The sequence below is a fragment of the Sipha flava genome, unplaced genomic scaffold (genome assembly GCF_003268045.1).
Source record: "Sipha flava isolate LNK unplaced genomic scaffold, YSA_version1 166_pilon_pilon, whole genome shotgun sequence".
Taxonomy (NCBI): Eukaryota; Metazoa; Arthropoda; class Insecta; order Hemiptera; family Aphididae; genus Sipha; species Sipha flava.
In genome coordinates, this window is record NW_020271849.1 from 334,713 (window position 1) to 406,801 (window position 72,089).

The 72,089-nt window shown below is 34.8% G+C and overlaps 1 protein-coding gene across 1 annotated transcript; it reads right to left on the bottom strand.

Annotated features, from left to right (window-relative positions):
• Window positions 1-12,221: 12,221 nt before the first annotated feature.
• Window positions 12,222-43,601, bottom strand: LOC112679691 (runt-related transcription factor 1-like). The gene is made up of 6 exons (XM_025549587.1): window positions 42,799-43,601; window positions 36,859-37,310; window positions 26,912-27,025; window positions 19,151-19,288; window positions 14,791-15,024; window positions 12,222-13,078 (listed from the first exon to the last, which is right to left on the bottom strand). Exons 2-6 carry the CDS (start codon window positions 37,253-37,255, stop codon window positions 12,519-12,521), a joined length of 1,443 nt encoding a protein of 480 aa, XP_025405372.1. The 5' UTR covers window positions 37,256-37,310; window positions 42,799-43,601; the 3' UTR covers window positions 12,222-12,518.
• Window positions 43,602-72,089: the final 28,488 nt, after the last annotated feature.

Consider the following 72,089-nt stretch of genomic DNA (forward strand, 5'->3'; position numbering starts at 1 on the left):
GTAAGAAAACTTTAAGAAAAACAGAGGGGTCGCTTTTCTTCGACGAGTATAAAGAAATTATTGTGAGGGTGGGAAAAACTCTACGCTTCCTTTTCCGTCAGATAGAGCTGCGATATTTACGCCGCCGTTTTAATGTTTTTCCAACGTATTTTAATCGGGTCGAACATCGTAATAGTACCGTGCATTTAAACCAATGATCGCAATCTTAAATAATAATTCGTGTATTTTAACGAGGAACAATAAGTTCATCCGTGTCACATTGTGTCAAACCCCATGGTTCTTAGAACAGATTTAAAAAATATCTAACGTTATCTATCAATCCAACCTACCAATCTATCTATTCTTCACATTTAAAAAGATCTGACTAAAAGTATTGAGAGTGAAGATATTTTAAATAAATTCTTAAAATCCTCCAGAATGCTGGTTTTAAAGTAAAATATCCATTACTGTTATTGCCTAATTATTGATATGTTAATTGTCTTTTATACGTTGTATAATTCTGTAGTTATATTAAAAAAATCGATTTTTTGGATAAAATAATATTTGAATATAATGTTTATAATTGATAAATAATTGAATTCTAAAGAGGGTGTGGGGGCGAAGCCCCACTTCGTAGATTTATGTAAATAATTGTAGCCCCACAACATTTTCCATGGATATCCGCTTATGATGGTCTATACTTATTTCCTACACACTATTATGTTCTGTAAATATTACAATTCATGAAGTAATCATAACTAACTTAAGTGTACATAAAGTTCTATTTTGGATGAAAAATATTGATTCAAATCCTAAATATAAAGTAAAAAAACATAATAATAATGGCGATTTTCATCCTTTTTTTTATATCTATTTAAAATCCATATTAGAATGTTTTTTTTAGGAAACTATCATTATCTAAATGCATCTGGTCAATGAGTTCCGTTACCAATGAAATTACTTTTTAATTATAACTAACTTTAATTGCATATAGTTGCAATAACATACCCTAAATCACTAAATAAATAAACACAAGAATGAGTACTATCAAATTTCTCATGAAATATAATTAATATATTGTGTTAATATATTAATACATTAATATACAGTCTATATCAGTATACCATTTATAATATTAAATAAGTATTAAATTAACGATTTCCAAAAATTTCAAAAGAATAATTCAAGAAAAAAAAAGATGAAAATTTAAGAAACTTAGGTTTTAAAAAATAAAAATAAATTATTACAATATCAATAAGGCCACAATTAACTTTTTAATTTATTTTATTATTTTATTATTATAATATACTTATTAATTTATGTATTTAATTTATTTAATTTATTGTTAACTTTTTATCTTAATTATATATATTTTACCTCACAATTAAATGAAAAATAATCATAGACATTAATAAAAATTGATTACATGCTATACTTTAAATAATAAAAACAATTTTTTTTTTATAGTTTACAAATTAGGTTTTTACATTTTACACTTAATATAATACAAATTGTATGTACAAGGGTTTATTATTCAATAATGATAAAAAAAAAATAAAAGCAATAATAATTTATAAGTCATATTTTACTTGATATGTAACAAACAGTTTATTCATTTTTGATGTTTTGGACAACCAAAATAAATAAAATTAAAAAAAATAAATAAATCATTTATATTTATAAGCTCTTTTAGTTATTATATATAATTAATTAGTAACTAATTGGACATTTAATTTTCTCTTAGGTACCTATTCTCCTTTATTTTTGTATTTCACGGTCTAGATAAATATCCTAGCAATATGTTTTGATTGATTTAGTTCTCATTTATGTATATTTATTTGTTCATTAATATTACTGTCCACATTTGTATGTTTATCTTATTTTCCACGATTGATTCAAGTGGATCGATTAAAGCAAAATGGATTACAATGTAAATATTAATTATAATATAATATTATACAGGTTACAACATTAGGTACTGATTATAATTAAATAAGCAATGTAATTATTTTGTCATACAAATTTTAAGTCTATTTTTGAAGTATTAAAATTTTTATCGTATGTAAAACTTGTTGAAAGTACTGTATGTGTATTTGTAAATCGGAACATATATGTAATACCCATTAGTATATTTATACAGAATATTTGAAATTGTTCCATTATTAACAAACATTTTTGTAAACTTTTGACTATATAAAATACATTTTTCAGTCCATAATATTTTTTTTTCATTATTGCTAGATAAATTATAATGTCTTTAATATTTTACAATGTTTAGAGTATATAACTTTTATTATAATTAAATATTTTTATATATAGTTCTATAGTTTTTTTTTTCATAGCTTTTTGACAACATGTTAGAGTTACTTTGTTACTTAGCCACTTTATTCGTGGCAAACTATAACATTCATCCTTTATCATATTTTGATGTGCATGATAATTTCAATATTGTATTTTAGTTTCTTGGTATTTCAAATTTTTAATTTTCTTAAAAGAAGTTTTAGGTTCTATTCATAATATATAATGGTAACCAAGTATGTAGTTCATTTTCATGATAACAAGTCCATTTGGCAGATGGAATCTTAATAATATTTCTGTAATATCCATTATTTTGTTCTTATTTTATTCTTGGTATCTTTTTTTTTTTTTTTAGAACTTTTAGTAAAACTATGATAGTTCGACAATTATAATACATATACACACAATATTATATAACATATTATAGGTAATGATTAAAAAAAATAAAATGAAAATATACGGAATATTAATTTTATTTGGTCTACCCAGTATTTAAAAAAAAATTTAGCACTAATATTTATATATCTAATATTTATTTACACTGCTGTAATCCTTGCAATCAAAGATTTTTTTTCTATGCTGTTAATATGATATATTGGCAACTTCTATCTTATGAAACCACACCGAAATTTACATTATCTATAGCATTTAATTCTAATCTTTTCAAGACTTTTGGTAACCTTAATTTATCCAAATTTGTATTAATATATAACAGTGTTTTTACGGACGCTGGCGGTCGTCCCTTGTTTTTATTTATATAATACATGACCACCCGCCATTTTAATACTTATTTTTAAATCCAAATATTTTACCTGACGTTAAACTAATAATAATTATGTCTTGATGGTGGCGTAAAGTAGAAAATTTCGAATTGATTGATATATTGTTTACCTTAAAAAGATTTTTCATAACTTTAAATATTTTTCTTTTCCGATTATTTGTTCTATAAATTTACCTTTGTACATTCAAGGAATAACATCAAAATTATAGCGTGGCCTAGGGTGAAAAACAATAAAATGACTGCGAGCGGTCGTGTGTCAGTCAACATGTTAATATTTTTGTCCTAAGATTGTTTTTGTTGACTCAAGTGGTTCTGAATTTATATTAGAGCTTTTAATTTTATATAAAATTAAGAGATACAGAAACATTAGTTCATTTTAAAATTTCTTTACGTTGTTGGCAATATTTCTCCCTTGTACATTTGTAGGTTGTTCCATATTTCATCCTGTCATTTATATATATTTTTTTTTTATTGCGTATTGAAAGACTATACCACTTTGTTATAGCATAACAATTTAATAATACATAGTCTACAAATTTTTTATATTATACGAACATAGCTGCTGGTTGTGATAAAGCCTTTTTATTTTTATTTTTTAGTCATATTGTAATTTATATCTGTTTTTAGATCCTATTCAATTATTCATATTTTTATATTATAATAATTTAAATACAATTTATTATTTAGAGTATTGATGAAGATGACATTGAAAAATTACGTTTGGCTGCTCTTATGTCTATCAAGAGAAAATCCAATGTACAAAGTAATACATTAAGCAGTATATCTGGAGAAATTTGTCAAAGAAAATTCGCCACTACTTCATCGGAGCCTGCTGCTTTCCTTGGTTTGGCACCCTTTAATATATTTGTTACGTCTTCTTTCGCTATATCAAATCCTTCATCTATTTTGATACTACTTTGTTATACGAATATTGTAATTTAAATAAAAGTTAAAAACTATTATATAATATCAGGGCCGGCTTTAGATACGATCAAAACGTGCGACGGCAAGGGGGGGGGCAAAATCAGAAGGCACGTGAAAAGTGTCAAAATTATAATTAAATTTGATCAACCGTTGGCGACACAAATCATCTACTACGAATTAAAAAAAAAATATCACGATATGATTCAATATGAATTTGATTACTATTATAATTATCATTGCTTATTAATCTATCGACAAGCAAGGATAGCACATTCTTGTGGGTACAATTACAGTTTTATAAATCATCGTTATATTATTTTGAGTATTTTATTATGTTTGTTTTCCGAAAGATTTACAGTTATGTGGTAAACGTGCACGCTTGAAACAATTATGAGTTTACGATTACGAACCAGGCTCATAATATGTATAATGAGATGCCTACTGTTACCAAAAGTCCGCTGGTTTTAGTTCTACGTTTAAGCTATGGCATAGATACAATTTTTTCTGGGGGGGGGGGTTAAGGTTCAATTCCTAATGTTCTTTGCACATCTTAATACGAAGTCCTACATAATAATATTAAATTTAAAATGATATTTTTATTATGTCCCATACTTAAATTATTTTGTTATTCAATTTTTTATATATACCTAATCTTAGTAAAATGAAAATATAATTTTACTATTATATGTAAATATTAATAAATAATAATTAAATATAATTTGAAAAAAATCTAGGGGAACCCCTTACACCCCCCACCATAACTATGGCACTGCATTTAAATCGTATATGATTGCCAAAATAATTTTTGCATTGAATGTTGAATGAGTTAAAGCCGGCCCTGTATAATATAATAAATTTTAATGTTCTTTTATAGATGTAATTCTGTATGTAAGCAATATTAATATATCTTATTAAATATTTATAAATAATATAATACTTATCTGTGTTCAGATAATGGTGATGCCTTATCCTTAGGGGAAAACGATGAAGATGTGGAGGAACTTAACAAATTAATGGATATTATGGAAGCTGAAGTTGATAATAATGATTTGCTCATTGATCAAGGTTTATACACATATTTTTGTAAATTTTAATTATGTATAATATTTATATTATTATTTTTGGTAATATTGCATTAATTTTTTTAGAGGATAGATTTCATTATTACAAAGAAAACGACGGCAGTAGAATCTGAAACTTTAGAACTGTATAGTGCATCTGAAAAAGAATCTGAATCATCAATAGAAGAGATGTATGACGAGAATGAGGAAGACGAAAATGAAAAAGATTTGTAATCTGATTTCTAATTTATTTAACATTAATGTCTTAATTATTTTTTGATTAAAACCTTCAATAAATAAAAACTATAGTTACAATTATTAGCTAATTAATAATTTTGAATATTTTTGATTTATTTTACTGTCTAGTATATTTTAAAATCTCTAACGATTTTTTAATATTTTTGATTTTATTATTATCGTATTAAACATACTGTGCATAATTATAGAAAAATCTTATTCAATATATTTTATACTATTTTCTCTTCTCTTTTTTCATAAATTCTAAAATATGAAAATAATTTGTTTACAAATCACTTGCTACGAAACAATGTTTTATTTTCTAATGCATATTTTTTATGTGAATTCCTAAATTATAATTATTAAATATATAAATAATCATGCAAAATAAACATATTAACTATTAATTTAATCTTTAATGTAAATATATTTTAATGGATGAATACTTATATATTTTTTTTTTATTACGACCGCCTTGACTGAATCTTGATTTTGATCAAACAATTAAATGTATTCAATCAATTGCAACGTGCCTAATGGGTATGTTAATAGTTTATATTTAAAATTACTGGTTGAATTATATCTGATATAGAAAGTTTATATAATGAAATTCAGTATCGCCTAACTACAATTAAATTAAAGAAGGCGAAAATAATTTCTTACTATCCACCACCTATTTTACTATAAAAAAATTTATACAATGTGTTCAACAATAAAGTTAACACAAAATATTTCTAACACATAACATTTATTTAATTCGGATTTTTTTTTATCTGTTAAAGGACTTGAATTTACACTTATTTTATATATATATATAAATATATAGGTACACTTAATTAATAAACAATAAAATATGGTTGACGCTTTTATGATAAAATATAACGTCTTCACTACTATAGTATTAGGGCTTTCAAAAAATTTTTTTTGGTTTCACGAAAAAAATGTGCTCCGGACCCCGAAAAATCTTCTATGGGCGTTGTCGATAATCTATAATAACTAACTGACAACTGGAAAGTATACATTGAATGTAGAGTCTTTTTCTTTTTATGCTTATCGTCGTTATTTAAAAAATTTTTTTTTTAAAAATGAAATTATTACTTGGGACTCAATTTACTAGTCCCAATATTCGCTTAATTTTTTGGGAATCATTTTACCGTTCTCACTTCTGAGTATCCCTTCGTTTTAAATACCACTTATTCTAGGTATGTAGGGAGATATTTATTTAGTTTTTACATTCTAACGGATTTCTTATTGGATGTATTATATATATTGTGTATTTCATGATGGTATCAGGAATAGGCGTGCGCACAGGAGCAGCAGGGTGTGCTCTTACTACCCCTGGATGGTTTAAATAGATTTTTTAAGGCTAAACAATCCAAACTGACCACAGTATAATTCTCAATAAAAAAATAAGTTGCTTATCTAAAAAGTGTATTCAATTAAAAAGTTAATCTTTACTGTGTTTAAATAGGTTATAAGTTATAAAAAAACATGGCCACTATAGGCTTCTATAATCATGTACTCGTATAGACCGTTTTTATAAAAAAAAAAAAAAAAAAATGGGCCGTTAAAAATATTCGATGCCCCTGACTTGAAACTCTACGCACGCCTATGGTTATTAAGTAATCAGGTAATCGTGGTAATCAGGTAGCATTAGGTATTTTAAAAATTCCATATATCTAAGAATATTTCATACAAATAATAGTAAATATGATTTATTTAATTTATAATTGATTTATATTATATAATTATAGATTGTAAATTATTGTGTTGTGTTTTAATTAAAAATATACTATATTATTAGGTGATTTATTCACAAATTATTCCATACACGCAGAAGAAATAAAATTATATCTAATATTTTATCATTATTGCTTATAATATAAACAAGAAATATTGTATTCAGCTGTTTCCAGCTAAAACAAATGATCAGAAATTTATATTTAAAGCAATATATATTTAAAAAAATAAATAATTAAATAATTAATAATTGTATTTTGCTCGTATATAAGAAGGTACTTCAAATATAAAAATTGATGAAAATGTTGTGTCGCGTTTTCCAGCGAATATTAATTCTAAAGAATCTTCCTCAAAAAATAGATTTTAAAAATACAGTATAACTCATTTAATTTAGATTTATTCGATTGTGTAAAAGTATTTTGTTTTACGTTTTTGAAGTGAATGTAAAAATATTCTAAAAACGATTTTGATTATAAAATCGTAAATTGTGTTGGTTTTTACGATCAAACAACATAAATTCTAATCAATTGAATTAATTAATAAACTAATATTAATTACTAATTGAGTATTATTAGATAAATTACTTATCTATAATAATATTCCCATTACCATACTTGTCAACAATGAAATTGATGAATTTTGAAAAAGTATAAACTTTTGAATTTTTAAAGTCAATTTTTCACTGAGAAAAACTATAAATCCTGTTGGAATACAAACGGTTAGTTCACATATAAAATGTAGTTATAAAAAATTGACAGTATACGTCATATTATGTTTTGTTAATTTGAAGACTACATTATTAGGTACATTTTTAATTCAAGAATCTGCATCTTTCACAGTCCTTAAATTTTTTAAATTTTTTTTGATTTGTTGAGCTTTATTACGATGACATATTTTGACGTATAGTTTTCAAATTTTAATTTGGAATTATACTATTTTATTTTGTCGTTATAGCGGCTCCTTGGCTACAGTTAAAATATTATGTAAACAATGACCATTGACAAAATATTTTTTTACGTAGTTCGTTGATTTAATTAATCTGTGGTTATGATAGTGAATATTAGTATAAAAAAAACAATGATGTAGATGATTGAATCTTTACTTGACTCTCATTGATTTATCATTGTTTTAAATGTTTTGTAAACGTCCATTCGTTCTAGATAAATTTAATTTAATTTTTCAAATGTTACTACTATCTTAAATTTAAATTTATGATTTCACACATTTATGGATACCTTACCTGTATTGTACGAGAAAACAATAAAATCACTTTGAAGTAGGAAACTGTAGTAATCTGTATAGGAACCCACGAAGCGCCTATCTTCTATTTGCTCACGTTCACTTACCTACGAATGTCATGCAACCGGATCGTTCCTATTTATATGGGATCCGTGGTGTTCAAAATTAATAAATAAATAGATTAACGGTAATCGAGTTGTAACTACTGACAATTTATCGTCAACTCGGTTAATCCAAACACGCGACTCATACGTAATCGCCGTATAATATATTTAAGTGCTTCGCGTCGTTTTTACGTCAAGTCGGAACGCAGTATACGGATTCGCTACGACCGTCAAAGCAACACCGATACTGTATAGTGTAAAGTATCTATATAGCCTTTTATTTTTGGTCCTCCTCCGTAGAAGACTTATAGTATTGAAAAAATGTCACAATAAAATCATAACGAGATCGTTAAACAACTGTATACTTTTTGTGCTTTATACTAAAAAACGTAGGTGCAAAACCGCGATTCAGCTCACTGCGTACGTGTGCAGGTACCGTGTTTGTACGGAAGCCACAGCGTTATTGTGGTGGGATATCGTGGAAGTAATTAATATCGTAGTAACGATTAGACGGCGATTATCGACTGCGGGTCTTACCGGATAACAATATTGTTTTTTTTTGCTTTTTGGCGGCTCTTAGTGTTTTCGTGGAAGTGTAAATTTTCCCGTCAACTACCAAAGGTTGGACCGCTGTGTGCGATAATGCACGCGTGCACAACGGTTTAAAATAATTGTGTACGTATTAATAATCTCATTCGTCAACAGAGGGGGGCTAAGGAGGCTATAACCTTTCCTATGGGCCGTGTTTATATGTATAATGACTATTTAATAGAATCAACGCTCGTTTTAATCAAAGGCTTATTGATGTTATGCCACTTGAAGGACTTATTCCGGCCAATTTAAATATGTATGACGATAAAAATATTATAAAAGCTGCTAAAATATACGTCCAAAATCTCCATGATGATACCTCATCTACAATCAGAGCTGACCTGTTCATATGGAGGCAACAATGGAGTCAAAATACTATCCCAAAACCGAATTCTGCTCTTGATTCACTCTCTCATCGCACCAATCTTCGACCTAACATTAAAATACTTTTACAATTATTCGCCACGTTACCAGTTACCTCTTTCACTCCGGAAAGAACGTTTTCAGCACTTAATCGCTTAAAAATTTTTTTAATAAGCACCATGTCGGAAAACAGACTGAATGGGTTAGCTATGGCTAATATAAATAAAAAAGAGCAATTCGATGAAAGTGAAATAATAACTGAATTTGACAGAAATTCGCCTAAGAGAATGCGGCTGTCAGAGTGGAGCAAGTGACTGAACACTGAAACCAAAATTATTATTATTACTATAAATTATATATTAATAAATATTTTTAAAACTATACTAAAATGCTTGAATCACGTTTAGAAACTCGGTGGTAGATGGTGGTGGGGGGGGGGGGTTTTGGGAGGAATTTCTCCTATCCTCTCTTCCCTTACTTATCCAAAAAAAATTGGTTAGCCCCCCCCCCCCCCATTTAAAAATCCTGGCTACGCCACTGTTCGTCAATATCAGCGGAGTACGCGTGCCGTCTAACGTTAACGCGTTTCGGTATGAAACAACAATAGCAATAAACTCGCACGTCGGCACGTCGTATAAATGTGATGGAACTTCTTCTACCGGCGGTCGTGGTATTTTCTAGGCGGGTGATGCGCAACAAAAGTTTTTGGACTCTCCGCGAGGCAACGCGAGCATTATTATGAACCGTACGCCGTTACCGTTACGGTCGCGGGGGGTTGCTCGCACACGCGTTCATCCCGTGTAACGCTCGTACATTATTATTTACGGATGTGTTCGCAAAGAGTTTTGCGTGCACGTAGGGCACGGCGGAAGAACGCGCGTGAACGGATACGTGCGCGCTCGCTCGCGACTGGGCGACGACCGTGTGTGAGCCCGGGCTCTGCGGCGGTTCCGGGTGAACGAAGAATATTATAATTAACGGATACCGTATGCAGCCGCCGGTGCTCTGGCTGTCGGGCGCGGTGCGGGCCTGGCGGAATACGAGATGAGACGACTTTAGAAATTAAAACAAAAGGGCACGCGTTATTAGCGCAGCGGCTCTCGCGGAAATCCAGAGCCCGCGCGCAATTGGTCTCGCGGGGAAAGTCGCGCTGGGGTTATGAATTCCTTTGCCTTTCCTCTCGCCGCCAGTAAGATAATGAATTTCGTTCGTCATAACTCCCATGTCGTATTCCCAGCGGCTCGGAGGTTACTTACAAACAGGCGGCGGCGGAGGAATCTCGCGTGCGGCCGCCCACCGTAATGAATAATACATGACTGTGGAATCTACACGAGTCCCCGGCACGTCTTATTATGCCGAAAGTTCGTTTGTGCAGCACGGCGCGGTTTTCAATATGCAAGAACTGTGCTCTGTGCTCTCTTTCCGGCCCACTCGCTGGGCGAACGACATAGAGAGAGAGAGAGAGAGAGAGAGAGACCGAAAAAGGATGGGAGAAAAAAAATTTACGATATTTTGTCTTCCGGTCCGTTTTCGAAATCTTGCGCGGTAAACGACGACGGGCTGCAACGTGTAGCGAACCCCAAACACGGTTAGCGTTTTTTATACCTTACTGGCCGAACCCCCGCACTTCGTAGCTCGTTAAAAATCCTACCACTTATATGTCTCAAGCTGTGCCGCTGAATTCGTTATTCGTGATTATGCTAGCAGTATATTTCTTATACTTATAGATAGATAACGGTTAAAATATATTACGTAATGATTTTTACAACGATTTAGTTTATCATTATGTAATTTTATTCGTTTTATCGAGAAAATTCGCACGCTTCAAGTATTCAATCGAATGGTTTTTTTCGAACTGCATTTAGATACACGATATTTTTTGTTCTTCCTTCTGGTGCGTACACAAATGAATCAGAAGGTTTTCCAGCGCGTGAGCATGCCACGTACAGCTGTGTATGTGAGATGCATGGATTTTCCAGATTCAGTCCATACACTTGTACCGATTGCTTTGTTGATGGTCGTTGCAAAGGCGAGTCGCACCGGAAACGAAAAAAAAACGAAACGCACGTGTCATGGAAACAAATAATAATAAAATAATAGCAAATGGATAATAATTTCTTCGGTACTAATTATTATTATTAATGAAACTACTCGTAATAGCAACCGTCTATAAACAAAAATTTCCATCGTAAATCTCAAAATGTCTGGTTGAGCACCTTCTGGGTTTGGGCCTATCACTTTTTAACTTAGCTCATCCTCTGCCCAAAGGTCTGATATACCTCTGTACCAAATTTCATCGCAATCAGTCCAGTCGCTTAGGAATGCATTAAGTACAAACAGAAATCTGTATTCTGTATAAGGTAGAAAGATTCCAATACATTAATTTGGTGCACTCGCAAAATAGGATACGCATTACCAAGAACAAAGAGGGTCGAAGGATAAAAAAAAAAAAACCATAATAAGTTTTTCTCGTTTTTCGCTGAACAGTGTATTTTACGTTAATAGCCGAACACCACGTGGATTTCAGTAATTTATTATCAATAACATAATGCCACCCCACACGTCATTACCCGAACTCGTGCGAATACAAGTAGAGAATCCAGTATATCACGTGCTAGTAACACAGCGCTAGACCGGCCTTTCACCATTGCAAGACCGTTGCTGGCCGCGAGTACTTGATAATTTTACCAGTGCTTTTAAGCAATCATTAGCTATTTTTCATTTGAATCATTATGTTCCGAGCTTTAACAAACAATCGTGACTCATAATTATTACGAGACACGAGCGCTCTGTTTGCCGACTACCTCGACACTCAGATTCGTCTTCAAACGTGCTGCGTCGTGTAAACAACAATAATAATGCACTGCAAAGGGATGGAAAACAGAACAAAACACACTTGTCACGCTTAAAGGTTACACAATAATATATTATGCATAACATAGTTTAGTATTGCACATCGTTTACGGATCACAAGACCGACGTAAGTATAATTAATGTATAGTGGGTTCAATGTGGTATAACTGTACGGTAATAAAATGGTAATCGTTATGGCGAAAAATGTTAATCGTTATGTTACGCAAACGATCGATAATCATCTAACAAGGGCCTTAATTTTAAATCGCGTACGTGCACCGTTCGGTAACCGTTACCGGGATTCGAACGCCGCCCGTTCGCGACCGCGTTCCCGTACGCGGCGCCGTATCAGTAAGGTCTCCACACGGCCGAGTGGTCGGCCGCGGCCACCGCCTGCTGCGTGGGCCGCTGGGCTACGGTGGCTAGGTGCTCGTCGCCGTCGCCGGGTTGGTGATAGTGGTGATGGTGGTGATGGTGCCGGGTGGTGTGGCCGGCCGCGGACGCGTGGTACAACTGCGAGTACAGTTGCAGGGACGCCGGTATCATGGTCGGATGACCACCACCGTGGTAACCACTACCGCCCACATGCTCGTAACCATGCGACTGGCCGATGGCCATCATGTCGTCCGCGGAGCCGACGGGCCCGGTGGGCGAGTCCGGCGCCGACGAGTCGGTGGACCGCGGGCCCGACGACGTGGACGGGTGCAGGTCTGACGGCGGCGGCGCCATCACCTGGTCATTTCCTGCTGATTGCTGCTGCTGCTGCTGATAACCCCTAGCCGTCGAGAACCCGGTCCTGTTGTCTTGTTGCTGCTGGTGGCAGTTGGACGATGACGACAGCAACAATTGCTGTTCCAGGTCACCGCTGTTCGCCGTCGTGCCGCTGGTGTCCGAGAACGATGGCATCACTAACGCATCGGGTTCAAGAGAGGGTAAAATGTTAGTAAATATCAAAAAAAAAAAAAAAACAGTATTACGATTCAAACGTAGTTCGAACTATACTAGTGGTTTATGGACAAGTGATTTAATAACGACTGAACGCGAATGATACGATCATTTTTAGTCCGTTCGGCAAAAAAGATTTGATAAACACGATTCTGAAGACGTTTTTAACTGTTTTCGTTTAAGCAGCTCCCCTCGAAATGTTATTTAAACCAGAACCGTACGTAACGCTAAGGTTTGGCACCTTTAAGCTACCAACTCATTAGTAGGTATGTTTCACCTGCTACTTGGCCAAACCACTAATATAATGAGAACAAAAATGTAGTATGTACTGTACGACACACTAATTATTGTTACATTATTTCTAATAACAAAAACTAATCGCATACTCCAGTGCGGATGGACAATAGACTATGCTATTGGCGACCACACGGTATTTCGTATTTCCCGCAGGGAATAAAGTCCACCGCCGGAGCCGGAACATTTTCCGACGGCCGTGTCGCGAACCGCGGTAATGATTCGACCAAGTCTGTAGCTTACGAACGATAAGAATCGACCGATCAAAATATCACCACAGATATGTACAGACGATAACTTTATTGAAACTTCGTCGTCGGCACGCATTAAACACGTCTTTAGTAATTTAGTAGATTTCCCACGCACTGATGTATAACGGTGTGGGCCTGAAGCGTTGGCCCCGCGTGAAATTTCGAAATCAGCGCATCGAATCCATTCACGTCCCTTTCGCGATCGTGCCCTATCCCAAAATCGATTTTCAATTTTTCTTCGTCGAGAACCCTGTACGCGCGCGTTATCTATAATTTCTGTTCGTGGGTTTATCGGTAACGGTGGTGAACTTGGGATCCCATACGTCCCGTATTTTACGGGATTGTCCTGTATTTTAATAAAGTGCCCCGACATCCTGACACAAGTATAAAAATAAAATTTTTGTCCCATATTTTGTATAATCCATTTCGTATGTACCTTATTTTAAAAATTAATTTTTTTCAGTATCATAAAGCTTTTTAAATGTATTATTTTGTATTACTGATAAACCATAATATCTAAATCAAACGATAATAATATTTAATTATAAAAAAAAAAAAAATCTAAAAAAAAATACCTAAGTCACCTAATTATTTGTTTTGGATTTTAATTAAAATTTATACTTGTTTGAAGTATCAAATATTGTGCTTAATTTTATTTTATAGTACATTTAGTAACTGTAAGGAAAATGAAATAGTTACATCGAGACCAAATGTAATTTTAGCTCCCAAATGCCTACAAAGAATTTGTTCAACAAACATCACATGTTTAATTTTGTAATATGTTAATTGCTAACATAAGTCCCCTCACCCACTCCCCAAATCAACACAAATGTGAATTTCAAAAATAGGTATGATTTAAAATGTCCCGTATTTTTGAAAAATACATCTGGGATCCCTATGGTGGACCTGGTGGGCAACCGCGGGCTCCGTCTACAGGGTACGCGGTTTATTTATTCCATCTTCTCGCGCGTTCAACGGTGCGCTCGTTGCTGCTGCAACCGATCATTTTAACTTCGATTAAAGTCGATTAAAACGAAAACGGAAAAAGTCGCTCGTCGTCGTGCTGCGATCTGCGATCGTGGAAATCTTTCGCGCGCGACAACATTTTACCGCGTTTCGGCATCACTTACCGGCGACGGTGGTCAGCGCGTTGGCCGAGCAGTTGGGGAACAGATCGTGATGGTGGCCGGCAGCGGTCAGCGAGGTGTGCAGTTCCGACGTCGTGGCCGCCGCGGTGCCGGTGAATCCGGTGGCGGTTAGTGCGGGCGGGGTGAAGTTCGTGCAACCGCCCCCTCCCGGCCACGTGGAGTACGCGGTGGAATGCGAGTATCCCCACGAATGGTGCGGCGCGAACTGGCCCATGTCTGTCGAACACACAACAACCGTTGTCAAAAAAAAAAAAAAAACCGTATCGAAACACATAACACGTCGACGGACGTTTTGTCGCCGCAACAGTGTTACACACCGCTCATACGGCGTTTGTCAATTTATTATGTCTCTGATCAGAGTTTTAATTTACGTTTGCAACAAAACCTTTTTGCGACATTGAACGTGTACTCGATTTTTCACGTCGAACCCGAGAAGAGACGCAAATGTTTAAAAGAGTTAATGAAAATTGAAAACCGTACACGTTTCTAATGCTTGGTTCAAAAAACGTACGACCCCATTGAACGTTTTTCGAATATTTAGAAATTTGTTTTTTCGAATATTTATCAAACATATCTATGCTGTGCGGGCGGTCCAACACGAGAGTAGAACTGCGCTAAGACCCGAAACCTCACCGCCAGTGGCGTGCCGAGATAAAAATGTTTTTAATGCCAATTGCAAAGTCTAGTTTACCACCCACCCACCCATCCATATTTAAATTCATCTCATTCAGAACTCATACATCAATATTTCTCTACCTAAATATATACGATAATTATGTGATTTACATATTATTATCCAACAACCACCCACCCCTTTTTAACTTGATCATCATTTAGACCTATATTCGGCACGCCACTGCACACCGAAGTTTTCCGATGGATTTCGTTTGCATAGCAAGTTGCCAGTTCCCACCCTCTTGTCGAACCATAAATCCGTACAAACGTATGGTAATTATTTAACATCCGGCTATAGTAGGAACCTCAATAACATCGCGGACATATATAAAATTGAATGTTACGTGCAGAATGCGAAACGTCACACGGATGTATTGGTACGCATCCACTAAGGGCAAACGAGTGAAACGTACCGTTTCCCTAACGACGACGATTCGGTTGTCGCAGCAAATCCGTAGAAAAATCATAATCAAAATCGCTGCATCGACCGAATCCGTTTTTATCGAATACGATTCACACAAAATTATTTTGAATACAATACTGCCATGGATTTACCGTGACAACCATATCGTTGTTGGGGAAACGGTACGTTTTATTCGTTCGTGATTTGTGTGTCGGACACATCCGGTGCAGAGAGAGAGCGTGGACGGTCTTTGTTTTTATCGTTGCCGAACGTATTAATAGGACCGTACGATTGAAAAACGTACAATAACAGTGTGCAGCGCAAGAGCTGTTTTAATTTTTTTTTTTTTTTACGAAATCCTGCTCCGGCAGTATCCATGATTTCCCAAAACGTGTTTACCAATGTTTACCAGCTTATCCATCGTCACGAGCTAAAGAGCAGCAGCGATACATAGTGTTTAATGATTATAATAAACAAAAATTTTGCTTCCGTAGTGCTCCGTTGAATACGTTGAATAACGTCCAAATCGGTTTTGTGAACATTATACTGATCGGATCGGTTTGCAAATAATAATGGTATTTTATTTTTTTTTAATAAAAAAAAAAAAATAACACGCATAATGCCGTTCTGAAGATAATGTGCGTCGACATACGTTAAAAATAAGGAGTGTTTCCACGAATCGTTTAAACCAGTTATTTGATTTTCGAACGATACATTTAAAAGATAAAGGGATGAAAATACGAACTTTACAAACTACGATTGTCATTTAGCCTCCTAAAATAAAATTAGAGGAAGAAAAAAAAAAATCGGAAAACACGAAATCGGTATTCACGTACACATTCGCTATCGAGAAAACTCTCAGGATCAGCCATCGCACGTACAAATGTACCTACACAGCCGTGTGCGAGACGTCAAATAATTTTAATAGACCGTGTAAGTCGCAATTTTATTACGATTCAGGCGAAAATCATTCTTTATGCAGTATAGAAATAATCCGTGTGGGGTGGACAAACATGTTCTATTTGCAAGCACTCGGTTCGAACGACGACAATAATTGCAGCACGAAGATAAATGCGTTTCGATCGTTTTTACTGCGCTGCACGACCGAATTACATCTTCTTACGCGTGTAAATATATGTAACCTAACATCAAGACGATATGCCACTGCAGGACGCATTCGTTTCGTTGGCGACTACAAAGCGCTGCGCCCCCACGTATTACATTGTACTTTTAACATCTACCACCCCGTTTACGCACTTCATCGCTCACGCGCAATCCATTCACTCCGGTAGGGTGCACGACGATTATCGTAAATACGGATTTGGACATTCCGCAGCAAATGCATTAACTGTGTCCACGGCCTAATGATTTTAGCACCGTTTCGGACAACCGTAACGATTTTCTCGATTCATTCATCACATCACACGTAGTTCTCTCCACACGGGTGCGCGGCCCATCCGATTGTGTGCCGTGCGTGTGGCCGCACACTTATCGACGTAAACTACCGATTCTTATCCGGCAAATCGCTTCTCCTCTATTGGTAATGTTTATCGTGTTAAAACATGTTTATCATATTATATTCTACGACGAGATTTTTGTAATTATTATTAATAGTTATATCTAAAGTACGGATTTTGAAGACATTTTATTTTATTTTTTCTATTGTCAGCTACAAATTCGATTTATACTACTTGGAATAAAATGCACAATATTTTATTTTGCTTCTTTTTTTTCCTTTTTTCCGCGTTTTTTGTAAATTAATGCTTTTCGGAAATTTTTTTTTTTTTGTTTTTAAGTTCTATACATATATTTTTTTAAATGCATTCTAAATAAACATATTTGTGATTTATTTATTTTTATAATATATAATGTGTACTAAATCATGTTCAATCATTTATTGATAATCTTTCTCCGTGTGTTCAATTTACACGTACTGAATAGTATTTAATAGATTCATTTTTCTTGAAACGACAATAAACATTAAAACATGCTCTTGCTCAAGAAGTTTTCTACTCAGAATTACAGTTTAGTTTTCGTTGTTACACCGTATATTAATCATTTCCAAAATGCCGAAAATTAATAATTTTTTTTTTTTCAAACCCATTTTCAATGATTTTTTTTAAGGGCTTTCTTTAGTTTTTATTACTTTAAAACCCGTATTATAGTTATAGCTAATGCAAGTTTTAAAAAGAATGAAAGCGTATAGGTACATGGTTAGGAATATTGGCTACTGCAACAGTTTAGTGCAAATGCAGATAATTTTTTCCTTATCCTGGTCACATGGATGGGTTCGTTTATTTTATGAAAGCCAGTATGTTTTTATTAAAATGGTTATCATAACTATACGAATTCACTACATTTCTAATACATGTAATAAATCGGAAATGAACCGTAACCTAAACAAGTCAAATTGCTATTTAGCTTCAAGGCAAAAATGTATGCAGGATAGTCGAATACAGTAAAATAAAGTAACAGTAAGCGTTTATGTCAAAGCGGAAACAAGAACTATGTATCATGTACAGTGTATGCAGTGTACACGGTACAATTAATCGCGAAGTATTGACGTCCCTATTAGCCGTGATGTTAACGAAAACGGAAAAAAAAAAACATTGTTACAGGTATCGTCGTTGGTAATAGATTACAAAAACTTTTTGGTAACGTGTTCGGTGTAAGACCGGTGTACGACGCAACGCATTAATACGCTTGCATAGACGGACGGGGCTGAGTACGATATGATATGCGCGTACCGTTACTGTTGTTGCTCGGGTACCTATGCGATGCGGTCGCGTCGGAGCGAATATTACGTAAACCATTATCGTGAAAAGGGAAAAAAGAAAGATCGAAAAGATTACGCCACGAGTAACACGATATTTTTGATCCGCAACAGTAATTTGTCATCGTTTCAAAGGAACATATACCCCTGGGAACCGCATCCCTCTGGCGTGCATTGTACCCGGAGCACCTCGCGCCCAATACCTGCTGTTATTAGCCGGCGACGGGTTCGAAACGAAAAAAAAACCCAATGGGAAAAACATCGGTTTTCGCCGGTTTTCCACGATCTCCGGGCAACGATAACTCGCGCCACCCATATAAGCACGATAAGAGTATGCACGCATTTTTCGCTATTTTCGACCCCCTTAAACGGTCGATTCGTACTGATTAATCTTGACGCACAAGGTACGGACCAAACTCCTTACCGCAAACACATATTCAACGATGTTCACGGTTCGAATTCTACAGCAGTACCTCATCGCGAAAACTCACTTTGACAGTTCGTCATGGCCGGCATCCGAAACGCCAACGGATCCGCGGTTCTGTGCAACGGGTCCAGCGGGTTAGCGAAGTGAGTCGACAAGAACGGCCGTTGGCCGAACGCGAACGCGTGAAACTGTTGCTGTTGTCCTGCAAGCAAAACGAATACACACGCAGTGGTAAATCATCAAAATCACATCAATAATAATGATAATATATAGGTGTGATATGCTAACAAATACATTTTTGACAAAAAAAAATCGAAATGTTCTAAACTGGATTTAATTCGATTAAAAAAATATATAAATACGAATCGTAATAGGACCGTGAGATCGCGCGTAACTGCCTGCCAACGGATTATAGTAATATGAACTGCAGTACAATAATATCAAATAGTGATTACACAAGCGCACACGTTTTTGCAGCTTATCTCCGTCGTTCATTCATGCGTTTGGAATGTCTTCAAAGGCAGAGTACAAAAATTATAATTGTTACTTTACCCGATGTACAGCTGTTATTAATAATCGCAAACAACTTCAAACGACCGTCTGCACGAAACAAACGAGATAGGGTAGCGTAAATAATACGTGGTGTGTACGGTATAAGTATACCTAACCGGGTATATGTGGCAAAGTTATTCCATATACTTTTAGCGTAATAAATTAAAATGTTTATTCTGTACACATAACTTTATCTTAACCGGTTATAAACTTAAAGCTCTTATCGGTAATCATTTGAATTTTCATTTCAACATCGATTTCTGTTTAAAAGAAATTTCACTTGGCTAAATTGTTTCTTTTATAGTCAATGTTGTTATGTTGTTGAGTGGTGAGCTGTTAATTTAATGAAAAAATTATTTTAATTATTTATTAGTAAGAAAGATTGTTCTTTTATTTATTGTATGTATATTATACATATGATAGAACAATTAATCTAATAACAGTTGTATGTTTACTAATACAAATTTAAATATATACTAAAATTGTTAAAGGTTTACAACGGGCGTCGTTCATAACCGTACACTTTCAAAAACAGGTCATCGCTCAAAACCGCACACTTTTATATCTTAATCTCACATATTTTTGCCACATTAAACCGTTCAATACCGCACAAATTTATATGTATATATATAAATATCAATTACGTATACATTCATCTAAAATAACATTAGTGCACCTCGAGACTGAGCGGGGTCACTCGCTCGCTCGGACAGTTAAAAACGAAAATATCCCCCGATTTGCTATATAACATCACCCAAGCAGGTCCCAGGATAAAAAAAGATTTTGTGTGGGACTCATATGAAACCGGTAACGTGAACTGTACATGCAAAGTGTGCAGAGAGAAAGGAACTGTTAACCAAATATGTCCGGTTTTGAACTACTGACCTTTCAAATTTCCCTTTTTAACAATAGAATAAATATGTGTGGTATTGAACGGTAAGTATGCGGTTTTGATGACCGTCGTTTACAACAACCACAATTTACTGGCATACTAGTATTTGAGATGTTCTCTCAGAAAGTTTGACTTCTGGGTGAAAACCCAAATCAATTTTTTTTCCAACACAAAAATGTAATTATCTTTGATCTTTATCTAGATTGATTTAAATTTAGTTACATTTTATCTTTATCCAAAGAAAGAAGTGTTTGTCTAATCCCAACACCGTTTGCATATTATGACAATAATTTGTAGCTAATACATTAGATATACCTGTACATATTATAATCGCACGTCCACGTAATATACTAAAAAATATAAAACAGCTTATAACAACGCTGGTATGTATAAGTTATAAGTTCTGAATTGTTTAGTACACTGTTCGTGCGTGCTTGAAATAATCGTTAATGATAAATCTTACGAGCATAACGTGCTTCTGATAAAAAGTTTTTTAAGAATAATATTTTAATCCGTAAACGCAGTAAGTACATTGTAACGAATAATTCATTTGGAGTATTCCTCGGTACGCGCACACTTTACATGTTGGCCGTTAGAAGAACACCGAAAACCGGCCGCGTTCAATAGGACGTGTACGTGACGGTCGGTCACCGAGTAGGATTTAATATATTATCGGTACGAACTGATGATGTCATTGACTGCGGTTTGGGATTACGCCACAGCATCCAACGCCTTTTCCTGCACGTGTACTACACTATACATTATATTCCGGGGTTGTCCGAAACCACAGACATTTCGTTGTAGTGTACGATGCAACGGCAATATAAGTCCGCCGTACAATACGTGTCCGTTGTGTGTACGCGACCGTGATACGGATCGGAATCGTACTCAATCGAACGCTGCTGCGGCGGTATCGTGACAAATGTCGTGTGCAGGTAGCAAGTCGAACCCAGTGGTGGATCTGATCTGAGAAACAATCCGTGTAAGGTTCACCTCCTACACCCTGCTTCGCATCATCTTTTTTTTTTTTTTTTTATAAATTGATCCGGGGAAAAAATAATTGTCCGGGAAACAATGCTCTTCGATGCTACTTCGCATGTAGTAATGACTACCGGTGCCGTGGAAACGAAATTTGTTTCGCCCGGGGCGAAACTTCGAAATGCGCACATATGTATTTTTATTTTAAAAACATTACGATTACAAGATGTTGTCATTGACGATTGCTTCGGTTAATAAGAAAGACGTTGCAGTTTTCGCTAATTAAATATGCCAACATTGACGGTTGTAATTTCTAACATAAAATGCAAATTTTTCATTTTTGCGGTTTACCAGGAACTGCGCCCGGAAACGTAGGCGCCTCTTCCCCCTGGCTACGGCTCTGATAATAACCGTATAAAAATGGTAACTTGTTACGAGATCAACGGTAACGGAGCGGCGAGAGTACGGCTTGTAAATATTCTCTACTCATCTCCAGCGTTCCGTTGCTTTGTAATCGAAAAAGTTCTTTAATTATCGGCGGTAAAGATAAACATTATCGTCACACAGAAATACGATATCGGCCGGTGGGATCTGCTGAAGGTGTTGCTTTTAAACACGAGCAGTCATAACCAGTGACGTAGCCAAGGGGATTAATGGGTTATAACCTCCCTTCCAGAAATGTCTCTTTTTATTTTTTTGTAAGGTAATACAATCGTTTTAAGACATAGGTATAGCGTTGTATCATATCATCATCAATTTCCACAGTTTCAGCAAACGAAGCGATGACAAATTTTATACGAGTATTTTAACATATGTTTAATGAACTTATTAAAATGAAAAATTTAGTACTTAATTAAAAGAAAGAATTGAAAATTTAACCCCAAAAAAAAAAAATTAATATTTTTTCGGCTACGCCACTGGCCATAACTATACGATGGCAACCCCGCTCCCGCTCCCATCGCATATTCGAACGTGTTTCGACTTACGCAAAAAAAAACCCGAAGAAACGCGTAAGAGTGCGTACGTTATCGTATGCCAGGGGTGGGCAACTGGCTGTCCGCGAGCCTTTTTTATCTGGCCAGTGCTATATTTTAAAATTATTTCATACAATTTTTAATTTTATCGTCTACACTCTATCTCATCGATATAACAATTGTTATCTGGTATTATCAAACATCGTTAAATGTCCAAATATCATTTGCATGTATAGCTTTCAATCGTAGCTGTTTCTACTGCCCTAAATTAGTTTCTTCGTATCATTCGTGTGCGTTGAATGTATCATATCCGTGTACACGAATGGTAATTAAAATATATACCTAACCTAACCTTTTTCTTTATATGTGTTTTACGCTCCGGCCCGCTAGATCTTGATTTTCTAAAAATTGGCCCTCTCTAGTAACTCCGTGAGTTGCTCGTCCCTGCCTGTCGTTCCGGAGCGATTGGGCGCGTCGGTCCTGGACCGATTTCTCGTGCTCGAACGGAGTCCGGGCGCGAAAAAGTTCGAACGCGCTTTATCGGCGGCCAACCGTCCAAAGTGGAAACTGCGATTAATGGGGCCCGCGACAGCTGCGCGGGCAGCACGTGTGCGGTTATCCCACCGCACACGCCCTCGGCCGCCGCGCGCTTCCCACGGGATAATAAACGACGGCCGTCTCGGCTTTCCCGGGAGTCATTATTAAACGCGCGCGGCGAACGTCCGAAGTTCACACACTACCGATTTGTCGTCGTGTCCTTTCCGCCCGTCCGCGCGCAGCTTCGATCCGAATAAGTACGCCACACGTATGTGTGTGCGACGTACACACGCAGGGCCATATTCAGTGCGGGATCAGGGGCGCAATTCTAAGAGGGAAGCAGATTTCAAAGCTGCTTATGTAATATTTCTCACGAAATATTTGAAAAATATGTGGTATAAACAATTTCATTTGATAATGTTTTTGCCTCCATAAAAACGAGAAAAGTATCGTTGTAATATTGAAATTGAAATTGAAATTGAAAATCGTCCAACACAATTGAAAAACAAAAACATTTGAAAAAAAATGACATGTTTTCATAACGCATTTGATTGTTCATATTTTAAAGTAATACAAATAGTTGTCGAAGTTTGTTACTAATTATTGCCTTGTATACTATATCATTTTATATGTGCTTTGTGTGTCTCAAATGATTTTTTGTAAAAAAAATGCAAATTTCCCAATGAATGGGGGGGGGGATTACAGAGATTCGCTAGGGGCGCCATCAGACCTCAATAAATGGGCCCTGTACACAGCGTTCGTAACACGTACCGTGTTTACACCCGAACGCGACGAAAAGGATGCCGCCGCCGGCACTATTATTATTATCGTCGCCGTGAAACGGAAATTTTATTACATTTTTAGTTTTTCCCGCGTGCGCGTCAGAGTGTTTTCTTCCGAACACAGTCGTGTCGTTTAAAGAGACACCGCGCGCATAAACAAACGGCTTTCATCTTGCCGGCGCGCCGGCCAAAGGGACCGGGGTCGTAAAAATAACGCCGTGGCGTGGCGACCCTCGTAAAAAACACAAGTTTAACCTCAAAAAGAAGAGAGAGAGAAAACCGATCGTTCTCCGGTCGCATTCGTTACGAAACGCACAAAGAGAGAACGCAACGTTACAAGCGGCCGGCAGACGTAAATAACGAGTTGGCGCTGTTGCGGCCGGGCCGTGTATGGTATCATGTGATATATTTATATACGTGTACGACCGTTTTCGGGACAGGGCAATGAACATTTATAAATAATATCTGGGTTTCAACCGAGTGTGTTCAAAAACACTCGAACTTAACCACATTTTCATATCGTTTGATCACCATATGATAATCCGCGTACGGATTCAAATGTTTCGTATTGTGAAATACTGATAATTGTTATTTGCATGTTGACATTTAAATACGCTCCAGACTTTGCAAATGCGTACTGATTAGACTCGTGCTCGAATAACGTGTTATGAACAATTCCCAACATTACACTTATCTCATTATCTTCTATTTTTTTATGAAAATTTATCGCTAACATCTTTCGAGTTTACGATTTTCGTACTTCAATAGAAATATATCTGAGCGCACGGTAGTGCGCCGGCCAAGTTCCAGCAATGCTAGTGTATCATTACACGAACCTATTCGCCCGGTTATTCTAACCCATATATCTCTGTTTCCTCTAGAGATTAATTTTTGAAATTTAAAAAAATCTCGAGTAGCTTAGGACGCTGTAAGAAAATGAGCCCTTAATATTGTACCATTTCAAAACGGGAGGATTTCAAAATTTGAAATTTTGATACCGACTCTCACTTACTGATCATCAAAATTATAAGACACTTCCCTTGTAGGTAGAAACGTGAAATTTAGCGCAAACGTAGGTTTTACAGTGTAACTAAAGAGAAAAATCTAAAAATTGAATTTTTTTCAAAATTAATGCCGCTTTAGAGAGTGTATTTCTAAACGTATGAAGTGGCGCGCTTAGCACGCATAAACGTTTTCTTCTAACAGCGTTATAATATGATAATAAGAAATTGTTTGTTGTTAACTTATATATATATATATTTATAAAACAAAATAATTTTTTCATAAATTTATTTTATTCAACTACAAAATATAATATAATTATTCAAATACAGAATATTTTGATAATATTCGTCGGTATACGGACGATAATTTTACGTGGTAATGTCATAAGAAAACATTGATGAAAAGTTTAATGTTCTTATGAATTGAATGAAATTATTAGTTAAGTTCGAAATCATCATCCGAGCTTATGTGCACCGACATCAATGCCCCATTTGCTTAGCTTATGCCATTACCATCCATAAGAGTCAGGGATTAAGTTTGCCAAATGCTTTGTTAAATGTTGGCAACTCAACATTCTCGTGTGGTGAAGCATACGTGGCCCTCTCTAGGGTGACGAGCCTTCAAGGAGTTCACTTAATTAATTTTGATCCTTGTCAGGTGAAAGTCAATGATAGTGCCATTGTTGAATACAACCGTCTAGGAACTTTATGTAAGCCAGACTTACAGATATTCTATATAAAAAGTATCGAGGACGATAAATAGAAGACCGTACTTGGCTATCATTGCCTGGTATTGACAACGCTCAAGAATCCAATTTCTCAGCTTCTCAACAGAAACCCAAACGGTTTTAAAATGAGAAAATCTACGACACATAAAAAAAAAATTTAAAAAAAAAATTCAAAAATTCAAAAAAATAATAATAATAATAACAACACGTCGTCCACGATACTGAAGCCCATAAAAATAAATGATATCCCCAAAAAAAACCTAACGGTGAAAAAAGGCCAAATTACAAACTCCCTCTCAAAAAAGTCGGCCTCTCAACTATTTTAGTAAAATCTACATTGTGATTAAGTCTGGTATTTTTTAATTCATGACCTCACTGCACTCCTACATTAAACAGCAACACTCCTCTTTTTATTAGTATTGTTTAACACTTGGTCAGTTTCTGAATGAGGCATGAACTATACTTAGCCGCAATGTAGATACCACAACCTACTATGTCGCTATCTTTTTTGAGAAGAAATCTAAACCTTTTTTCTTTTTCTGAGTTCTTTTCTCCCCATCACCCACGTAAGTCATAAATGAGTATATTCGATAATGATGTTTTATGCTTCATTCAAAAACTGGCTAAGTGTTAAACAATACAAATAAAAGAGGAGTGTTGCTGTTTAATGTAGGAGTGCAGTGAGGTTATAAATTAAAAAATACCAGACTTAACCATAATGTAGATTACACTATTTTGATAAGCCGATTTTTTTGGGAGGGAGTTTGGAACTTGGCCTTTTTTCACCGTTAGGTTTTTTTTTGGCGGGTATACTTTACATAAGACAACGAATGAGTTTCTTCATCTTCGACTACAATGGTTTCAACTAATTTGTACACAGTTTTAATCGTTTTTAAAATATTTACGATTTTGAATTATTGATTTGCTTTTATATTTTATAATTCACAATTAATATATCATAATTTCATTTATAATTAATTGTTTAAACCGATGTTTACATTAAAACGATCGGTTCATATTTATTACAAATCCATCTTATATGTTATTAAAATACGTTTGTAAATTATTTACTGCAATAAAAGCATTGTCCGATAACATTTTAGATTTGATAGATAGAAATTGTTTTGAAAAATATTTACATATTAAGTCAAAGAACAGTTGTTTGTAATGATTCCGAATTGCAGATGTGATTATACGTGATCGAGACGCTATCACTTTTAACATCTTTAACACGTTTTATTTGAATTAATCACGACGAATTGCGTGCGCGTATGTATTAATCGTGAAAATAACAAATCGATAACCTACGAGTAGATAACGTGCGAATAAAATGCATAGGACCTAAACGCGCGACCTTTCCTTGCGTTATTATACTCACGTGTTTTGGAACGCGGTTCCCTGGGTCCGTCTACTGTGACTTTGATGGCTTTGTTGTAAGTGGTAACCTGCGGGGGTGAACAGCTCACGGTTATGGTCAGCGTAAAACTCTTGCCTGAAACACGCAAACAGTTTAACGTAATAAAATAATACAATGTACACAGCGCATCTAATGTAATTATACATAATCCAATTATAAACAACTACGCGAAATTCGACAATTCTGAGCTCATATTATCATCTATAACTTGACCACCATCGCACAATGTTCATTATTCCCGTCGGTTCGAGTTATTACAATATTACGTTTCACAGCAGTTCAGGTTATACCTATCACCTATGGATTATAATAATGTTATTTTGTTGTACAGGACAATAATGTGATCGACGAGTAACGCTGTTACGGGAGTTATTTTCGAGATGTTATTCATCCGAAAAAAAAAAAAGTACGGAAGGATCGATATACGTCGTAGGTGAAAAATATTGTGAACACTTTAGTATTGTATACAATACGCGTATACGCGCGAAGATTCTCACCATGAAGTAATCTGCCGACAAGTAGCATCCGGTAACATAAATATGTATAAATATGTAAGTAATAAAATATGCTCTTGCACATTGATACGTATGTAAAAGCATATACGAGGGGCGTGAGGTTAAGTTAACTTGGTTAACGGAAAGATTTTACTGATTTCATGACAAATGTGGTATTAATGTACATTTGAATAAAACCGAAAAGCCCTCCGCACTCCTACGCGCCCCGTTGAACATCAGGTGCGATGTATTTCGCGTGCAATGCGTACAAATAGAGGTGCACGGTTCGTCGGCAGTGCAGTAATTTAGAGGGGACCGACGCCGCGCAATAAAGGTGATAAAACGGGTGTAACGAGGAAACGGTCGTGTGTCGGTCGGCTGGCAAAGGGGAAATCGCAGCGAAATGACCCGGTGCGCCTATGCGTGTGTATGTTCGGGTTTATACAAATAATCGCGTATGTACGCGCGTTCCATTACAGGGTGGTACATTACTGTGCGATGAGCGTACAGGGCGTTTGGTAGCCGCGCGTCTAGTACACACTCGACACTGTATACTTTTATTTTTCATTTAAATTAATATCAAAAGATTACTGGGCCTCACTGAGAAAAACTCGTCTGGAGGCCCAGGGTTATCTTAGATTACAAATAATTCATAATGTTTTAGTTACATATTACATTTTTATATAAAGACAATTAATAAGGAGTTTTTCATAAATAATTTTATTAATATTACAATCGTTAATTAGTGTGTTACGTGCGATATTACATTTTAAATACATATTCATATCGGAGGCAGTGGGTAATTTTTTTTTTTTTTTTTTGAAAACGGGTAGAAAAAAATGGAAATCAAGTCGAATTTCCGCGTCACCAGAAAATATGCCCGTAAATAGTTACCGCGATGACGAACACTCTGTAGTGCATATTGAATGTGTATTATTACATCGTAGTGGACCGCACTAGTGAAGGTCCGACATACATACTACGTCCTGCGGCCTGGGGATCGTACAAATATTTTGTGCGAAACGTCAAGCCGGACACAGTGTTACACTCGCCGAATGAAAAACACGAAAATGTAATTCCATCGTTTCTCCGTTCTTTCGACCACGATTTGATCGTCATGGTCGAATCATAGCCAAAATCACAATATGTTTTGAATAAATATTTTAATAAAAGCAGAATCGATTTTCACTTTGACGACCGAATCTTTGTTAGAGAAACGGTGCATCTTACTCGTTTATTTTGTACCAATGTATTCACGTGTTACTCGAGGATACTCGACGACTACAAGTATTACATCCCAGCTTGAACTTTCCAATTTAATATTATATTATCGTTGTATACGCGGTTATCAAAAAATAAATCGTCCCCCTCCTTTCACCATTGCGGTATTAGTCACTTAATTTAATTTGTACCTAGGACTTATGAAATCTGGTATTATATAAGTACAGAAATGTTCCATAAAACTTAAAAAAGATTTTTTTATTCAATTGCCATACAGTGATGATAAGAATTTAGAATGATTTCAAGTAGGATAGTTGGAAGTTCAACCCCCCGTGGACCTATTGACAATTGATAACCCCTTCCCTAAAAACTATTTGTAATCAACGATTTTCGTTATAATAGGTATATTAGGTATATTAATCGAAAAATCGAACATAGTCGTGCAATAACGTGTGTAAATTGCAACGACCTTGTGTTATTAATGTTATAGCCACTGTGTATTAGTTATTTTTATTTAAATTGTTGCGAGTCGTTAGTGTTATCACTTGTATTGTTTTTTTAGAATGCCTGAAAAGAAATATACGTTTACCGTACCTTTGCAGATTAATTAATGCAGTAATAGAAAAGAATAAATTCAATCAAATATTTTATGGACGGACGAAAAAAATCGTTTTCTCATACCAACTGTCAAAGCAATAATAATTCTTAAAAATAATTTTAAAAAAGATTCTTGTAATGATTTTTATGATTTTTTGTTAACACAATCAAAATTATTAAATGCAATCAATTCATTAAAAAAATATAATGTCAAAGGATGTAATGAAGAAAATTATGAACAATCGACGTTAACTCAATAAAAATAAAAAATATTTTAAGTAATTTTTTTCAATCTCACAGCAAAAAAAGAATGCAAATCAATGTTTAGTTAAAATATTAAACTAATTAAAAATTATTTTTATTGCATATAATAAAAAAGTTAAAAACATTTTGTCTTTTTTTTTAGAGAACATATTTGTCCCGTTTTTTTTTTCATAAATATGATCACCCTAACTTAATAGAACAAATTTTCAAACCAGAATTTTTGTATTTCTTAAGTGGTGATACGATTTTCTTAATTTAATTAAAGCTCTAATTAAACCTCATTGAAAATTAACACAAATGTTGTTTTGTTTTTGTTCATTCTGTTAGTCGATTGGTAAGTTTTATCATTTTCATTAGTCAGTTTCAAAACCAGCCATCCATAGAAACCCGACCCAATTTGTTGGTTTCAAAAATAGACTATAGCAAAATGTTAAACCCACAAAACTTTTAATAAAATCTTTGTGGTTTTAAAATCGTAGTGCAAAACCGGAAGCCAGGTTTTTTATTTTTTCCGTCGCGCGTAAAAAATGTCGACGATCGCTGGTTTTAAAACTGAACATCTCGTCCTAGCCGTACGTCGATTTACGTGCGGATATCCAAAAACAAAATGTAACCGTTCTATGCGGTCCGGAGAACGTTTTCTCGGGGAATAGTTGCCGGCATTCTGACGATATCGTCCACTCGTGCGATATTCACAGCGTAGGTGTACGGCGAACGGACGGGCGAGGAAACGGCGGTGGCGGCGACGCGTGCAGTTCTCATTCGACTTTTTTTTTTTTTTTGTTTTCCTCCCCGTCTCACTCGCCCGCACTCGTAGTCAGCCGCTGAAATACCGCACTGAAGGGCTCGTCGTGTTAATTTGTCGTAATGCAAAATATACGGTAAAAAAAAAAAAAAAAATTAAAAAAATAACGAGGGGATGATAAATCACGTTTACCCGACATTTATACGATAACTACCCCGTCAGCAGTGTAAGTGTAAGTGCGCGTGTGCGCGTGTATTTTTATTATTAATTGAGCGGAAAATAGTGTCGACTCTGCCACCCCCGCAATCGTGTTCGTAACGATAAACGTTCGTAAACGGTTTTGCCGAAGTTTTTTCCCCGGTCGAAACCGTTTTAATTCGCCGCGCACGCTCGCGGGCAGAAACGACCGTTATGTCGTCGCGTAATATCCGCCGCGGCCGTCCCGTGATTTATTAACGGTATCGCGTTCGGCGTCGATACACGCGTGTGCCACTAGTTAGTATTTTTATTTATTTATTTTTTTTTTTTCAGGACGAGAAATCACCGATCTGCATGCGGATTGCATTCCCCCCAGCACCAGATTTGTTGTCGTTTCATTTTCCCGCACCGCACTCGTCAGTCGAACCGCCACGGACGGTTTAGTGGTTATACAACGCGGGCCGACACGCTTTTGTTAATATATTTTTCTTTTTTCCTCACCGACAATTGGTCATCAGGTGACGATTACCCGTACCAAATCCGATTTTAGATCCGCCGGGTTTGTACGTAGTAAATTACCACATCGGAGATATGTATATTAATATAATTGGGGACATCGTACTGAAAAATGATTACCTCGACAAGTTGTCTGAATGCGGTTTTGCGTCATTCACCTAATGGACAAAACCGCTCATGCCTCGATCATATTTTCGTTCGCAATAACGAGAAATTAATTGCATTAGTAAATGCTGGTGTATTTGGCTGATGCTACGGATCGTTTTACACCTTTATTTTCCATACCAATTAACACGCTATCGACCACAAAAACCAAATATATTTATTTGATAATGATGATAAATTTAAAAACTTACTCGGTGAACAAAAATGGATTAAAGTGTATACAAATAATAACGTAGATAATTCCTATTACAAGTTTCTAAAAATAAATTCAAATTCTTTTGATAAATCTACAACTTCTAAAAAAATCTAAAAAAAATGGATGACAGCTGGTTTATTATGCTCCACTCCGCATAAACAGTATTTATCGTTTAAATAAAATAAAAACCCAAATAATAAAAAACTAGCCCAATATTACAAAAATATAAAAATAATTACACTCGTATTTTAAGAACAGCCAAAGTTAAATTTTATGAAAATAAATGTATGTGTTACAAATATCCAAAATTAACTTGGCAACTAGTAAATGAAATCACAGAGGCTAAAATAATTAACAAGGACAATATTAAAGAGATAACTAATAATGACCTAAAATATAATGTAATTGAGAATCCAAAAGAAATATCTAATATCAATATTTTATTAATGTAGGAAAGGAACTAGCTGAGATTGCAAACTGTGAAGTTATAAAAAATTATTGTTTCCAATAGTAGTAAAAGTTTTTCGTTTTATAATAATTAATAATAATATAAAAATTGAGACTGGGGATGTTATTAACATACTCAAAAGCTGTAAGGACGATACAGCTCCAGGTTGTGATAGGATGTCAATTAAATTATTAATTATTGACTTTATTAAAAACCATTAGTCTATATTTATAAACAAAGTATACAACAAGGTATTTTTCCATATTTTCTAAAATTAGCTGCGATTAAACTAATTTACAACGGGGAAATAACAGAAATATTAATAATTGTAGACTCATATCCTTGCTGAGTAATTTCACTAAAATATTCGAAAAAAATCATTAAAAGCGACTAATATATTTTTTGAAAAATAATAAACTTTTTATAAACCAATTCGGTTTTAGACCCGGTATAGGCACAGACAATTTCCTATTTAACACGACGGAATTAATTTATAATGAACTAGACAACAGTAGAAAAGTCTTAGCTGTATTCTTAAACATAGCCAAGGCCTTCGATACGGTAAATCATCAAATTTTGTTGCAAATCCTTTCTTATTTCAGAATTGATAAAATTAGTTTATCATAGTTTAAAAGCTATTTTTTATACAGGAGGCAAATGGTTAGGATTTATAACGTCTTAAGCTATGAAGGTATAGGGTATAATTTTTATTATTTTTCTTAAATACTTTATTTGTATTATGTTTTTCAAATAATAAAAATTATTAAAAAAAAAAAGTAAATATAGTGTCCCTCAAGGAGGTGTATTGGGCCCAATCTCATTCTTATTTTACATTGACTTGATCAGTGATTTATACCTAGATTGGTTAGTTGCATCTTATGCAGAAGATGTTTACTTATGACACCTGCTTACTTTTCTCTGACAATTTTCGGGAAGAAGTTCACCATAAATCAACTATTGGTGTAAATAAAATTTACCAATGCCTACTTAACAGAAATTTAACACTAAATTAGGAAAAAACAGTGTTTATGACTTTCTCCATTAATAAAACATGTTTAAATCTTAAACCTTTAAGAATACACAGATGTGTTGATGGGACCACTTGTAGAAACTTGAATAAATGCATTCATATCAAAGAAGTAATAAGAACCCGTTACTTAGGTATCATATTTGATTATAATTTAAGATGAAATTTATATTCGCAAAATTTAATCAGAAAACTACAAGCAACACTAAAAAAAACACTATAAAACACTTATAAATTTTATAAATTACGGGGCTTAATACCCATACAAACAATGGTTGTCATTTATTTTGCATTATATCAGTCAATCCTACAATATGGGTTGTTAGTCTGGGGTGAATTCGGTGACAATACTTTAAACAAATTGCAGACTGACCAGAACAATATTATTAGAATCTGTTTAAATAAGTTTTCTTTTGAAGGTTCCACGAAAGAAAACTACAGATTATTCGGGGTTCTTCTATTAAGGTTTCTCTATAAAAAAAGTAGCAATTATATATATCTTTAAGAGTGTCATCAAAGTCAGTGGCGCATGTATGGGAGGGGGGAGGTAAGGGGTTATAACCCTCCGAAATTTTCTCCGATGTCTAGGTTAAAATTTATAAATTTACAAGTTTGAAATATGAAGAGCTAGTATTGAATACCTAGTATCATTGATTATAGAATAGTCTATTCTATTATTAATGCTATTATTTAAGTCAAAATATATTGAAGATTTGCATAATTTTGTTAATTGTTAAATGTGTTATATTTTTACCTCGACTCCCCCCCCCCCCCGAAAAAAAATCCTGTGCGCCACTGATTAAAGGTGTAAATATGAAATTTTATGATGGTAGAAGAGAATGCAGAATTTATAATACTCCTAAAAATATTCACAAAAAGCCTTTGGGCTATCTTTTGTATTTTATCTAGGGCCAGTCTATTTCAATTCTATGCTATATTCATATAAAAAAAAAAAAATGTTTATTGTACCAAATTTAATCCTAAACAAAAATTTGTATGACTCGATCAATCTTTGTAATATATTTTATATTTTACATAATATAAATTATATTATATTATAAGGTTAAGAATTAATAGGGAAAAAAAATTATAATCATAATTAATTATTTTTGTTTAGTAGTACAATTTACTGTATGTTATTAAAAACTGAATTTTCAGTACAAATGTTATTAACATGACAAAGTGAGTTGTTTTAAAAATTAAAATAACAAATTCTATTCAAAATATACTTCTATAGAGACAGAATAGCGGTAAAAATGTTGATTCGGTCAAAGCGCGCGTTGTTACGTGAAAGTCATTCTCGGTACAACTGTCCGATCGTTGATTGAAGCAATTATTCAATGGTGCTAGAGGAATGCGCTTTTGAAAATGCAAACAATTATTTAATGTTTTTCAATATTATTCGATAACCATCAAAATATTTTATTTTTATTTTTATACGTTGATATTAATAATTACCGGCTAAAGTATGAAAACTAATGTAGTATAATTAAATGCTGAAAAAAATTAAATACAAATTGCATTAGAATATATAACTATTACGAGTTCTTTGCCCGTCGAAATATCGGTTAGGTTAGGTTAGATTTTTGAAATTTTCCGAAATATTAAAACATACTGAGACGGATGAGGCTGGAAAATTCGTCTAATTAATATTATTACTGCGGGATTCGATCATATTTTTTTCTTTTTTAATTTATTCAATACAGTTATCGTAGTCGTTATTATATTATTTTAGATTTTGAACGGAGCGAGGAATGTAATGGTTTTTTCAATGATGTTTATTTCTTTTTCTTTTTTATTCTGTAAACACTTTTTCTCCCGCTAAACTTGCTCAAAAGTAAAAAGTGTAGCATCTTTTCTGATATAGATAATGTTTTAGAGCTGGTAGTTTAGAGAGGTCATTTTTCGATTTTCGAAACAGTACTCGAAATAAAAGCGGTTAAAGGAAAAAAAAACGTACGATTTCACGATTTTATAAGATTTAAAAATTACGGACGACGTTTTTTACCAGAAATATTGCTTCAAATGAAAAATGACAAACGATCTTTTTTGTTGTATTTTGCATTTTGTTCCTTACGGTTTAAAGTTTGGAAAATTTTATCCGTTTTTGAGCTATTTATAGATATTTTAATTTTAGGAGTTTTTTTTTTTTTTGTTGTAAATATGTAATCATTTTATATATTTTTTCATTATTATGATATTTCCTAATTATAAATTATAATTAATATAGATTACCTATTTATATAAATCGTTCTTAAGCTGTTCTTAAAACGCTTTGTTTATCACCATAGAAACGAATAAAATTAAATAAAAAAGATTCCCTCGTCAACTCAGAATTGTTTTTTTTTTTATCGAATGTAATCGAATTGTAATAAATAATTGCATTCAAATCGAATATAGTAAAATTACACTCAGTTCTGTGTCGTCTGTCGTCGAGCACGCACGTTCACTACGTCACGCGCTCAATTATTATCAGTTTATTATTTAATTATGTTAAGGTGTTTTGCACGATAATACGTAGACCCGTCTGTCATGTCCCGCGCTACTACACTGAAGTCGACCAAACGGAATTTGTCGTCCTCCTCTTCATCAAATCTCGATTCAAGTCTAAAGAAAAGTAAATCTTATGTGTCGTCAAATCGGTTTGCTCCTCTCACCATGGCTGATAACCTCCCCGAGGTTTTTAGTCCCCCTCCTGTCACAGTCTCACCTACGGCTCAACATGAACCTAGTACTCTACCATCGAAACACCTTGGTGATGAAAAAGTCGAGGTTACGAGCATGTCTGCACCGCCAATTGTCATAAGTAATGTTACTAACTACTCCTCGTTAAAAGCAGATCTAATATCTCTGGTGGGTACCGATGGCTTTACAGCTACCGCCAAGGGTTCCTCTCTTATAATCAAACCTCATAGTTTTGATGGTTACAATAAACTAATCGATTACTGCAACGAATCGGATTTAGAATGCCATACGTGGGCACCCCGTCATATCCGCCCTTTCAAAGTTTTTATCCGTAATCTGCATTATACTATTCCTGTTGAAGATATAGAGAAGGCCCTCCGGGATTTGGGCTTCTCAATCATAAGTGTGCTAAACGTCCGCCACAGAATTAGTAAACAAGCTCTATCTCTATTCACCGTTGTCCTAGAAGCAAGGGATTTTAACCGGAGTATCTTCCAAATATCCTCTCTCCTTAACTCCAAAATAGTTGTGGAAAATCAGTATCAATCTCGTTACCCTCCTCAATGCAAACCATGTCAGCGATACGGTCATACTCGCTCCTACTGTAGCGAATTACCACGTTGTGTCAAATGCGGCAACAACCATTTCACCAAGGACTGTGTCAAATCTTCGGAACTACCTGCAAAGTGTGCGTTATGCTCTGGCGCACATACCGCGAACTTTAAAGGTTGTCCTTCATTAAAGAAATTTATGAACACTTATCGTAAGAATCATAAGAATGGTCACCTCAAGACCACACCACCTGTACCACCATTAGTGCCCTCAAAGATGATCTTACCAGTCACAGTGGACTACCTGTCCACGCACACCCGACACAAAGAAAAATCCAGGGCCAAAACATACGCAGAAGCAACTTCAAGCAACTCAAACAATTCTAATAACAAATCTATATCAAATATTTTATCTCAATTTGTTACACAATTACATTCCCTCATTACTCCATTAATTTTACTTTTATCCACACTCTTAAACTCATTACTATCTAAGAATACCGTCTCACCTTAATTATATCTTCCCGAATCCAAACTAATAATCATTATTTCTTATCAACACCTTTTGTATACTTAACGTTTAGTTATAACCAATTGCTATTGCCTCGATGTTATTTTAATTTCTTAATTGGTTTATGTAATCACTATCTGTAATTGTTGAACTGTAATAGTTAATAACTAAAGGTTCTAAATAAAAATAAAAAAAAATAAAAAAATTACACTATCCTGTCCGAGTTTTTTTTAATTTTAATCGCCATCGCCGTTATTGTTTTTAATCGGTATTATTATCGGTACACCAACCTCTGCCACTGCGGCCGACGAACCGCAAATCGTTGAACTTGGCTACCTGGTTCTTCATGAGCGCGGTGCAGTTGCGCAGCTCCGCGCAGTAGTTCTCGTCGTTGCCCGCGCGTATGGTGACGGCCGTGCCGTCCGGCACCTCGCCGAGCGCGACCACCTTGAACGCCACCGGCAGCGTTTTGTTGGACCTCCAGTGCGTGGGCAGCACGGTGCACACCAGGAACGGGCTGCCGGTGCGCACCAGCTCGCCCGGGTGCTCGGACAGGAAGTCACCCAACGACCTTTCGGCCAGTATGTCCGCGGTCATCTTGGCGTACGCCTCGGACAGCCCGTCTTCGGCCGCCGGGCCCTGCGCCGTCCCGCCGTTGACGTTCATCTGGGCCCCTTTGACCACCATGCCGCGGCCGAATCCGCCGGCGGTCGTCGCTCCCGGTGAACACGTAACGCGGTACCTGAAAGCAGTCAGTGTGTTACACGTGTCATGTAGTAGTTGCGCGTCGCATGGGCTAAATGACATATGCCCCAAAGATGTAAAAAAGACGTATCATTTGCGCCAAAATTAATATTTTATGTAAGCAGTTATTTAAAAATTACGATTTTATAAAAATAAGTATCAATATTAAATTATAAATATAGATTTAATAAATCGATTGATTTTTTAATCCCATTTTTTCACTTATTTGTACTTTTATACATCTGTGCTACATTTATTACACTCTGTGCGTAGGATTTTGGCGCTATTGTACAATATGACTTTATTTTTTTTTTATCTTATTTTGGTGCTCATGTCTTCCACCGGAGTCGTCGGTGAGCTGATGTTTACCGGTTTTACAAGAGAACCCGTGCTACGGATATGGGGGGGGGGGGGAGCGCGAGATTGGGATTTAAAACGTAATCTCTCGATCGCTTCTTTACGGCGATGAAAAATATACAAAAAAAAGAAATCGAAATCACGCCGTTGCGGTTCCCGGACAAGATTGTGATTACATTGGACACGAGTTCTGATGGAAAACGTGTTTTAACGGATCCGTCAGAACAGACATATGTCTAATAACGATAAACAGATCAGTCAAAAGACGTACGAGAACAGATGTTCGTGGGATATAAGTGACAACAATAATCGTTATATATGTTTCTTTTGCCATAATTAAGTGATATTTCTTGGCAAAAGAGAGAGAAAATTACCAACATTAACTGCTGTAAATTAGCAACGCTAACCGCTCCGGCTGGTCCCTCGATTCTTAAAATAACATTTGAAACTCTATTTTGTCGTTTCTTCGGTTCCATGTCAAAATATCTCCGGTAAAAATATCTCCGTCAAAATATTTCAGACATAAATTACCTCTGGTAACAATATCTCCGTCAAAATATCTCTGACACGAAATATCTCCGGTAATAATATCTCTGGTCCAAATAATTTTAAGAGAAAACAATGAATATTTTAAATGCAGATATTTTACAACAGCATATTAGTAAAATATAATATAACAAGTATTAATAATATAAACCGAATGGGAGTATTTCTAAGAGAAATTTAGAAATGTATTATATTTTTAATTATAACTTTTTCGAGGTTGTTTCGTGAAGGAAAATTATCGTTTATCTATATCGGTTTGCCGATAAAGACGAACTGAATTTAACAACATCAATAACATTTTAAAACAGTATGAAGCGTGAGAAAATTTTAAATTTATAATAAATAATAATACATGTTACTTAATTAATGCATAATGGTGAGATAATTTAATTTTAATAAATTATAATAGTTATAATAATTAAATCTAAAATATTTCTTGCGGAGATATTTTTATCGGAGATATTTTTACCAGAGATATTTTGACGGGATACAGTCTCTTCTATCCACACAGCGTTTGTCGATAGTTGAAACTATATTTATATATGATTTGAATTTAAATATTTAAAATATTGAATATATTTGTGATTTTTTATGTAAAGAATATAGTTGTTCTAGGTATAAGGTATTTAACGTAAGCAATGTGTACCCGATGGATCAGAAAATGTATTATTGCCAATCGTTTTTGAACATAAAAGAGTTAGATCGACCATTGTATTTAATTTCTGACGAGCCTATAATAACATTCAACAAATCGGTCTTTATACGCCGTGGCCCCCTCCCAAGCCCGTAATGTATTTATAAAAAAATGTATGTTGTTAACAAAAAATGCATGTTATAATATGTACTATCATACGACACGCACAAGTATGTAGAGTCTACATTATAGACAGAGCCTTAGAGGTACGACGGTTGAAAGGAGTTTTTCCTCATTTCGGAGACTAAAAACCTGGTTTCGTTCAATGATGACTGAAGATAGACTATCAGCATTATGTCTAATTAATGTACATCATATAGTAGATATTCTAGATCAAATAGATCATATAATTGATATTTTTGCCAATTTTAAAAATAGACGACTTGAATTTGTGTTGTAAAAATTGTTGTTTTCTTTTTGTTGTAAGATTTTGTAAAATTGTAACTTGGTCCCCCCCCCAACCAAGGCTCTGGAGTCGCCTCTGTTAGTTAATTAAGAAAAACACATTTGAACACGCACGCTTTCTGCACGTAAAACGAACAGTATCGTATCATGATCTCACCGTCTTAATTTTGTACCGCCTAATGGGCGTGTGTCCTTTAAAAACGCGTGCCGTTTTCGAGTTCGTGCTTTACTGCTGTACGCAAGACACGTGTTGGATTTAGCATACGGTTTATTAATTATCACGCGAGCAAATAAGACGTAACTAATTTCGAGACGGTAAATAGATCGAAGCGTGTGATTTAGTTTTACGTTTTAAAATATCGTTTGTCATCGAGATAAATGAACTGAAACATCTTGCGTACGTGCAGGCTCGAAAATTAATTGTTATGCAAACGATTGAATATAAACTGTGTGCTTTTGCGTTTTTATTGCAACCCAATGTATACGACCTTTCCAAGATAACGTCAACGTTTATTTTCCCTGCAGCGACGCCATTTCAGTTTTTTTTAAGGGTGTGCAAGCAATTAAAGAGGCCAATTTTTCCCCACCACCAGGCCAATATTTATGATTAGCAGTGATTATCCGCGGTGCATGCACAATATTAAAGATTGGAAAACTGAAGGCCAAGGTGGCAAGGCCGAGTATCAGTGACGCCTAGGCCAATAACCAACAATTGGAGATGAAAAATATTCAAGGTGTGCGAGTGCACTCCCTGCTCCCCCCAAATGGCGCCCCTGATTTCCTATTCCCTTACAGTATATTTTAATGTTTTGACAGCGGTTTTTCGAGTTAAATCGTACTGAATAACGGTGTAGTACGATTAAAGTCGAAAGTCGCCGACTTGTATTTCTACGTTACCGAGTGTTATTTTTGAGTTTTTATGTGTATCGAAGACGGACGAACAAAAAAATATTTCACATTATACAACGCATATTAACGTGAAGCTACTTGTTTGTAGTATAAAAACGCTTCGAATGCAATACTGAAAATGTAAATAGACCATTAACCGTATAGACTTTTAAGCTATACCAAACAATATAAACGTAAACATCAACTTCAAAAACTGCGAACATTTCAAAGAAACGTATATAAATAACAACATAAATGAAAATTATTGAACCAAACAGATAAACATAACGTGTTATGTTACGAATATTGCTACATAATTTTTAAAACATTCGTTGATTTACATTTAATTTTAATTTGAATATAATATACATACATGCATGTATGTATATTATATTCAAATTAAAAGCCGTTGGTCCTTAATCGTGTACGATAGTTCTGTATTGTATGATCGTATATTATTTTCGTACAAGTTGAGATTTCGGTCGAAATATAAAAGAAACTTGAATTGAAAAAATCTATAGTTCTCGATCGAACGGTAGTGTCTGACAATACATTTAGCGCTTACAATGATTAATGTACTAGTATATCGAATAATAACCGCGCTTATTTTTACTATACGTAACTGCGATTATGTAGATATTATACAATACTATCAATGCGACATAAAACATCATCATAATTTATTAATTTAGGGTACCCACGACTTGCCGTTCTAGGTAACTCACGTACAATTCTGGACGCTCGATTTTTGCCAGCATTCACAAAACGAAATTCTCTCGATATTTGTTCGAAATAATGACCGATTACGTACTCACTCTTGTTATTACAATACATGCATATTCTATGTAACACGGAGAATAGAAATTATATACGTACACGTATTGTGCGTTGATGAACGTTTAGATTTTTTTTTTGTAAATGTTATCCCTGTCACGGAAATTAATTGCACGTACATATTTTATCGGCAATAATTATTCATGCGATTTAGTGGCTAAAACGTGTATGTTGAACGAAAAACTGCGAATAAGTATCGTTATTCACTAATGGTTTATTCTTATTTTTCCTTATAGTTTATTTGGTGTGCATTCAACGAGATCAAAACATATGTTGTTTATTGAACTCGAATGAGTATCGAACGGAGGATGGCTGTGCTGAAGTGCAACTAATCGGCAATTCGACAAGGGAAGGAACATGAGCTTTATATTTCGAATGATGATAATCATTTTTCTTGGCGACAATGTTACGCGTCGAAATCCCTTTTAATCCGTCAAAGGGGTTGCTCGAAAGCGAGACGAATACCGATAATCGTTTCACGTGCGAGGTGTGTATAACTACTGGTGTGAAATACTTAAGCACGCGTCGCATCGTCATGCTTCCGGTATAAAGTTTAGGACGCGTGAATAGCAAAACCATAAGTGTTCACATGTTAAGAGTGAAATATTTGTACATAGAGCGCGAAAAAACTAATGCAGTCTACTGCGGGTAGAACATTCGATTCCGAATTCTTGTAAGTCGTGATTATTTATTTTTAGCGATTTTCACAAGCTGAGTATAAAAAAATAAATAATCATAATAACTATCGATAAATTTTATGATAATATTTTCTTATAATAATTTCACGAATTATATTTCCGTATAATTATACAGAACGTGTTTTACATATGGTTTTCGTTTCGGACAATTTAAACTGTCATTGTGATACTACTCGCGTAATATCGAAAAAAAGGTAGAATTATATTTTTTTAGGAATCCGTCGAACAATAGCACCATAAAACGATAAAAATACTTGTCAAAGTTTAACGTTTTACGAAACCATAGTCGGGGCACGGTATATTGATATTTTTAATTGTAAAATCCTTATAAGACATAAAGTAAAAATACTAAAAAACGTCTAATATTACTTTTCAGTATTTAGATTTTTCATAATGTTCGATTACTCTCTGTGGACATATCTAATCTAATTGATGAAGCTGTAACGAAATATTGCGAAGAATAAAAATCTATCCAACAGTAAAACCGATAACTATTCAACAATTTAACGATTTTAATTACGTTTTTCATCGGTGATTTAGTATTACAATACCACGTGGTCGAAAAATACAAATTGAAACACGTGTCGGGGGGCGCAACTGAATGTTTTCGTTATACCAGGTCAGGTTAATTGTACGCACCGTAATGATCCGTAAGAAAACGCGTACAATTACGAACTGACGTGATCGGATTTTACAGTGCAAGTTTGAGACGCGATCGTTATGAACCGACGTGCGGAAGAAAACTTCACGATTTCAACGAAAAGAGAGTGGTCGGGCCACGTCTGACGGTAAAATTCAACAGTTCCACAATTCCATCGACGTTCGATCGGCGATCGTCGATCGAGAACACTTTTAACAACTAAATCGCACGGGAGAAGATCGTGCCGAAAAAGCGAAGCACACGACGGGAGCCATTTAACGACCGCAATCGAGACGTAATTTTCCCGACCGATAAAAATTCAAATAATCGAAACACCACCCTGATAAAACGTTTAAATCTAACCTTTGTGAAGAAAAAAAAAAAAACAATTTATGAGACGTGCAAGTGCACGTGTAGTACTGACCTTTGTTACGTGGACGATTTAAAAAACACTGGTGGCGGCGGATCACTGGAACGGTTCAAGGACGCGGCGAGCGGGACGGGGGTGTAAAAAAAAAAAAACAGACGGAAAAAACAAACTTTCGACAGCCGGGCGGCAGTAGCGAGTGACGGGACGGCGGCGCGGACGGTAGAGCGGAGCGGGCGGCGGTGCGCCTAACGGTTGTTTATTTTTTTACGACCGCGTTTCCCGCTCTTTTTTTTTTTATTCTTCCGTCCCTCGGCTGCTTGTCCGTCATTCGGTCGGTGCACGTGCTTCGGTGCCGGTGTCCGGCGGGTCTCCGATCAGTCGCGCAACACTTCTGCGACCGTCCTCGCAACACACTTCCGCGATTCGTACGACCGGACGGGTAAGGCTCGCCAACAACAGCGACAGCGATTGCGTACGCGCGCCCGATGCCACTGACGTGCGAACTCCGAGGTGCACCGCAACTGTACCGCGGCCAAAACGTTTCGCCGGCGCGTGCGTGCGGGACGCCGGAACAAACGGACGTTCGCACGGTAACCGGCCGGATCACTATCAGCGCCTATATCGCTCCGCGGCCCGTTCCTCTCGCTCGCCGACGTAACCGGTACCGGAGTGGTGCTCGCGTGCTGCGTGTGCGCGTGGGGCCGAGCGCGCGACCCGAGTACGTGTGCGCTGACCGCAATATTCGGGGGTTTTCGCCGGCGCGCGCGCCGCGGGACGCCCACACGTACGCACGCACTCGCTCACGCACACAAGCCGAACACACGTACGCGGCGGCGTCGCGGCCAAGGGGTTGTGCGTGCGTGCGTGCGTGTGCGAGGGTTACACCTTTGGCGTGCGCGCGGCCGCAAAGACGCGCACCGGCGGAGCGCGCCGAACCGCCGCCACCGCACCAAGATCGAAACCAAAGTCCGTCCCCGCGGCGGCGGTCCGTCTCCGCGCCGCCGGAACAGCTGCCCCGCTGCCGCCGAAGCAAACTCCCACCGCCCCGCGACCCTTGTCCCCGAACGCGCCGGCGCACGTGCGTTCGTCCACGGGTCCGTGTGTGTGCGCGCTCCGTAGTCTAATTACTCTCGGCGCCATTGTCTTCGTACCCGCCTTCTCGTCCTCCGCGTACTATGCGATCCTCACATACGGTTTTCACAACCCTTTTCACTACGCCACCGAAGGGACCCACTACCGATCCTCCGCCGTACCCACCCCTGATGCTGTGTTATATTTTTAATGAAATTTCCGGACCCCACCGGCGACCCTCGGTCATTTTTCTCGGACCTCGCAGCTACGCGTTCGTAAAAACGCGCTCCCTCGAAAAATACTTAAAATCGTTTTCGGTTCAAAGGGCGCGCGCGCGTTTTATCGGTTAACGTCCCTCGCGCCGTCCACCTTTGGCTTTTGTCCCAACACGTGGTGAGAACGATATCGGAGCTACGGGTACGTCGTCTGCGTCGCGTCGATCGTCGATCGTTGTAGTCGTGATCTCGAGAAATTTTGAAAATCTTACTCAAGACCACCACCGCTATCAAATGCTCGGATCGCGCGGAAACTTCTCGACCGTCGGTCCAATCGCCTGTCCCTCCCGTACCGTCCGTCATGACCCTTCCGGGTGCTTTCGGAAGCGATTCCGGTACCTTTCGATGTCCGGTCATATTGCGCACTCCAATATCTCATGTTCGTATTGCGAATCGATGTCGTATTGCTTACGTGGATTTTCGCGCGCAAATAAGTTTTCCTCCCGGAAAACCGTACGTTTCTGGACCTGCCAACATTCGTATAATGTGCGCAGTGCACAAGATAATCTTGCGCGACACGGGATGAAAAAAAAATTGTGCGTGATTCCAAACGCATTTGAAATTATACGGATACCGTTCGTTGTCAACAATATGACGATTTGAACGTAAATAAAGGGTTTCGACCACGATATAATCAATGAGGTTCATTCGCGCGAATTTTTTCGTTTTCTTGAAAAATCTGTCGAACGCGTCAATCGAAAGCGATAACTCGAGTGATCTCCGTCGGAAAAATGACCATAAGTCACAGCCGAGAGTCGGACAGGAGGCGAATTGAACGCGCTCACATCATGTACAATCATTTTGATTAATCATTAGGGTAATTATGTTTCCGCGAGCACCTTAAGAAAACGTGCACGTGCCGATACTACAGCGTTATTGCGTTTCACCGTATACCTACACTTTAACGGACCCTTAAACGACGCATTTATTACTTTAATGTACCCATACGTAAATTGATGATGGCCATGTATTTAGATGCTGTATAATTTTGCCCGAAAAAAAACCACCTGTAGATACGCAGACCTCTACAGTCGTCTACAGACTAACTGTTGAAACAAACAATAGTTTACTCGCAGTGGCATTTTACGGAAGCAAATCGTATCGGAAGTAGTGATCGCCATATCCGGATTATTCAATGACTAATTCTTATATGCATGTAAATTTAATTAAGGTTATGCAGTAAATAGGTAACATAAGTTAATTGAGTGTTCACTCATGACATCGCTGTAAGTCATAATATAATATAAACTTAATAACATGTTCTGGTAACTTATTATAAATTACAAAAACTTTCGAAGTCATGATAAGTATACTGTAATTCATAAAACATAATATTAATTCGCTGTTGAATCTAATTTCGACAAAACAAAATAATTTATTTTACTGGAAATTAAAAATAATTATAAATCGCATAAAAAGCAAATCCATAAATCCATATACTTTGGTAAATCTGGATAAGAATTTGATTCGAATCCGGATTTGGTTATCTGGATTTTCGAAAAGTTCAAATCCTTGCAATTTTATGCGCATCCGTAATCGAAAAGATGGAACGTACGAAGTACATATATATTATACAATATATCGACACACCCAGTCGATTGCCATTTCTAAATTAATCCATCGTAATCACGTTAGCATCGCCAATTTCATAACAACCCATGTAAGCCTATTTGGTATGCTCGTTTTCCGATAGTTGCTTACAAGTTATAATAACAGCAGCTAAACAGCACGCAACGAATAAAGTTACAAACTCGAACGTCGATAAAAAAAAACCTTTGAAATATTATGCAATTAATAAGTAATACCGCTGCGATGGATGCTTTGAATTCCAAATAACATAAGTGTAATACATACATTCTTAAATTTAAATCGGTTTATTGACTAATGTATATTTTATGCCCACTAAATCGTTAATATGATGTAAGTAGGATGAAATACACATAGCAGACACATAAGTATATCATAGCCTTTCAGTCAATAAATAATTCGGATGAACCTATGGAAAATATTAGCTAAAAAGTATTAGAAAATCAAAGGGCAAAAGAGGTTAATACCCAAAGAGGGTTAACAGTTCCCAGATCCCGGATTAGGTATTTTTTTTTATTTTTTTTTTACTTATAAAAAGCTACCAAAGAGTATTCCATTGTTTCAACGAAAATTAACGACATAGTAGGCCGGTGTGAAGTATAAAGTCAAGTTATTACGGTCATACGTTCATATAGTTTTATCATACGAGAGATGGTAATTTATGAATGTGCATTATGTATTTTGCGGTGCTGTCTGAAATTAATTCACTTCCGTTAACCGTTCGTATCTTTCGTTAACGAATAAACAATGACGTGCGGCTTAATTTTTAAACTTAATACACTGTTGTGTTATTTCGTGTAACCGAACAAAACCGATCTCTGATTCCTCCGGCTATTGGAGCATTTGAAGTATAATAAACGTGTGCGATAAAAAAATGCACTTGTGACAAAGCTTGTTTAAAATACTGTTTCACAGTTATCATTCAAACGTAATATTATACAACGTGACGGTGTACGGATTTTTATCAATTATTGCGGCCGGTGTTAAATTCGCGGTGGGTTCGACCGTACAGAAAGAATACAAACAAAGCGCAAAAAAATGATGTTTTTAATTAGCCGCAGGGACGATTGTAACAGCAGGAAACGCATGTGTATTTGTTTCGTTCGTTCATTCGAGAACGCGCCGGACGGAACCGCAAAAATACAATAAGACAGACAACAAAGGAGGACTACGCGCGTGGTTGAACATAATACAATGCTGTGTGAAATAACGCGAAAATTTGGTCATCGAAATCGTGTACATTTTACGCGCTTTTACATTGCATTACGATTTACATTACGATCGTTTTTTTCGTGTGCAGGTTATTGTCCTAAACGGATTAGCAAGGATCCGCGTAACGTTTATACGTGTTTCTTGTGTCCGTGTAAGTTGTTTTAAAAAGTTCCCAATAAACGCTTTTAACTAAAAAGCGAAAACCAATATCGATACGAGTAGTAGACGAAGAACAAGAAATAGTGAAATACATACTAGCTAACACTAACAACGAAGTGCATACAAAATGTTCTTAGCCACGAAAATTAAACGATTTTTCAGGGTCCTGATAGAAAAACATTTATGGTGAGATGAAACCAAATTCAAGGAATTTTTTTTAAATTGAGCTGGGATCAATGTAATTTTATGTTAAACTTAGTTGAGAACGACATCAAACCACACGTTCTGCCAAGACAACGTCTTCTTTTGTTAAAAATGAAATTTTCAACATTTTTATCAAATTTCGGGTTCTCGGGTCGCGGGACTTATACGTGCAATTTCGGAGCCGCTGCGAACGGTTACATTCAAAAACAAATTAATTAGTACCCACGCGCCCAAAATTAAATCACGCCGCATCAGTCGCTTCGAGATGCGTGCACAGGATTCACACCTTAGAAAAGTTCACATGTTATGTTCTCCCGATCACGCCGATCAAACCGATTGTGCTATATTGTTTTTTTCTATCGTTTCCAATTAAAACGATCAAATTATCGTAAAGTAAAATCTATAAACGGGTCAGATAAAATTGATTTTTATCTCGTATTCAACGTTCGGGTCCATAATTATATGTATACTGTGAAACTTCTAAATACCGGAAACCCTTGGTCGATGAAATGTTTTCTGCTATTTGGAGGTGTCCGGTATTTAAAAGGAGAAATATAATATTAGAAAAATAAAAAGTTGAAAGTATAATTAAAATTTACCTGCATATTTATTTTCTAAGATAATTTTTGCAAAAAAAAAAAAAAGAAAAACTCTTAGTGTAACTCATCAAAATTCATTCCTCGTTTTTCTTAGCACCAGTGAAACGGTTAGCACAGTTTTATATTTTTTGTTTTATTTAATAGAAATAGAGCATAAAATATATGAGTTAAAAATGGTAATTTTTTATTTCAATTCCCAAATTTCACAATTTGTTATTAATTATGTACTCAGTATATCAGTATAAAATTTTACTTTTATACCAATATAATATCTTGAAAATTAATTCATTGACTTCCAACAAAGATTCGTAGTTTCATTTTTCTAATGAAGCCTTAACAAATATAATCACTGTATAGTTAATATAAATTATTATCGATAAAAAATGTTCTTCATGTTATTGACTTAAATGGGCTAAATTCGATCGTGTTCTATGGAAAGTGGAACTCGAAATTTAACATTAAACATATTTTATCAGTTCAATAAAACACTTATCTATTAACACAAACAAATGTTTATTAGTTAATTATTAATATATAAATAAATAAACAATTTTAATAAAATAAATAAATAAATTCGGGATTTTATCGACTTTATATACTATGTATATGAATTTTTAATACGGTAAATCAGTTGTACTTCACAAATATAATGATACTCCAAGCAAAGAATTTATTTATTTTAATGTATATATATATATATAAACTATTTGTTAATTTATTTATATATTAATTTACGAGTGTTGACCGTTTACTAATTTTTAACTTTTATTTTATTATTAATTATATATTCTTATGTTTTAAGTGATGTACCGCCAGCCATGAAATCAGTTAATTGTAGTAATAACATTATAGTTAACGACCCCACCGACGAAAATCGTTTGAATTTAGTTTTTAAGCCCAACGTATATGCTAAGCCACATTGATAGATGGCGTGTAGGATCTGTATTTTTCATAGCCAGACCACGAGCTGAACAGAAGATTTTAGTCTGTATTTTACTCTTTGACTGAGTTATTGTGTCGTACTAACTAAAATTTATTTTTTAATAAATTCCAAAATTCACCATCACATCATTATCGACGTAATATTGAAGTACGAAACGAATAAAAGAAATTAATAATTTGTCAATGTGACAAAAATATCCGATCATAAATTAAAAATTTTACTTTCGTACTTGTACACACATATAAAGTATTTAAATTTCTAATTAATCAGTCACAATCAATGGAATTAATCAAAATTGCAATTCCCTTGGATTTGAATTGGTTTGTATTTCTAACTTTTATAGATTCGTTTGATTAAAATTCAGTTTCTTTTTTCATAAATGTATAATATTCCTGTTGAATATAAATAAGCATGTAACTCTCGAAGATAAAAAAATATATTTAAATATTAAGTTCCCCTTGAACCTTTCTCCTAAAAAACATCTGTAGGTGCCCATGGTAATAAGCTAATTAATTTAAACATATAGTGAATAAAATATTACTAGAACACTAGAACAGACAGCTTTTTTCACTGACTCTATTTAAAATATGTTAATATCATATAAGAAAAATCATAAATATAATATGTATTAAATATGTTCTGCAGTGATCTCCGAAAAACGACTAAAAATGTAGCACATGACATACTTTTTTTTAAAAAAAATTAGTAACTTTTTGCTTAATATTTATCGTTTATCAAAATTACACAAAAATTAAAAACTATTCATTAAAGTTTAAACGAAAATATTATGATTACGATTTCACAATTATTGTTTAATGAACAGATGAAATATCAAATAATTGTGAAAATGTCAAATGAGTTATAATAATTCATCGGTAGAACAATAAATGTTTCAAACATTTCCGTAAAGCAAAAAAAAAAAATGAATTTTTTTTAATAAACAATGTACCTGCCGTCATAGATAAAAAGATAACAATTTTTAATGTGTGCACTGCGTTAAAGTATTGAAACCAACAATTAAATGTTAAAATGTTAAACATCGAAGCATTAAACACAGCTATCGTACTGTAACGCATATTCAGCAATACATGGTTGGTATTACATAATATGAATAATATAATTCCAATTAAGATATAGCACTTAAAAAAAAAATAATACCCATTGATGCAACTAGAGTTAAAATGTTGGGGGTGCTACAGTTATGAACCGCATAAAAAGTCATGGGAGGGCTCTACCAAACTTAACATAGTCCCAGTATTTAGATTATACTATTATTGTATTCGCAATATTATTTATGGAAAAAATATATAACACAATTCATTTTTTTACCATAGTATTTGATTATATTACATTCTAAAGTGTCAAACATAATTTTCTATCAACATTTGCAAATTAATTTAATATTTCTTCAGAAATAATGTCATTAGCTATTAGTCTCTCTCAATATTTATAACATTTATATTAGTAAAACGCTGCTCTAACATGCTGCTTCACAGCCAATTTTTCAACCTCCTCATGGAGGATAAACTTCGCATGTCACAGAACTTACAGGTATTATTAATGCAACATACATCATTTTTTATAAATTTGAAAATACTTGTTAATTTAATATTTATTTTATTTCATCTGAACTGTTTTTCAAACATTTTTTTTGCTACAAGCATTTCTGCTTTGAAGCACTTTATGTTTAAATTTATTATGTCCTGAAATCATAGAATATTATTGAATATTATTGAACTTAAAATATAATAAATATAATTATTAAAATATAATAATCCTATTACGTCAGGTACTTTATAACTTATTTAATATGCACATAATAATTATTTATTATATTACCAATAGCTTCAACTACATATTTATCAGCTTCTTCAATTTAATTTTTTAAAAATTTAAAAATTGCCGAATAGTTGATCATTGAATTGCAATTTTATATCGACAAACCCATCGAGTATCACAAACTCTTATGGTTCATATCCACAAATATCTATACTATAGTATATTATAGAATATATCTGTGCTTATATCAATATAATGGTAATAATATAATATAATATACCAAGATGGGATACAACTAACCAGCTTGATAATATACATTTTATTAATCAATATGCAAGATAAGAAAAAAAAAATGATAATCAAATCTTAAAAAATAAAACTATAGATCTTTGAAATTACAAAGACGTGGGACTTTGGGGTATTTAAAGTAAAGTTGAGGGTGCTTCAGCCCTCCCTAGCACCCCTGTAGTTGGGCCACTGGTAATACCTACTGATACACTCATAATATGAAATTCTTTTAAAACGTGTATGGCAGTGATCAAAATATAGTACGTTGTTTGAGAATCAGTACAGTATATGGCTATTATTTTTCTATTACAATATGTTAACTTTAAATGCTTATTATGCTTAACGTAGATATATATAGTACATATATATACTCGTATACATGTATTTGTGCGTGTGTGCGCAAGAGTATTAATATACCGAATAAATACCCCCCCCCATACTCTTGTAGATTATATTGGCTATCGAATGAAAATAGTTATGGTTAAATGATGACTATAGCGCACAAAATGTATGCGTTCGATCCATTATAATCTGCTGTGGAACTGAACGTTTAATACGTAATGAATATGAAATAATAATGAAATGTGATACTTGAATGCACATGATGTTATTGTTGAACACTGCATCCTTGTTGATCGTTCATAACAATCGTTCCAAGTAATACCTGTATGTAGTATTTTACTATTATTTATGTTTTTTTTTTTTTATTATGAGACAATATACCTAATAGAATTCCAACAAAAACGTTAATTATATTGTTAAATTAAGATTATTTCATACTTTGAATGTACTTTTGTATGTGTCTCTGGTAAACAATAATAAGTCAATCAAAAATCGTCAAACTGAATTTGAAATGAAATTAATTAAAATAAAATTATTTTTCAATACTTGGACATAAAAAAAAATGTTCGATCATTAACGTTATGAGGTTGTATTGTTGCCATATTAGTAAAACGTGAACCGATATCAATTTCAGTTGGTCTTATGTTCGTTGAAGTTGCGACGAAAACATAAACGTAATGTAACTTTTGGCACTAGTAAGCACAGCATAAGAACATCAGATAAATCCTCATATAGAAGCAATAGATTCGAATTCAACGGATCTAGTAGTAGTCATCGATCTTAGTTTATTTTTCGATTATGTACGATGTACATATCTATGCTTGTTGTATTAACGATGTCACGCAATTTTCGCTGTCGATTTAACCATCTCGAAATGGATTGGTAGGTTGGGGGGGGGTAGGCCTAAAAATTATAACTAATCGAAAAACGAAGGATATTTATATTAATAATAATACAGGGATAGGAGAGACTTGCATACCCATTTACCGGTCGCATTACTCGCACGTGTCACACAAGGAAATCTGACGGTCGCGCGCAGCGGTGGTCCTCGTCGTCGTCAGCCTTATAGTCCTTACTCCCTCGGCACACCCTCTTCCTTCACACACACACGCACGCACACGTGCTTGTGTATTCGATGTCACATACATATTATGTATATGAAATGTCCAACGACCCCCGAACGTCATCGGCAGCAGACTTTTGCATTAATCATCCGCCGCCGTTTAATTTTTACGTCCGTCCCATTAGCGTTTCACTACGAATATATATATATATATAATATATATATATATATATATATATGTACAAACGTTTTGTAGTCTTGTAAGGTCTGCGGGTGGCACCGCACGCGCAATATATGCCTCCGCCAGCCGAAAGAAAAATACGAAATAATACGTTTTAACGACGAAATGTGCGTGCGTTGTGTAATAAATTGTGTCAACGCTCGGTCCGTATAATAATGTACGAACACGGTCCAAGTATATACAGTATATTGTATACTAATGACGAATGTGTCACAGTCGAACCGCCGGTCGTCCGACTTCCTTTTTCACCGCAATCCATTCACCAGCATCTATTCATTTAATTTTTTTTGCACTATTTTTTTTCCTTTTCTTCGGTCGCACAATATTTTGATAGTTATGGTAGGTACACGCACACTCGTGCTTTAATCCATTTATCATTTCACCGCGTACTCCTAACGCATTTATCGTTTATATTTTTGTGTCTTGACAATGAATAGTACAAGTGGGCGGCACTTGTCCGAAAAGGATACCTCATTTAATTCCTATATCGACGTAATGAGACACGAAAATACGTATTTTTATTGGAACTAAAAACGAAACGTGTAGACCCCTACGGTCTACGAATGGTACTGTTTTATTTATGAATACGATATTTGTTTTTTCGGCTTGAATACAACAGCAATACGGATAATAATCACAAAACAAAATAAAAAAATAAATAAAACGTGTAATAGTTTAATAATAACAATAAACTTGCAATGTTCAAATAATACGTTTAGTTGTTAATCGCGGACTGCCCGTAATTGTATGACAATGTGGAGCTATAAAATATTTTATTTATTATAATTTAATTCAATACAACTGAAAAGTAAATAATATTTTCAATGAAACGTATAAACGGTGTGCTATCGTTACAGTATAATGAGCAACACAGGTTTGAATCGATATGTATAGAACTAAGAAATGTAGACCATAAATCACTACTACAGTACACGCAATACCTGTTCAATATCCATGATAATGGTACTAAACAAAGAAAATCGAAATAATACATTTTCCGCAGATACCTACACCGGTTAGGAATACGGCTGCGTGTAAAATGCGACAAAATTTACCCTTTTCTTACACTCGATAAGTGTGACAAGAAAACATTTAACATTATATAATCTACGAAAAATCCGATAAGATACACTAAACAAGCTGCCGCAATTTATTTTACATACCTACGAAATATTATCCTAAATAGTATGTAATGTTACTACCCGTGTACCAATGTACGTATATCGTTTAATTAAATGTTATGTTGCGTCTTGCGTGTTCCCATGTTTTGTAAATTCAATCACGTTGAATTAAATATTAAACTTTTAACTACTTCTGCTAACATCTAACACTAGTAAGTAGGTACTAACTAGTATTATCAAAAGTAAAAGAACTGATGTTTAGAATCTTAAAACTTCATTTGGATTTACATAACCATTTTGTGCGCAAGATGCAACATAACATAATTAAACAATATTTGTACACATAGGTACATATTATATACTTTATAGTATATAATACCGAAGGTTTATAAAATTATTTGTCACGGATTGTATAATGTTAAATTTCTTTCTTGCCGCAGTTTACATATCGAATTTTAGACATTGGTTAATTTTATCGCAGTTTATCATTTCCCAGGAATATTACAAGTAACCATACGACAGTACGATTAAACATAGTTAAATTAGGTACGCTTACGGTAAAACTGGAAGACAAAGTAGCTCGCTCTCTACAGAAGAATCCAACGTTAAAGTATTATAATATACCTACACATAAACATGTCACTTTAAATTATATTTTTTGGGAATTTAACGGCAATCGTTAAAATGTATAGGTACACGGTATAATTTGGTAAGTGTTGACTACATCAATGAATTTGTTTTTAGTAAATATTTTTAAACAGTATATTAGTCATGAATAAGTACCCATGTCAAACGCACATTATACATTAAAACTTATATAGATTATATAAATACAAAGAAGTATTATGTTTTAGTCTAACTTAAATTTACGGTTTTGGTTACTTTATTACAGTATCATACACTGCTGAAATTGTATTAATTAAAAAATTGTTTGTTTTCTGGATACAATTTTAATGAATCGAATGGGTGTACATTTTTCGATAATTATTAATTAAATAAAAATCATTTATAATTAAAATAAAATTTATAAATAATAAATATATTATAAATATCATTAAAAATAAAAATTTCGGTCGGGTGGAAATAATCTCATCAGTGATAAAGATATAATATAAAAATCGTAACAGTGGATTGTATTTTGACTAAAATTTTCGACGTAAAATAAAATGTTTATTTTGTCTTTATTTGGTTCGTACTTGTTTCCATTAGTTATATTAAACAACAAACATAAATCCATGGGCAACTCTAATATTGCGTTTGGATATTTTCTACAACCGTTCTATTCTACCACTCGCGATTTTGTATTACATTTCAAATATTTTTTTATTTTTTAGACTTTAATGTATAAAGCGTTTATTTGTTTTTGTTTCGTTCCCCTAATTTATTTCACTTTACCACATTAACATACGACGTATATTGCGAAAACCCGAAGCATTCAGCTACACGCGAAACAGGTGGTTCTTTCAAAATTGATACACGCATATCGGTCGGTCGGCCCTACAACGCGGTAACCATATATTTGAAAATCCATCCGATCACCGCGGGTCACGATAGAGTCCTTGTGGTACGCACGACTACTTCCGGGCCGCAAACACGTGGCGTAGAACGAAATGAAATGGGATAGCGTCGCAACTGCGGGTCAAAACGTCCGGCTACCGCTACAACTATTACGTATTACTAACCTATAGGTCTGAATCGTTTCCAGTTCCAGTGATATATTACCGTCGCGATAATCGCGTCAAAAACGGCCAATTCTGTTACACGGTGACACGTCACCGAAAACGACCACGACGTTCACGGAATTTCAGCACGAAATATCGGAATGCCCGGTAACATAAATTGCAGGACGTAGTACACGGATACGTGATAGTGCATCGATATCATTATCAGAAGGGGACGGAACTAGGGGGTGGAAGACGGGGAATCATCCCCGGGCGTGAAATTGTAGAGGGTATAATTTTTGTAATTATTTTAAACATTTTTCTAATTCGATATTATAAACTTTGTTAAACACTGATATTCGGTTAAAACTCAATATGTATGATTGTACACTAATTATAAAAAAAAAAATTCTCGAGAAGAGTATTCGATTATTGGTCTATGATAGGGCGTAATTTTAACATTTTTCCCGGTCGTAATAATTTCTAGTTCCACCTCTGATCATTATGTACATACAATCGAACTACGCGCACCCCGTCTGATATTTTGAATAAATCGCCTGCACTGACCTTACCACGTGGACCTAATCTAATCTAATCATATATTAGCTTTACCTAATCTACAGATAATAAGTTAACAGATATATTATTACGTTATAATCCACTTGTATTAAACGAATTTGTACGTGTCACTGTATTGACGTTAGTATTCTCGTTCAAGTGCAATAAAATTGCACGTAAAAAAATTTGTACTCCATCGAATTGTGCGTTCAACGTATTATCTATTAAATTTTTCGTGTTTGAAAACTTTAGAGTACAATGTACGATTTACTTAACATTCACGTGTAACTCGTACAAAACGAGTTAAAAAATAAATATTTTAATATTTACTTGTCATTGGAATTTTTAAAAACCAATGTTTGCACCCAAAATCGTAGTTAACATGTAAAAATATACAGCCCATTGATCGTAAAATCTGCAGATCGACATTCGGTAGACCGCTAAACCGTTTAGCAATGACCAATCGTGCTACCTACGCATGTATTGCAAGGGATCGGACGGGTCGGGTCGATAGCCGGAATGCTCGGTCTCGAACCGTGTGGTCCTAACGTGACGTTATTTCTCGACAACTGCAGGAATGCCCGTCGAACGACTTCTTTGATTTGCGTACTAAACTATACAAAATCGAACCGTTAGAGTAAATTTAGCATTATACTATCGACACTGCAGGTAGTAAAAAACGGGTAACAGCAACCGGTTTCGACCGACAGTACACGTTATTATTATGCACGTTAAAACGTCCAGGCGACGGACGGAGTCTCATTTTTGTCTCAGTTTTAAGCGCCGTAATAAAATGTGTAATACATAAGTTTATCATTTGTGCGTGTCGGTTAGTTTTCGTCTTTTACTACCACTCGTGGTTCGACGATGTTAACATCATTTTTCTGCGGACTACAGTACAATGTTCATGAAACGCGACCAAGTCTATATATATATATATATATATATGATTTTATCTACATACATTTTAGGTTGCAAGATTGACACGAGGTGTATTACGAAGATTTACATTTTTTTCTTTTTACTGTAGTTCACTGAATACTCTCTAATTCTATCGCATTAAATTATTATAGAGAATAAAACGTTTGATAACTAATATGCATTTAAAAATATACAACACGTCTTGGCTCGATTGGTATTCTACAACACAAATGTGCTCTAGGGGGGATTAAATTACCACGTTTTAATGAGATTTTTAACCCCTAAAAAGTTAAAAGTTTACTAGCCTAATTGGTTCCACTGGAGAAGGGAGCCCCATTACACGTCGTACCGGTTTACCACTCCAAATGTGATACCCCTCATGGTTGAGGTGCCTACCTAGGATGCAACGTGGTGGCTGTGGAACCGGCGCTAGATGGTAACAAAACTCCCACCCAAGGGGAACCCGACGGGTTAAGATTTGTCCCAACGGGTTCCAACAGGTACGGCTTTGACCGGTACTGGTGGTCCATAGAAGTCCCGCACAAGCGGTAATCCTGTCCGACCAATGCTCGTAAATAACGTCGAAAGCAAACAAGATCCTCTGGTTAGTAGTTCTACGTCGAATGATCAATGGATGAATTGTTTTTGTCATCATGGCATATACACACTAAAATATTATTTAGGGCACTTTGGAATTCTTCGAATCGCACTTGCGACGGTGCTTAGAGCTTGTATAAATCTAGGAACTCTTAAATATAAAAGTACATACCCCCAAAATGACACAATGCAAGCTGTATAAAATTACATGGATTTCGATGAAGCGTAAAAATCGTCATTTAAAATCGCTTGAAACGTTTCATTTCTGTTTTCGTATACCAAACAATAGAACCATCGCTACAATGGTAGACGCGCATCCGCGTGACTTTAATACCGGACTGACGATGCAAGGACTTCGTGGATCGATGGATGTCGACTGATGGCCTCCGGATCACGTTCTACGGGAATTCTTTGAGACGGACTCGTAAAATCGTTTTTCTGATGTATGGCTGCTTGCATGACTCCTTGTATGATTCTAAGCCACTAAAGCTACCGAATCCGACGGTACAGATCTCGACCCATTAAACACCGTTGCCTATACTGTTTTCGATGCACATGCATTTGAACTTCATCGTTGACACCTGCAGCTATAATATGTTAGCAGAGTGTACTAAGACAGGCAACCCACGCGAATCGCGGAACTACATCCTCTCTGGATGCAACGCAGCTGTCAGTTGACACTGAACTCATTGCACGACTCATGTAACAACATATCAGTATCAGTATATAACGTATCAATATGTGTACAAATATAATGGTGTGGTAAGTGAAAATTGATTAGACACGGCTCTTCGAATGCGAAACGTTAAGACAGTACGACACTTTAAAAATTAAACGTTTACGTTTCTAGTCAAAACTACTTCCCTCAGCTCTTTTCAAGATTTAATGTTTAACGGACTGCGATTCGCATACTCATATTCATACATTATTGTATACTATATAATATACATACATATTATATATTGCCCATATATTGATATAATGTGATTATGACGGTGAAGGTTTCCAACGTTACCGCGATAAGCGGAACGAAACCATAACGAAAACAGAATATTACAACGCCTACGACGCGTTATGATATTATTATTCATTAAACGTATACACCCTTTACATTGCAGAATGCTTTGATCACGCTCTTCGTCATGTTTTCCTCGATCGATGTACATTTCGGTTAAAAAGAAGTAAAAACCGTTATTTCACATAGGCTATGAACACATTGAACGAATGCCGGATTAAGAACCCATTAAACACTAGGGCTAACATTTCATATAGGCCCTATTGACAAAATATGCTCTACAAAGCCGTTCGCTAGTAAGAAAATACATTTTTCGACAAATAATAAATTTTACTATATAACTATAATGTGCGTGTATATTCAATAACGATACGAACAGAGTAATTGAGAAGTGATCACTTCTTGATTTTATAAATTGTAATAAATACGGGTTAAACTCCTGGGTCAGGTGAGATTCTATGATGAATGGTATAGACTTGATAGGACTTTTAAACTTCAGTTCGTAAACAAAAAAAAATGTCTACACCATTTTGGACAAAACGTTAGTGGGTAGGTAGGTTTGATGGAGCTCTATTATGAGATATTTTTATGTTTGATTCGCCACTGCATTTATAAACTATAGATATATAACCTATTTAAATAATTATTTAATAATATATCTATGGTATCGGTATAAACGGTTTGTTTTGGTAATTGAATGTAGATAATTTATTTTATGTAAATGAGTTTTACAATTATTGATAAAATTATAATAATTCAACGTATCATATATACTACTGATCCGCTATAAATAACTTGAATTCATCGAGATAGGATGTACAAGAACGTGAACGAATTTTCGTATAGCATCTGTAATGTATTCCACATTCAGAACATTTTATCGACCTTATAAAAAATTCACGATTATATCAAGTTTTTTTTTTTAAATTTATGGAATAGAATATATTTTCTGAAATTGCCAAGAACAATATTCCAATTTCAAAATGATATTTAAATATTCATAGATAAACAATTACTGTTGCCTGGAAATAATTATATAATAATTAATACCCAAATTATAATGTATTTTCGTGACGATTTCCATATTACACAATTCTCACGTGTCATTTCACTATTAATTGCTAAATATAAATATTGGTTTTAAGAATTTTTCACAGGGATTAGACGTTGGGTGTAGGTAATTATATTATTATATGCCATATCAAGGGTGGATCTAAGTTACACTTAGTGGCCTCTGGGCTGAATGCGTTGTGGTGACCTCTTATACATAAATAAAAAAATTTATATATTTTTTTACTTCTTAATGAATAAAATTTATAATCATTGTTAGTAATAACAATTTACTAGTTATTTAATAATAAACTAGCTGTCCCGACACGGCGTTGCCCACGTATTAGTTGGTTTTTTTAGCATTTTCGTAGGCCATGTATTAGTGTTATTATGTATGAGAAAATTTAAAAGTAATAAGTAAAGTATCTAAAAGTTGAAATTAAGTACAAACCAAAATATTTGGACGTCATTTGGAAGCAAGAATTGAATTTGCGTGTCTTACGTAAAAATAATTTCGAATCGTCTGATTCGCCAGCAAGAAATGATTTTAAAGGTTCCGGTGGAATAAGAAGAGGTGCCAGTACAACTTTTCCAGATGCACAACACATACCAATCGTTTCATTGCGGAATTTTAACGCTTGACAATATTGGCATATTTTATCCATTGCACCAATTATAATTTTAGTATGTGCAGAGTAATTGATATCTGGTGCATATTCGAACGCAAGGCGAACGAATGATGCACGTGTTAATGCACGGTTGGTTTGTTGTCGCTCTCTGTCAAGTTCTCTAAATGTGGCTATGTGCCGTTCTCGCGCCGATCTTGTTCTCAATATATTTTGTCGTAGACGTTCATCACGCTGATCTCGAGACTCTTGTCTGCGAATTTCTGCTGTTCTGATTTGTTGAGCTGCGTTTCTTGCTGCAATTTGTTCTTCCGATTCATGAGCTCTATTAGCACGCATACGTCGTGCATTTTTACTATACTGATTGTGTAGGTTAGATTTCCGCGGCATTATACTAAATTTAAAAAAAATTAAAGAATATTCAATACTGAACACTGCACAATAATAACACAATACCAAGTATTTATGGTTAGTGTTTAGGTAAAGTAAAATACGAAAACACTAAACCGGTACAAATTAAACTGTATAAATAAAAATAACAAACAAAACTCGAGACGGCGCGATTAACTTCAAGCCAAACCAAAATATGAGAATGAGGCAAACCTCGCTTTTGCCACTCAATAGAATACAGCCAGCAACGTGTGTTATCAAAAACTGAATATTTTACGATTAAATTAATTAAAGATTTTAACTTTTGTTTAAACACACGTGTAACGATATCGTGACGATGTATTGATTGTTGGCCTGGTAATAACAAACTTTTTATTTCTTCCCAATTTGGATTACACTTAAATGTAACAAACAAATCAGGTCGACCGTAATGACGTACATAAGTCATCGCATCTTGTATGTATTCCTGCATGCTCCGTGGACTGCCGATGTAGCTTGAAGGTAAAATACATGCAGTTCCGATGTCATTGGCGTTTAAATTTTCATCGATGTTTCCGGTGATAGAAATACACCAAAATACACCATGCAATTATACACATTTATTAAAAAGTTAATTAAAATTTTTGAAATATTAAAAAATTTGAAAAAAAAACTATCCTATATTTTAAGTTGGACCAAATTACACACGGTGTAAAAAATTTCATCAAAATCGGTCCAGTAGTTTCGGAGATTATCGCGAACATACATCGTGACACAAAATTTTTATATATATAGATAATCATAAAAACAACTAGATCATCATAATATTATACGAGTATTATTTGCTTTATAAAAATACGAATCGTTTAAACTATATTTTATTGTAAACTATATTTTAGAATCAAAAATTCTAAAACACCGTACATTGTCAGTAAACGCAAATACATATATTATTAGTCAAATAAAAATTAAATTTTAAACGTTCAAATAAGGTTATTATTAAAATGTATTAAAGTATTAACTATAATTATAATTATAATATACATTAACTAAAATATTTTTTTTTCCTGATTTAAGTATCGTAAAATTATGGGGGCCCAAAGTATGCGGTAGCCGTTGGGCTGTAGTCCACTTAACCGTCCCCTGAAATTGGTCCTGCATTGAATTCGAAACCGAACATACCGAACGGTGGTCTGGACCGTTTGAACCGTTCGTAAATGCGCGTGCGTAATAGTTATTGTATCTGTTCTTGCTCCGAATGTTTTTTTGGGGCGTCAACCACACGAGACGGTAGTGGCGACGGTGGCATTTGTTTCACCGGCTCGGTGTCGCCAAATTAATTATGCGCGAGTGCAGTTACATCGCATTGTTGGCGCCGCAGTCTTGGATCGGTGCTGCGAGACGTCAATGTGTATACGCACCCGTTTAATAACGAGTCGAACGGGGGTAGAAAACGCGTTCCAGATGGCCATCCGTACGTGCACTGCGCTATACGGTCAAGCGAACGGTTGTCTTCATATTATATACGTATGCGTACAGAACAGATAGGCCTACCACCGGGTGTCCCACACCTCACACGCGGGGTGAGTTGGGTGCGGAAGTGAAGGTCTCACGGCCGAGCGCCCTCGCAGCTTGAACTTTACACGCCTGTCGAGCTACCTATATAATAAATATATAAGTACGTATGTAATACGTGTGCGCGTGCGTGCATACTTCTTATAATGTACAACTGCCCTTTATAAACCATGTCCAAAAAGGGTTAACCCCTAAAGGAAAGTAAATACCAACTTTTTTTTTTTTTTTTGTATACAATTATGTACGTATCCTATCCGTGTACTTGGCCGTCCCTTGGGTCCTTCTTCCTGGTCGCGGCCGGCTACTATCTTCTTATTACACAATCAACGTCATCGTCGTCGTCATTGTTGCTGTTACTCGTCTACTACCGCGCCGCTCCGCTTCGTATACACGTATACACATGTATACACGGGTACATGTGCGCACGGTTCAAAAATTCCAACAAAAAATCAAAACCCAAACAAATCAACCCTATCGCCTGCTCGCACTGGGTGTCCACCGCCATTTGTCACACGGCTGCTGTACGCGCATTATGTACTATTACCATTATTGTACGGCACGCAGTGCAATTTAACGTCCGACTTGACATTGAAACGCGGTCAATGCAACCGAACACGACCAGGACATACCTAGTACGCACATTGTGTACAGATCCGTATACGTTATACCCGTGTGTGTGCGTGTGTGTACGGTACATGTATACGAGCCGTTCACGTGTTAATGTCGTCGTATATCATTGTGGAATCGCGATGGGAAGAAAAAAAAAAACACCCGTGTACAAGTTTTTGTTGCGACGCACCACCACAAAAACGGCAGAAAACCGTTCGTTTCCGCGTTCGACAAACAGTCGGAGACAGAACATCACACGCACACGCATACACGTGTACATTCGTAAAGTAGCAAAGCGTTGGCAAGGGCAAAAAAATGCGTGTAACTATAGCGTGACTAATCCGAACGCTACGAAAAGTGATGTTTTGTATAATACGTAAAATACGTATACACACGTATTGAAACGGAAACACTCGCGCGCTACACAAACTGGCGTTAACGATTCGCACGGGGTTGCGGGAACGAAAAAAAATAAAAATGAAGTGTTTTCTAAACGTTTTGTTGTTTCTATCGATAAAAAAATACATTTTTTTTTCTATTTCGAAATAAACCTACTTTCCCTCTCCGTGTACGAAACTCGCGTACCGTAAAAAAAAAAAAAAAAAATCATATACCTACGGTCTCGAACCACCGTTTCTATATTTTCCGATAAAACGTCAAGCTCCAAGTAATTTTTAATAATAAACGTCACTTCGCTAGGAAATCTTGTCGACATGCAATAAAATAATACGAGTATATAAAAACACAATATATACACTGCAACACCTTTCAAACGGTACAACAAGCTTTCGATTAATCGGTAATCGACCATCGTTCGCGTCTATACTAGTTAAGCAAAATTAAAAAAAAAAAAAAAAAAGTATGAAAGTAGGACGTTTATCTCACTATTTAGAGCATAGTCTCAATAATTGACTCTCATCGATTTCTGAATATTTTTTTGCGCTGGCCTTTAACACTAACTAATAGATACGTTTTCATATATATTTGCATAGAAAACGGTTTAATAAACGTTCAAATAATAATATCATGCGATATTGTATTGACAGTTAAACGTCGATATTCTCTGTTCAACCAAAACTTTCGTGTGCCTGGCGTATTATGGTGTTTTAAAATAAGTTACAGTAATTTAAAACGTTTTGAATGACTTCAATAACGTATATATATATAACATGTTTATTATACGAATTAGGAATGCCGTGTTGAGTAATGTAATACAAAAATAATACTACCGTAGTAACATAGATTTATATGGAGATATAGTTTTATAATTTATTTTTAAAACTAGCCAGTACCTATAATATTTTTTAGAATAATATTTATATCATACATTTTATATTAATAATTAAAAAAATCTTTTTACGGGCTTAGTATTACTAATTTACACGAATATGAAATATTTTAAATTATTTGTGTAGTTTTAATGATTATAATAATATGAATTTATTGTTTCTTGCTCGAATCTATATTAGATTCTGGGTTTTAATCGAGTATATTTTATTTCTTAAAAAATAGCAAAATTAATTTATGGGCCACATACACAGATTTAAAACGAGTTTTTTTTTTTTTTTAATAAAATTTGTGATAAATTTATTTGGTATTTGTCCAGTCATGTATATAATGTAACAGCCTTATAGATTTATTGCGAACATTTTAATTATTAATACTATGGTTATTATTTTTTTCATGGATCTCATTATAAATTACCTAAAAAGTGTGCTTTCGATATAAAATCAAACTAATTTTGGAACACTACTACAACGCAATATTAAAAAATATGTAGTACAGTTCAATCTATATTTTGTGATCGCGTTATACGCTACAAAGGTAATCACAGTCAGTATAATACTCTAAAATTATAACTTTTGATCAACGAAAAAGCTTAAAAATTTGACAAATCATTACGTATATGTATTGTATTGTAGACCAGTGATTTTCAAACTTTTCTGTCATGGATCTCTCTAAATTGTATGTAAAATTGTTAAGGCTCCCTTAATTAAAATCATTAATTTTTTCTTCTTAATTATATACTAAAATTGCATGTACTTTTTTTTAATTCTTAATATTTATAGTAAATTAATGTTTTTTAATACACTTTTGAAAGTGTTTATAACAATGTTCAACATTAAACATTGATAAATATAAGTACCATATAGTTTAAATAAAAACAAATATTTCACGGTCGTCCAGTTTATTACAATGTAGACTGTTCAGCGAATTAACCAATTTAATTAGTGCGAGTAATATAACCTTTTGTTTTCATCACAAATTTTAAATCACAATAAAACAATTTTTTTACCGGTTATTATTAGAATTACAGTAAAACAATCCACGCCTATGATATTTTATTGATTTTTTTTACCAACTCAATAAAAATAATATTATAATAATAAGTATTTCGGAATATTAATACGAGAAATAATCGATATTAAATGTTATTTCTTGTAAAATGTTCTTCTACGTAGGTGTTCCCGATTTGTAATCACTTGCATATTATTCTTTACCTTACGTTCAGTGCAGAACACCAATTAACACATTTAATAGGGGTCGGTCGGTATGTGCGTCGAAACCAAAAGCGCGCAGTATTAATAATAATACAATAATAATCGCTATAAAAATAAATGGTCGGATGGTCGTCTGGGACGAACGATAATAAAAACGCCATATTAGTTGTTGTCGGCGCAATACGATAAAAACTCACCGCGAGTGATGTTCGAACATCAATTGAATCTCGTCGTGCTGACGGGCTCGCGTTTTAGTATTTATTTGTTTAATTTTTTTTCCGCCGTTCAATTTGTTCAATTTGTTATTTATATTTTTCGTCCGTTTATATGTTTATTTTTTTTCTATTTAGTCTCGTCGAAAATAACCCTGCAATGAATAACACTTCAGTTGCATGTGAAGTTTATCGCGTGAAACTAAGAGGGTTGACCGTGTAATATTTCACCGGCTCACCAACTTCCGGCCCTCACGTGGGCGCACGCACTCGCTCGCGCTTCGACACCGTTCCGTGTTTAATTTACCGGAAAAATACGATTTTTGAAAAATCCATCGCCACGATCGCCAGCACCGGATAATTTCGTACGCGTCACTCGAAACGATTGTACGCGCGGACGGAGTTTTATTTTTTATCGTTGGTTTTTTTTTTTTTTTTGTTTTTTTTCCCCCACGTACCTACCTGTGTTCCGTCGCTTCGGAACTTTTAATAACAATACTGACAACGAAACATGCGTGCGCGTACACCGCGGCCTACCGGTTCGTTCGGGTTTTCATTTTATGCACGATTTATGCGCGTTCTATTCGGGCGCGACGCCGTTCAATTTCAGAGTCGAACGGTTGAAATAGATTGGGGGCTATTTTATGCGGTAATAATCGATTTTTATTTGCCACCGGATACGGGCAAAGGAAAGAGAGACAGAGCGAGAGAGAGTGAGACAGAGAGGAAAAAATACATACACAGAACTGTACAGTAGTGCGGGAATTACCCGGATTCCAATTTGATGGAATGGGGAAACCGATAGCATCGAAAAGCCGCGGAGTATAACGCTCTGCTCTCTCTCACTAGCGCGCGCGCTCACACACGTATGCAAGCGCAACACATACTCGGTCGTAGCCGAATAACAATATCGTCGCCGGAATTCCATCAGGCAGTTCAATTGTCCGTGATAAACCGATCGTTTTTTTAGTATTTTTATTTTTACTTTTATTTTTCCTTCCATTTCCCATGGTTCTCTTTATGCACCGTCCGCTTCGTCCCCGGTAACGCCTCCTCGTCGGTATCTCAAGTTTTGCTAACGTTTTTTTTTTTTTCGGAACAGTATTCGTCGTTCTACGTTTCTCTACCCCGTACCCCTACCCACGTCCGTGTTTCTTTTGTCGGAAAACCGTGGTTTTCTCTTCGATTAACGAGACTACGAGAAAAAACGACCACCGTATAAAAATGTCAAGACTATCGCAGAAAGTTTAGTATACACCGAACTATTTGACGGAAATTGAAAAACCGGTTTTCAAAGTATTTATGTTTTGATTATCTTTTTATAATTCTCGACAAAAACAATAAATTTATAACGTTATACAGATTGCAGGTTTGAAAAGTATAGGCCAACACATTTCCTTTGTAGTAATTGAAACAATAGCGATACGTTATTGAACGTATTAATTATTATTTAAACATTGTAAACAGGTGAAAATAATGTTTATAGAAACCGTAATAAATAATCGAAAATGTATGAAAAAATAATAAAATACAAAACTCGTATATTTAAAGTATCTGTTATATGAATAATATTCATATTCATTGAATATGTTACTGACTAATGTTTTTTTATAATAATTATAGGTAAGTATTATGGAAAACGGTTAAAATATTACTACACTACAGGTACTTCTAAATAAATCCCAGTGCGGTAACAGTTTATTACTATGTTAACGAAAAAAAAATCTGCTTACACGACAACTGTGGCCTACGGTGTAATAACATTAAACACGTGTAGAGTAAATGGTAACGATAACAATAATGATTAATATACCGTGTTTTATTTTTATTTTATGCAGAGTGCATCTACGTAATGCACGTACGCAAAATAAAAGCATATCGCATCGTAAAACACGAACAAAATTGACATATTTTGTGATGAAAAAAAAGTAAACAACAGGGGTTTTCGGTGCATGAGTTTTTCACATTTCAGTGACCCTTCCCGTGGGATAGTTGATAAAAATATAAAAAAAAAAAAAAAAAAAAATGAAAATAAAACGGCAAATGGAAAAACACACGGCCGCCGCCGACGTCGATGCGCGATCGGATGATGACGATTAAAACCACCCTCCCTATTGTAACCCATTACAAACGTCCCTTGTCCTCCATTCAGGATCGTAAGTGCACGCGCGGTGCGGTGGTGTATTTACGTGATCGTATTTATGTTCGCGCGGACCCAAAGACAACGAGGCGGGAGAGGAAAAACGTATTATTACGTCCGTCTTGTTCCGCCGTGCTATTAACGTACGCATTTTTTGTGGACCATCGATGTATGTTGATCCTTCGAGAGTATCGTGTTCGAACGTGCACGCATTCAGGAACGGTTAAAGAACAACAACAAGGACGACCACTTCGACCACGCACCGATTCACGTCCTCGGGAACGGGTGACGACATCGACGGCCGATCTTCGCGTGTCTTTTGTGCGCTCTTTTTGTACACACGAGCGTAATATATATTCATACGTTTATATGTATAAGTATTGTTCAGTCGCTTTGTTCCGCTATCTAAAACGTTGGATCAGTGGCGGCGGAACCCTTGTTATTAATGTACACACGCGCGGCGGTGCGCAAGACATTTCGGCGATATTGCCAATGCAACGCGCGCGATATACATGTTTGTTTGTGTTTTTTTTTTCTTTACTCTTTTTTTTCGATTTTCTGTTTTTATTTTATTTTTTTATTTTTTTTCCATCTTCCCCGCCCTAGTCCCCGGAGACGCGAACGTCTCCCTTTCGCGCTTCTTATTTACCCCGCGCCAGCCCAAGTCGGTTGCGCGCCGATCTGTCGGCGAAACCTCATCAAAGCACACGGTCGGGAAATCAAAAGGACTTTAAAAGGAATAAAAACGAAATCTCTCGCCGCGCGAGACGATCATTTGGAAAGGGATTTTTTTTCGGCAAGGGAATAAATAATAGATGTTTACGGTAGCAGGTTTATAACCCACTACCGTAAACATCTAAACATATTTTAATCACGTTACATTTTTTTTTTTTTTTGTTACTAAGTTTTTATAATGTTAATAATTCATACGAGAGAATACGAATAAGTAATATAAATATGGTCTGTTGAACGCTGTATTACGTCGTCTAATTGTAAATATTTGATTTTTTTTTTTTTGTTTTAGGTTTAATAATGTCGGAATATTTTAAATTTATAATTTACTTGCTGAATTACCCGGCTTCGCTCGGAACAGTCCTGACCGGAATATTGTTTTTAACAGATTATTACCATTTATTATTTAATGTAACTGTTCGTTATAAAACAAATAAAACGAAATTTCAAATTAATCGGTATGATAGTTTTGGTTGTACACTGTATTATCTGTATTTGCATCATGAAACCGTTTTTGTCGATGGAAATAATTTTCAAAACCCTTCTTATTGCACGTCTAAAGTATTGAAAACACTATTTCAAATTTCAAATTCATATGATCTGTAGTTTTTGAGATGTAGCGATGATTTATAACTGAGTGATGTTTCGTTTTTATATTTATACCTAGATGAACTTCATAACTGTATTCTGTTATAGACTTTTTTATCATTAAACTTGATTTATTTACCAAGTGTCAGCGATTGTCATTTCAAAATGAATAGCAAGCCTATGTATGAAACTATTTTATTTGTATCGGTCGCGTTTTCTAGTTACGTGCGGATTCTTTATTTACCTCGCTCTGCTTCTGTAAATTATTTTACGTTTCTTTTTTCTTTGTAGTTAAGTATTGAACTACACATATCAACTCTAACCACCGAAGTCTACCACGGAACATCGCCTATTTTTACGACATGTTACTCAAAAAATGTTATAATGTGCGTTTTTTATAATGGATTATAAAACAATAAACAATATGCTTAGTGATGCAAGACATATAGAAGGAACTTAAAAGACACTCTGTAATCACAATAAATTTACAAAAACCGCATTACGATCAGAAAAAGTCATGACTTATTTCCGTATTTTAATTTATTTATTTTTTTTTATTTTATTTCCATCTACTTAAAATTGGATCAGGAGTCCTACTATCAGATAATTTTTACTAATAGATATTTTACTAACCATTATAATACCAATTGATTACATTTACTGTGTACAACTTAAAATCAGTCAATTTATATATTTAATAAGTTAATTTATCAATTTTATATTGAGTATTGTCAAAAATAGTAATGTTAATTTAAAATCAAACGGGTAAACTCAGGGGCGGATCCAGAGTCGGGGAACTGTGGGTCAAACTATTTCAAGAGGCCATTTATCAGGGATGAAACTGAATTAGAAATTAATACCTTGTAAAAAAAAAAAAAAAAAAATACAATATGCTCATAAAAGTGTATAAGTATATTTATATTATATTTTAGAATTAGTGATATCACGGATAATGACTTATTTGCGATTAATAAATATAATCTAATTTTATCAGCACAACAAACGTACGAAATAAAATATAATTTGCTTAACTTTCTACTAAAACGATATAATTTAAAATATAAATTATGAATTTAAAAATTTTAAATATTGAATATACATAGCATTCATTTTTCAAGTAACTTCGATGGGCCAACTGTATAAGAGTCCAAATCAAGGTCTAAAAATAGAAAAAAAATTCCAAGAGGCCAATTTCGTCAACAAATATTAACTGAAGGTCAGCTGACCCCCTGAACCCCCCCTAGATCCGCCCCTGGGTAAACTACAATATTTCCGGTTATAATTATTATAATTATTTCCAATTATCTGCATAAAAATAGTTTCAATTTAAGACTAATATTTTTGATTTCTAAAAATTCACTTTTAATCGTTATTGTTTGATTGAAACGGTAAATTAAATTTTTAATTCTCTAAAATAATGTAGAATACATATATTATATTTTATTTTTATTTTCCGGGTATAGTTAAAATATTAATATAGTTATTATTATTCATTTTTAAATAACTAATTTAATTGTAATTGTACTTTCTCGTATATCTAATATATCGTGCATGTAAATTGCATATTTCGCATTTACGTATTACGTAGGGATAGTATTTGGCACTAAATAATATTCAATTCGTATTAAAGTGTTAATTCCAATGCGTGGGAAATAGTACGCAATAGTTCAATTCATTTAACTTTTTTTTTTACATACATGACTTTAGTTACAAAAAAGAAAAGGTTGAAAAACCACTAAAACTTACCGAAACGGTGACTAAGAAGTTTTCAATGTTAAATTATTCCCCTCTCTACATTATTTCACGCAATCTATCGTGTTGCCATTTAAAATTGGCTACGTTCATATAATAACTGTCTGGTTGTCAATCAGTGTGGGTTGTGGGACAGGTGACTCTCGTGCTACAGCGTAGAAAATGAAGGGAACCGTACATTGTTTGCCAAAGTTGTCCCTTTTTACCCTGCTTGTCTCTCATGCTGGACTTTGGACAATGGCCGCATTACTTCCGGTCCGACGTGCACCAGTTCCGTGTCATCATCAAACTACTACCCCGCCCTTTTTCCCGCTCAATCATCCCTTGTCGCATTGTTTACAAAAACCCACCTCCCATATCCGTACATAGTATACAGTGGTCCAAGAGAGTACACCATTATTCAAATGATATCATCGCGTTCGCGCACGAGTCCAATTTAGCCCCGTGTACATATTAAACTTTCAATATATATACAGAGTTTATATAGGGGACCCCTTTGTAGAGATGGGGCGGCGGAGGAATATAGTTGACAAGGGAATCAGTGAAAAGGATGAACCGGCTTACACTGAATGTTCTATTACTTTTTATTAATACTACGATTATTATTATCATTCTCATCATCGTTCCAGTCTTATCATCGGCGAGACGAACGCACGTGACCATTTCAATGTTCATGCCTGTAGAAAACATTACAAAAATCAAAACTAATTGAAACTAGCAATGGCATTGTTCCTCTTTATTAAACTCAAGTAACATGAAAATAAAATGTCAGTTTAATGTATTTTTATAATCATAACATACACTATGAGTATACTCGGTATTTTATATTACTGCAGTTCTTAAAACTTAAATTTTAAACTAAAACTCGGAAAATTAAATCATAAATATTTATATTTATACTACATAGCAAATATGGTATGTAGTATACGAGTACATTTATATAAAAATAATAAAATGTTTTTTAGAGATTTTTAAATTCAATATTTTGTTGTATATTAAGCATTGCAATATTATAAATACTAATTGTAATTCTGATGCAGTTAATTAACCATAGATTAAATATACTATATATTTCTAAAAAATATTTCTTTCTATTAATTTAAAAAATTATGAAACTCTGAAATTATGAAATTATAAACTCTGGAGTGACTTTAAAAGACGTTGTTTTGTGTATTCACACAAGAAATGTATTTAAGTGTACATATTCCGTTTCATCTCTTATAATTGTTCAGTCAATGATTCAGGTTTCATCCTTACTTCTACACATAGACTCAGTCTTAACCGTAGCAAATGACTGCTGCAAAGCACTCAAAAGTCAAAACCCTAGGTTTTATTAAGGAAGTTGCAAAGCAGTTTAATTTGTCAACACCTCGGAAGACTCTATAGTTTATGCATTAGTCAGACTAATATTGGAATATAGCTCAGTCCTCTGGGATCCAAGTGCAGCTACAGTCTCTTGTCAACCTGAAAAAATTTAACGTAAGATTTTTGGGGTTTATTGGCTATGTACACTTATCATTGATCGTTCCTGTCACTATTTCTCTCTTGTGTTCAC

Excerpts from the sequence above, each read along its gene's own strand:
- LOC112679691 (XM_025549587.1), bottom strand. The coding sequence starts at position 37,255 with ATGGTGGTCAAAGGGGCCCAGATGAACGTCAACGGCGGGACGGCGCAG. Across the intron at positions 15,025-19,150 it reads GGCCATGACGAACTGTCAAA|ACATGGGCCAGTTCGCGCCG; the intron begins GTGAGTTTTCGC and ends TGTGTTCGACAG. Across the intron at positions 13,079-14,790 it reads CGCGCTGACCACCGTCGCCG|TGATGCCATCGTTCTCGGAC; the intron begins GTAAGTGATGCC and ends CCGATGCGTTAG.